This window comes from Muscardinus avellanarius (assembly GCF_963383645.1).
Source record: "Muscardinus avellanarius genome assembly, chromosome: 20".
Taxonomy (NCBI): Eukaryota; Metazoa; Chordata; class Mammalia; order Rodentia; family Gliridae; genus Muscardinus; species Muscardinus avellanarius.
The window spans coordinates 1,017,181-1,079,038 of record NC_137806.1 but is presented as its reverse complement, the minus strand read 5'-3'; the positions used below and the strand labels follow the sequence as shown (position 1 = coordinate 1,079,038).

Genomic DNA, 61,858 nt, shown 5'->3' with positions numbered 1-61,858 from the left:
CACTCAACATTTTCACTGCTTTAATCTAAAAACTGACCACACAATTTAGGAAGGAATGTTTATTTGCTCATAGTTTTGGATATTGAGAGGTTCAGTCCATATCAGGCCAAGTCTGCAGAGCTCAGGCATAGCAGCAAGAAGAACAGACAGGGAGAGAGGAAGGGCTCTGCTCTCACATGGCAGAGGAGGCTGGAAGCAAGAGAGAAAAGCAAGGAGAGGAGGACCATATATAATCCCCAAGGCCACCCCCCAGGCACCCTCCCTTAGCAAACAGCTCCTACCATCACTCCCCAAAGGGGGATAGTCTGAAAAAGAAGGTTGTTATAAATGGTAAGTGTAAGACAAACTATAAAACCCTTAAAAGGAGTAACTTCCCCCACCATGTTAGTCAGCTTTTTGGTAAAATAACAAATGCATGAGATAAATAACTTATTAAAAGATGTATTCTGGCTCGTAGTTTAGAGGTATAAGTCCATGATCGGTTGGCGCTGTTGCTTTGGATGAGACCGTACATTTTGGAAGGTATGTGTGGTACAGCAGAAGCACTCAGCTAATGGCCAGGGAGCAAAAGAGAGGAAGGAAAGGCCTGGAGTCTCACTACCACCTTCAGGGGCACATCCCAATGACCGTAATATGCCTTTCAGTAGGCCTTGCCTTTCAAAGTTTTTACCATCACTCAGTGGTGCTAAGCTGGGGACCAAGTCCTTAGAGCCATGGGCCTTTGAAAGCACACTTAACATCCACACTGTAGCATCCTCCAAAAGAAGCAAAACATTCAAAACGTGTAAAATTCTACTGTGACCAGACTCCAGTGAAATAAATAAGTCACCAGCCACAGAAAGGGTCAAGAAAGTGTAGCTGAAAATATATACAGTGAGAGCCAGGTGTGGTGGTGCACACCTGTGATCCCATCATTCAGAAGGCTGAGACAGGAGGATCGCAGTTTGCGGACAGCCTCAGCTACTTAGGCTCTTTTCAACTCAGTGAGATCCTGTTTCAAAATAAAGAATAAAAAATAGGGCTGGAGGTGTCGCTTGGAGGTAGAATGTCCCTGGGTTCCATCCCCAGTACAAAAAAAAAAAATATATATATATATATATATATATATATATATATATATAGTGCAAGATGTTCAAACCAATAAAACTTCTCCAAACAAAAGGAATAGTATATCACTTGGAATTTGAATCTATACAGAGGGATAAAAATAGAGCAATCACCCCATACACAGACCCCAGAACTTAAGAGATGATTCAACTAACCCAAAGATATTTTAAGAACTATTATAACTGTGATCATTATGCTCAAAGATTTACAAAAAATGAATAGGGGAGAAATATAAGATATCAAAAAGAAGCAGAGATTCTATAAATGAAAAATGCAGTGCTGAGATTAAATTTAAACTAGATGGAATTAACAGAAGGTTAAGCATTGTAGAAAAAAGGCAAACTAGAAGATATAGCCACAGAAAACATACCAGTTGAAGCACACAGAAGGAAGATCGAATTCAATTTAACAACCTCAGTAAGCCATATGTGTAGAAATCCACAGAAGTAAAAAACAGGAGGGGGATATTTTAAGAAATCTTTCCAACTTTTTCCAAATTTGATTTTTAAAAATGACAGGAAGATCACAGGTTCACGGCCAGCCTCAGCTACTTAGTGAGGCCCTCTGCAACTGAGTGAGACACTGTTTCAAAATAAAGAATAAAAAATAGTGCTGGGGTTTAGCTTGGAGATAGAATTCCTCTGAGTTCAATCCCCAGTACTGAATTACATACCAAAAAAAATTTGAAATCATCATCAGCAAAGCATATCAATGAAATGTTCAAGAAAAGCAAAAAAAAAAAAAAAAAAACAAAAAGCTTTAAAACAAAAGGAATATGGTATCACTTGGAAGTTTGCACATGAAGGGAAGAAAAGCATCAGAATGGCCATATGAGAGCAAATATGACACTTGTTCTCATTATAAAGTATTCAGGCAATGATGGGAATATATGAACTTTTTTGAGTGGTACCAAAGATTAAACCCATGGGCATTCTACCATTGAACTAAACCCTCAGGCGTTTTTTGTTGTTGATTTTTTTGTGGATTTTTTTTTCTTTTTTGTGGTACTGGGGATTGAACCCAGAGGCATTCTACCTTGGAGCTACACCCCCAGCCCTATTTTGTTTTCTTTCCCTTCTTTCCTTCCCTTCCTTCCTTCCTTTCTATTTATTTCTTTTTGTGGTACTAGAGATGGAACCAAGGGGCTTTCTACCTCCGGGTTACACTCCCAGACCTATTTTATATTTGAAAACAGGGTCTCACTAATTGTGGAGGGTTTCACAAATTGCCGAGGGTGGCCTTGAACTTGAGATTCTCCTGTCTCAGCCTCCCAACTACTGGGATTACAAGTGTGTGCCACCACACCTGGCTCCCTCAGGCCTTCTTTACATGTTGAAACAGGGTCTTGCTCTAGCCTCAAACCTGTGATCTGTCTCAGACTCCCAAGTCCTGGAATTACAGGCATGCACCACTATGCCCTTCAGAAATATATGTCAGATAATTTAAAGAAAGACAGTAAAGAAGGATACAAAAGAATAGAAGAAACAAATGGTGAAATGATAGATATAAATCCAATCCTAGTAATAATTACATTAAGTATGCAATGTCTAAACACCCCAGTTAAAAGGTGGTGATTGTCAAACTGAATTCTAAAAAAGCAAGACCTAAGACAGGAGGATTGCAGTTCTTGGCCAGCCTCAGCTACTTAGTGAGGCCCTCTGCAACTCAGTGAGACTCTGTTTCTGAATAAAGAATAAAAAATAGGGATAGGTTCCATCCCCAGTACCACAAAATAACAATAATAATAATATTAATAATAATAATGACCCAGCTATATAATGTGTATAACAAAAGTATTTTAAAATAAATACTTGAACTGGTTAAAAGAAATGCAAAGGCTGGATGTAGTGGCACATGCCTGTAACCTCAGTACTTGGGAGGCTGAAACAGGAGGGCCACAGGTTCAAAGACAACCTCAGCAACCCAGTGAAACCCTGTTTCAAAATAAAAACTAAAAAGGGCTGGGAGTGTACCTCAGAGGTAGAATGTCCCTGGGTTCAGTCCCCAGTAACACACACGCACACGTGCACACACACAGTAAATGCAAAAGTGTGTCAGCACATGCCGCCTATGATCCCAGTACTTGGGAGGGCCGGGTTGTAGCTCAGAGGTAGAATGTCCCTGGGTTCAATCCTCAGCACTATGAATGAATGAGTAAATGAATGAATAAAAAATAAATAATAGTAAATGCATGGACAAATATACCATGAAAACACTAAAAAAAAAAAAAAAAAAAACGCTGCTGGCTATATAGATATCAGAAAATGTAAACTAAACAAGAAAAATCCTAGGGATAATGAACGACATTTCATTATGATAAAAGGTCAATGCACCAACAAGACAGTAGTTTTAAATGTGTATCAACTTAATGACACAGCTTGGACAAAAAGGAAGAAAAAGATTACAGAGAGAAAAGGAGAAACATAAATCCATGTGCTTTGTTGACTATAGAAGATAAAGAATACTATCAACCAACTTGGCCTGATTGATATTTTATGATAAACTCCCAAGCACTGAAGGAAACATTTTTGTCATGTTTACACAGAATGCTAACAAAGATAGATAATATGTTGTGCTTTAAAAACATTTTAATATATTTTAAAGGACAGAACCATACAGATAGTGTTCAGACAGATTTTATTCCCTTATTAAAATAGAATTAATTTAGGGAAGTTAACATAAAAATGTCTAGAAAATTCCAGTACATGTAGAGATAAGAAAACACTTGCAAATAACCTATGTGTCAGAGCCATATGGAAAATCAGAAAGTATTTTGAACTGAATGAAATTCAAAAGAAGAATGAAGTCAGGTGTGGTGGCACATACTTGTAATCCCAGTACTTAGGAGTCTCAGACAGGACAATGGCAGGGTCTTGGCCAGCCTCAGCTACTTAGTGAGGCCCTCTGCAACTTAGTAAGACCCTGTTTCAAAATAAAGAATAAAATAGGGCTGGCAGTGTAGCTCAGAGGTACAAGCCACTGGGTTCAATCCCCAGTACCACACAACACACACACACACACACACACACACACACACACACACACACACACACAGAATGAAATTTTAAAGACTAGAAACCAAGTAAATAAAACATTTCAAAGATTGATAAAAACCAAAATTGAATCCTTTAAAAAGATCAGTAAAATTAATAGAACACTACTTAGATCAAAAAATAAAGAGGAAGACCTACTTTACCATTATCAGAAATGAGGGCAACTGTCATTAGAGATCCTGCAGAAATAAAATATTAACTTATCAGTAAAGAATGCTGTGTTTTGTGTGTGTGTGTGTGGGGGGGGGGGTACTGGGGGTAGAATTCAGGGGCTTTATACCTCTGGGCTACATTCCCAGACCTATTTTATATTTTATTTGGAAACAGGGTCTCACTAGATTACTGATAGCCTCACTAAGTAGCCAAGGCTGGCTTCGAACCTGCGCGGTCTTCCTGTCTCAGCCTCCCAAGAACTGCGCCACCATGCCTGGTTTAAAAATGTTTTTAGTTCCAGGCATGGTGGTGCACGCCTGTAATCCCCGTGCTTGTGTCGAAGCCAGCCTCTCTGGCTTAAGAGACCCTGTTTCCAAATTTAAAAAAAAGTATAAAGTAGGTCTGGGAGTGTAATCCGGAAGTAGAAAGGGTTTCCAGGAACCCCAGTATCACCAAAAAAAAAGAAAAAAATGTTGTTTTTAAAACAATACATTTGGCAGTATAGGTGAAATGGAAAAAAATTCTCAAGATTTCAGTGATCATAACTGCTTCAAGAAGAAACAGAAAACCTGAAAAAAATATATAGCAATTAAAAATAAAATTATTAAATAAAAATATTCCTGAATAATATCCAGGCCCATCAATGGTAAGTTCTACCAAATGTATAAATAAGGAATTATATCAAACCTACACATAATCTTTTATATGTGTGTGGCCCTGGGAATTAAACTACAGAAGAAATAAATAGAAAAAAGATAAAAATGAAAATTTATGACTGCTTTATGCCCAGAAATTGGACAACATGAAGAAATGGCAAATTCCTTCAAAGGCACATACAACTAAATTTTATCCAACAAATAGTTAACCTGAATATCTCTGTTTCTGTTAAAGAAATTATATTTCTTTATATATTTGGTATATATATTTTGATATATATTTTGATATATATATTTTTATATATTTGGTATATATATTTCTTTTTATATTTGGTACTGGGGTTCCTGAAACCCTTCTACCTCCAAGCTACACTCTCAGACCTATTTTATATTTTATTTAGAAACAGTCTCTTAAGCCAGCGAGGCTGGCTTTGAATCTGCGTGATCCTCCTGTCTCCACCTCCCAAGCGCGGGGATTACAAGCGTGCGCCACCACGCCCGGCTACTTAGAACTTTCAACAAAGTTAACTACAGACATAGATTGCTTCACTGGATTATTATTATTATTTTTTCTTTTTGTAGTGGGAATTGAACCCAAGGGTACTGAAAACAGGGTCTTGCTAAGTTCCTGAGGATGGCCTTGAACCCTCAATCCTCCTGCTTCAGCCTCCCAAGTACTGGGATTACAAGTGTGTGCTAACACACCCAGCTGCTTCACTGGATAAAAAAAAGGGGCGGGGGGGGGCATGAGGAAGATTTGAAGGGGTAGGTAGTGGTGATACGCCATCTTCATTCTTGTGACTGAAGTGCTAATATGTCATTGTTTATCAAATTGTACATTTTAAATATGTATAATATATGTGAATGACACTGCAATAAAGCTGTTAAACATGATCAAAATTACATCTATTGGCCGGGCGTGGTGGCGCACGCTTGTCATCCCCGCGCTCGGGAGGCAGAGACAGGAGGCTCGCGCAGGTTCGAAGCCAGCCGCGCGCGCTGGCTTAGGAGAGCCTGTTTCCAAATAAAAATATAAAATAGGTCTGGGAGTGTAGCCTGGAGGTGGAAGGGCTTCCAGGAACCCCAGTACCACCAAAAAAAAAAAAAAAAAAAAAAAAAAAATTACATCTTTTGCAAATATTTGTAGTTATGATGGTAATGTTTAGATGATCATTTAAAAATATGAGAGTATGTGGTTCAATAAAGCAAAAATGTTTGAAAACCAACCTCACATTCCAACTACATTATATTGCCTCCCTTTTCCTAAGAAATGTTCTGGAATAGCGACTTCTGGCATAGCCGGCATGCTTGTCTCCCTCTTTCCCTTCCAGTTTTTTTTTTTTTCATTGAACCAATATTTTTAATGCCAAGTTTTGTAAAGAGGTTTTTCATAACAAATGACAGTTTTATAATAAATATAAACTTACCCAGTTTGGAATGGTTCAACTTCTGACCTCTACTTTTCCACATTTCCTGTTATAATGATCTTATCTAACATCTAATTCTTTTCTTTTTGAAGATTTAAAAGTTTATTAAAAAGATAAAATACAGAAGATAGTTACAGCCCCATGTCATTCTTTGGCATGAAGGGGTGATTGGAGTGAATGCCCCACCAAAGATACAACATGTGGACCAGACCTTTTATACCCATGACCTCCATCTTGTTTACATAATTCAGACATAGTAAACGTCCCTGTAAGTTTCCTCCCCGGCAAGGTGCCTCCTTTCATGAAGGTCGACCTCTCCTCCCATCCCAGCTAGATTATCCAATTATTATTTAAACCTGTCTTTAGAATGAGGTGTGTGCCACCATGCCCGGCCTATAGTATTTTCTTAATCAATATAAAATACTTTTATGCCGGACGTGGTGGCGCACACTTGTAATTCCCCGCGCTTGGGAGGCGGAGACAGGAGGATCACGCAGGTTCAAAGCCAGTCATGCTGGCTTCAGAGACCCTGTTTCCAAAAATAAAAAAGTATAAAATAGGTCTGGGAGTGTAGCCCAGAGGTAGAAGGGCTTCCAGGAAACCCAGTACCAAAAAAAAAAAAAAGAAAGAAAGAAAAAGAAAATACTTTTAGCTTCATGAAGATAAACCTTTATTTTTCATTCATTTTGGTATCACCTATTTAAAACTAGTCGATAGTAAACTATTCATTTCTTAATAGAATTGCCTTACAAATCTGTAGATGCTGTTTATTTCTAGGGCATTTAATAGACTTTTTTCAAAATGTAATTATATAGAACTCTGTAAAAAGCATAACCATTGTAAAAAAAAAATGAGATAGACGCATGTCAAATTCAATGTTTTAAAGGCATACGTGGAAAGGAAATTGTTTACCAAAAATTTTAAAAAAGCTTATTCTGCAGAATATTTGGATTTTATGTTAAAATAGAAATAATATGGTAAATTTGACACTTTAAAATACTTATTATTTGTGACATTTTAAAGTCAATTCTGAGCCAGGTATGGTGGCGAATGCTTGTAATCCCAGTACTTGGGAGGCTGAGACAGGAGGATAGAGGTTCGCAGACAGCCTCAGCTACTTAGTGAGACCCTCTGCAACTTAGTGAGACCTTGTTTCAAAATAAAGAATAAAAAACAGGACTGGGGATGTAGATCAGAGTTGAATGCCTCTGAATTCTAACTCAGGACAGCAAAAAAAAAAAAGTAAATAAAATCAATTCTAAGTAATATTTTGCACATGAAGAAATGCATCCATTTATGTGTTCAATATGATAAATTTTGAAAACTGCATATACCTGAACAATCACCATAATCAACACGTTGGAATTTGCACTACCTAGGTGGTTTCCAGTGCCTGCTCTCCTCGTGGACATTCCCAGCCCCAGGCAATCTCGTCATTATAGATTTGTCTTCCTTTCTACAGTTCCATATAAAAGTAAAATACACTGTGTAATATTTTGTGTCAGGCTTCTTTTTCAGCATAAATTGTGTTGCACATACAATAAATTATTCCTTTTTATTGAGTAATATTTCATTGTATGAATATACTACACGTTGTCTATTCAAGTGTTAACAGATACATAGGTTATTTTAAATTCGGGTTAATACGACTAAAGCTGCTATGAACATTAGTGTCCAAGTCTTTGTGTGGGCATATGTTTTTATTCCTTTTGGTTAAATACTAAGAATGAAATTGCCGAGTCCTATGTTAAGTGTATGTTGATCTTCTAAAGAAATTGCCAGGTTGCTTCCCAAAGCAGCATTCTCCTTCACCATGTATGAGAATGCCAGTTGCTCCACACCCTTGCCAACATTTTAAAGTATGAGCCACACTGGCAGTGGGATAATGATGTGCCATTGTGGGTTTTGTTTGCATTTCTCAAAAGACTAAAAACACATCTTTGCATGTACTATTGGCTATTTCTCGATTTTGTCACAGGTTTATTCAAATTTTTGCTCATTTTTAAAAATCAGATTGTTTTGTTGATTTGTGGGATTTAACATACATTCTAAACACAAGGTTCTTGTTGTGAATATTTTCACCTCTTCGTGGGTTTTTTTGCGGGGGGAGTCCTGGGGATGGAACCCAGGGGCATTCAACCTCAGAGCTACACCCCCTGCCCTATTTTTTATTCTTTATTTTGAAAGAGGGTCTCACTAAGTTGCAGAGGGCCTCACTTAAGTAGCTGAGACTGTCTATGAACCGTGATACTCTGGTCTCAGCCTTCCGAATGCTGGGATTACAAGCATTCGCCACTATGCCCAGCTTTTAGTGTTGTTTTGGAAGAGTAGACTTTTACAGTCTCATGAAGTTCAATCTGTCTTTTTTATTTTTAGATTACTGCTTTTTTGTTCAATCTAGGGATTGAAACCAGAGATGTACTACCTCTGAGATATAACCCAGCCCTTTTTACTTTCTATTTTGAAACAGGGTCTCCGTAAGTTGGGGCACACTAGAACCTGGAATCCTCCATCTCAGCCTGCCTTACTGAGATCACAAGAAGGCACCACTATACCGATTTAGTTTTAGCTTTTACTTTGTTAACATTTATGGTGTCAAGATTCATTTTTATAAGAATACCCAGTTGTTCAATTATTGAAAAGATTGTGCTCTCTACATTGAATTACTCTAGCTTTTTGGTTGAAGTCAGTTGACCAGATACAGCTTGGTCCGTATCTGGACTCTGCAGTTGCATTGGTCTGTATTCTCTCTTATGCTTCCTGTACTGCGTTAACAACTGTGGTTCATATTGAGGTTTACAGTCAGGTATGTATGTATTCCTTTTTTTCTTCTAAATTTACATACAAATTTGAGTTAGATTGTTAAGTTTAAAATATTTTCTGGGAAGCCAGGCGTGGCAGCGCACGCTTGTAATCCCCGGGCTTGGGAGGCTGAGACAGGAGGAGCGCACAGGTTCGAAGCCAGCCTCAGCTACTGAGTGAGGCTCTCAGCAACTCAGTGAGACCCTGTTTCCAAATAAAGTATAAAATAGGTCTGGGAGTATCACCCGGAGGTAGAAAGCCTCTGGGTTCCACCCCCAGTACCACCAAAACAATAAAAAATAAATAAAATAAAATAAAATATTTTCTGGGATTTACGGAGAACTGACATTTTCACAATATTGAGTCTTTCAATTTATGAACATGGACTAGTTCTTAGGTCTTTAATTTCTCTCAGCAGAGATTTATACTTTTCATCATTGATTTATTATTTCAATGTACAAATCTAGCACGTTTTGTTAAATTTATCCTTATATGGATCATGGTTTTGGATACTGGTACGTGTATGTTCTTATTTTCCAATTGTTTTTGCTAGTATGGAAAAAATAATTGGTTTTTGTCATATAGACCTTTTATCCTGCCACTAGTTCTCTTAGCTTTTTCCTTAAGATTCCTGTTATTTGCAAATGAATGTTTACTTTGTCCTATCTAATTTAAAAACCCTTCTTGTAGGAGTTTAGTTTTCATCAAATTTGAGCAGGTTTTTACCATTCCTCTTTTCTAAGACTTCTTGCACTCACCCTGCACTCTCCTTCCTCCCCTACTGCAGTGTCTTCCTCAGAGTGCACTAGATTCTCCACCGCCGGCTGGGGTGGTGCCCTCTGGGCTGGGCTCCCAGGGCTGGAGCCCAGGCCATCTGTCTTGGTTCTCCCTTGGTGTCCTCTCAGGATTGGCTCTGCGTGGGACGCCCATGGCCTCCGGGGAGCTCCAGCACTGGTTGTTAGTGGCTGTCCAGCTGTCCTTCCCTGCCCGGGCTCCGGTTCCAGGAGGACCGCCTAACGTCCACATCACTCCTGTTGAGCGGTGCTGAGTTTCTTCCATTGAACGGATGGGCATCAGGCTCCAGAATGGTGGCGAGCACGCTGGCTCGGGGACTGGCAAACTATGTAAGGCCTGCGCATGCTTTTCGTGGGTAAATTCACTTTAATCTTGCAACAGCTCGACGAGGCAGGTTTTTATTTTATGATTCCCACTAAGAAAACCAAGGCATCCGGTGGTTAAGTTGCCCAAAGTCACAGCGACAGGTGGGGTCAGGAATTCAGGGTTTGAATTTCAGTAACCTGACTCCAGAGCCTGCCTTCCAAATGGCAAGTTTCAAGAGTAGAGGGAAAGAGATACTAGGAGAGAGGGTGGAGGGAGAGAGAGGGAGGGAGGGAGGGAGGGAGGAAGGAAGGTAAAAAGAAGGAATCATAGAGTGTCGAATAATGGGATCTTGGGGGGGGGTTCTCGCTAGCCCCCTGGCTGGGGAGCCTTCTGGGGGCCTGTTCACTTTCCTCAGGGGTGCCCTCCGGCTTCCCTGCGCCATGCAGCCGTCTACACTGAGCAGGTGTCAGTGCCTTAGACACACCGACACAGCAGAATCCAGGAAAGTGGGGCTGTTTCACTGTGCTCGGCTTCTACGTGCACAGACAGCCAGGGGCACTGAAACAGGGAGGGGTGGGCGCTTCTTCCTCAAATTTATTTTTATTTATTTATTTATTTTTTTGCAATCCATTCATCTGTTGATGGAGACCTAGGTTGGTTCCTTATTTTGGGTATTGGGAATTGTGCTGCTAAGAACACGGGTATGCATGTGTTACTGTAGTTCTCTGATTTCAACCCCTTTGGAAAAATACCCAGGAGTGGTAGAGCTGGATCACACGGTGGATCCATTCCCAGTTTTCTAAGGAATCTCCACACTGATCTCCATAGCAGCTGAACTAGTTTGCACTCCCACCAACAGTGTAAAAGAGTTCCGCTTTCCCCACATCCTCACCAGCATTTGTTGTTATTTGACTTCTTTATGCTTGCCAATCTGATTGGGTTAGATGGAGTCTCAGCGTAGTTTTGATTTGCATCTCCCTGATGGCTAGTGATGTTGAATATCTTTTCATGTATCTATTGGCCATTTGTATCTCTTCTTTTGTGAAGTGTCTATTCATTTCAGTTGCCCATTTCTTAATTGGGTTGTTGGTTTTGCTAGTGTAGAGTCTTTTGAGCTCTTTGTATATTCTGGATAAGCCCCCTACCTGAGTGGTGGCTGGTAAAGATCTTCTCCCATTGTGTAGTGTATGGGTTTGTTTCTGTATTATGGGAAATATACACAATGCAATTCTACTTAGCAATAAATTAGAACAAAATCATGTCATTCTCAGGAAGATGGAAAAACCAGGAGACCATTATGTCAAGTGAGATTAGCCAAGCACAGAAAGAGAAGGGACATGTTTTCTCTAATATGCCCAAGCTAGGGAGCATTAGGGATACCAGAAAACGTAGTGGAAACCTCAGCAAAGCCAGAAAGGAGGGATAGAGGAGGAAAAAGGCTGAGATTAATTAATGGAAAAGCCACATTGGAATATGTGTATACATGTGAATATAACATAGTTCATTGGGACACTCAGCCTTGGGAGGGAGGGAAAAGGGGACGGGGAGAAGGCACCAAGTACTGTGTGAATATACGCCATTGTCAACATGATCCACATTGTGATGTGAGTCTGTAGTGCGCCAATGGAAATAAAAAATAAAAACAAAAATAAAAAGACATTTTTTCCCTGCAGTCCTGGGGATGGAACCCAGGGACATTATACCTCGCAGCTACACCCTCAGCCCTGTTTCTCATTCTGTATTTTGAAAGAGTCTCACTAGTTGTGAAAGGCCTCACTCAGAAGCGAGTCTGGCCAGGAACCAGGACCCCCCTGTCTCAGCCTCCCCAAGCCGGGATCACCAGCGGCCCCGCCAGGCCTCCCGAACCTCTTCAGACCTTGGCGGCGGCCCCTCTGCCTGCTCCGCTCCCAGCACCCCTGGACGGCAGGCTGGGCGCCGGGGAGGTCCCCCTAGGAAGCCGCCCCCAGCTGGCCAGCAGGCCGCCAGGGTTCCCGCGGGGCAGACCGCGCCAGGCCAGCCCGCCGCTCTGCGGGGCCGGAAGGCGGGCGGAGGGGCGGGGCGCGCGGGGCGGGGCGTTTGACTGGGGGCGGGGCTTGAGTCGCCCGGGGGCGGGGCCTGCGCCCCTCGTGGGCGGGGCTGCGGCGGGCCCGCCTCCCCGCGGCCGGCTCCCGGCTGGTCCCCGCACGCCCGGCCTCGCCTGCGCCGTCGCCCGAGCGCGGCCACCATGGCGTCCAGCGAGGAGGACGGCGGCGGCGGCGGCGCGGCGGAGGCCGGCGAGGAGCGCGAGGCCCCGGGCCCGCGGAGGCGCCCGGGCCTGCTGGCCACCGCCTGGCTCGCCCTGTACAACAGCGCCATGACGGCGGGGTACGTGCGCGGGGAGCCGGCCGGAGCCCCCCCTGGCCGAGCCCCCCCTGGCCGAGTCCCTCCTGGCCGGAGCCCCTCCTGGCCGGAGCCCCTCCTGGCCGAGCCCCCCCTGGCCGAGTCCCTCCTGGCCGGAGCCCCTCCTGGCCGGAGCCCCTCCTGGCCGAGCCCCTCCTGGCCGAGCCCCTCCTGGCCGGAGCCCCTCCTGGCCGAGCCCCTCCTGGCCGGAGCCCCCCCTGGCCGAGTCCCTCCTGGCCGAGCCCCTCCTGGCCGAGTCCCTCCTGGCCGGAGCCCCTGGCCGAGCCCCTCCTGGCCGGAGCCCCCCCTGGCCGAGTCCCTCCTGGCCGGAGCCCCTCCTGGCCGAGCCCCTCCTGGCCGAGTCCCTCCTGGCCGGAGCCCCTCCTGGCCGAGTCCCTCCTGGTTGGAGCCCCTCCTGGCCGAGCCCCCCCTGGCCGAGTCCCTCCTGGCCGGAGCCCCCCCTGGCCGAGTCCCTCCTGGCCGGAGCCCCCCCTGGCCGAGTCCCTCCTGGCCGGAGCCCCCCCTGGCCGAGTCCCTCCTGGCCGAGCCCCTCCTGGCCGAGTCCCTCCTGGCCGGAGCCCCTCCTGGCCGAGTCCCCCCTGGCCGGAGCCCCTCCTGGCCGGAGCCCCTCCTGGCCGAGCCCCTCCTGGTCGGAGCCCCTGGTCGGAGCCCCCCCTGGTCGGACCCCCCCCTGGCCGGACCCCCCCTGGCTGGAGCCCCTCCTGGCCGGAGCCCCTCCTGGCCGGAGCCCCTAGCCGGGGTCGGGCCAGCCCCGGGCGGCCCCCGAGTCCCGGCTCTTCTCTGACACAGGGTCTGCCCTCCCCAAAGAGCTGGCCAAGTGACCGGCGTCAACTCCTTCGCAAAGCCTGTCGGGGGAATGAGTTTCTGTTGCTAAATTACACTGCCTTCTGGAAAGTTATTTTCCCAATATCACGCGGAGCATTACTAACCTGTGTAAAAGAGGAAATATTTAATATTTTACACTCGCTGCAGGATCTACTAACAGATTTGAGTGTGCTGTCGAGTGTCTGTTACTTTGCTTACTACGCTGGATAGTGTATAAAGATACATTCATTGACATTTATTCTATGTCGGGTTTTGTATTGGTGTTTTCGGTGTATTTTCTCAGTGTCCTTTATTCCTTTGAGAGGTCATGATGCTACATTTTGTGGACTAGGAAACCGAGGCTCAGAGAGATGAGGTAACTCAACAAGATCACTACAGCAGACGTCAGACCTAGATTTCCACCCAGAGCCGTCCGTGTTCCTGTATCTTTCAGCTTTCCTCAGTTTTATAATTAAAAAAGAGAGAAAACAAATACGCTTCTAGCACCTGGAGAAGTTCACCGCCTCTACATGCAGTAGCAACGGAAAGAATGCAGTCGTCCAGTGGTGACCGTTTTGTAACACCTGCCGTGTGTGCGGTGGGCTGCGCCTTCCCTTTTTAGTCAGCTCCCCTTTTGGAATCCAGGTTACCATTTCAAAAATGGAAACCACGGCACACTTCCAGTTGCAAAGCCTTCGGTGAGCCCGTCCCTACTACTCTAACCTGAGGGATTGGCACTTACGCTTTGCTGCCTGCGTCCTGGGTCCCTTTCCGGCGTCTGTAATCCCCTCTGACTTCCTCAGAGCAGCCCTAGCCGTCCACTTGGTCTCCCCCTCCATGCGCTGCTCTCAAGCCTCCCAGGGATTCTCACCAAGGCAGCCTGTTTAGATGTTCTGTCTCACCGGGGGAGAATTAAATGCTTTTTCCTTTGTGTTCGTACACTTAATTTCCGTCCTTCCTACCCTCCCCCAGCAAACCAATGCTTGTCTAAAACCATCTGTCTCTGCCTGTCATGAGAAAGTTCCTTGTCATTTTCATAAGACAGGAAATCAGAGTGGAATAATCCATGTAACTAACTCTCGGCAAAGGCTGTCTTCGTATGCGCTGAGATTTGAAGGATAGAGTTTGCATTTGTAAACAGAGGGCCCGCATTTCAAGTGAGATGACAGTAGAAATAAACATGAGATTCAAGACTCTTATTCTCTTTATTGAATTGGAAGATCCTGTTGGGGACTGTGGTAAATAAGTGGAGGAAGTGCTATTGACATTGGGACCAAAAACATGTACTTAACAGGGTAGCGGAGGATTAACTGAGGGTGGTTCTTCAGTTCATTTAACTTGTAGAATCCCAAACTCACTGGCTTGTGCCTCCTTTTCAGTAAAAAATTACTCAGCACCCCCCATTTTTATCTAATGTCTCTATCGTAAGGCCCCTGATTTGTATTCCTACAACTGCCCCCCCAAGTAGACCCATATCACGCTGACTTTGAGAATCTGTGAAAACTTATTTCTTTTAGGAGAACTTTGGAGTATTTATTAGTTTTTATTGTAATAGTGTAGGAAACAATATTTTTAAATGTAATAAATGTTTACATTAATATAAAAAACTCATCTAATTCTATAAACCTAGCATAACCTTTCATTATTTCTTATTGTCTTTAATATGAATGTCTAATTTCTTTCTTTTGTGTGTGTGTGTGTGTGTGTGGTACTGGGGGTGGAACCCATGGACTTTTCTACTTCTGGGCTATACTCCCAGACCTGTTTTATACTTTATTTGGAAACAGGGTCTCACTAAATTGCTGAGAACGTCACTAAGTAGCTGAGGCTGGCTTCGAACCTGTGCGATCCTCCTGTCTCAGCCTCCCAAGCACGGGGATTACAAGTGAGTATTTACTTACATTTCTATTCTCAGGAAGGCTTTACCTTGGCATCTTCTAATAGCAACCCACAAGCTGGGTGCGGTGGTGCATACCTGTAGTACCAGTACTTGGGAGGCTGAGACAGAAGCATTGCAGTTCAAGGCTAGCCCAGCAACTAAGATCTGTTTCAAAATAAAGAAAGGAAATAGGGCTGGGGTTATAGCTCCGAGGTAGAGTGCCCCTGTGTTCATTCCTAGTGCCAAACAACCACCCACATACTGACACTTCTTATTGCCATTGCCACTTTATTTTCTCCTTTCCACTGATGGTCATGTAACTACCATGCATTTCACTCATTCTTCATTGCTTATTGTCTGTTACTCTCATCAGCCTGTAAGCTTCAGGAAATATTCAGTAAATATTTAAGTATTATCTGTTGAATGAATGAAAACACACCACACACACACACACACACACACACACACACACACACACACACCCCTATGGTCATTGTTATAACAATACTTGCTCTATTGTGTATTCTATTTTCATTTAATATTCCAACAAATATTCCTATATAGTTTTTCATAATTTTTTGTGGTTATACAAGAGTATAATGTATAACAGATTAAGTGACGCCCCAAATGACATTTCGCTTTTATTTATTTCTGTTGACTTTGTGGCTTTGGATAATTTTCCAGATGTGGAATTATAGCTTTGAGAGATATAAGGATTTTTACGGTTCTTGCTCCTAATGGTTTTTTTTTTTCTCCCCTTGTGGTCCTAGAAATGGAACCAAGGGGCATTCTACCTCTAAACTACACCTCCAGCCCTATTTTTTATTCTTTATTTTGAAACAGGGTCTCACTGAGTTCCGTGAACTGTGAACTTCCTGTCTCGGCCTCCCAAATGCTGGGATTACAAGCGTGTGCCACCACGCCTGGCTCCTAATAGGTTCTTGACTGGGCAGTTGAGTATTTTTCTCTCTTTTTTCAGCAAACACTTTTGAGCCCAGCCCATATGTATAAGTGAGTTTCCTAGGTCTGGTGAGGTAAATAAGATACATATACCATGCCTGTCCTTGAAGATTTATGGAGGCATTTGTGTATAAACATTTTTTGCAGCCAGGTGTGCTGGCTCACACCTGTAATCCTAGTACTTGGGAGGCTGAGATAGGAGGGTCACAGTTTTGAGGACAGCCTCTGCAACTTACCAAGACTCTCAACAACCTAGCAAAACCCTATTTCAAACAAAAACATCAATGAAAGGGCTGTAGGTGTTACTCGGAGTTAGAATGCCCCTGGGTTCAATCTCCAATACACACGGCACACACACACACACACTGCAATAAAAGCAGAATAAGTTAAATGAGGTATCCGGAGGCAGCAAGAGGAGTCAGAGAAAGCTTTGTGAAGCGTATCATAGCATTTAAACTAAGCTTTGAATGATAAGTAGGACTTAATAGACATGAATGGGGAACAACAAGAGTTAGAGATATGAAGTTGTTAAACATCCATTGAGCCGGGCGTGGTGGCGCACGCTTGTAATCCCCGCGCTTGGGAGGCAGAGACAGGGTCTCACTAAGTTGAGGAGGGCCTCATAGGTACCTGCGGTTGGCCATGAAACTGTGATTCTCTTGTCTCAGCCTTCCCAGTATTGGGATTATAACCATGTGCCACCAAGTCTGGCTCAAACTATTTTCTGATACAGTTGTACAATTTTAACCTTTCCATTGGCAACGAATTAAGTTTCTAGTTGCTTTCTCACCAACAATTGGTATGATCCATTATGGTAATTTTATGTGCATTGAACAAGTGTATTATCTTGTGCTTTTTATTTCCCTGGTGACTAATGATTCTGAGTACCTTATCATGTGTGTATGTTTTCTTGGTATGGTATCAATTCAAATTTTTACCCTTGTATTTCTTTAATGGGTTGTTTGATTTCCAGGTATTGCGCTTTTAGAGTTCTTCATGTAGTCTGACTGAATCCTTAGCCAGAGGGGCAACTTGCAAATATCTTCTCCCCACTGTGGCTTGGCTTCCCTGCTCCTAGCACTGCTTTGCAAAGAGCAGACAGTCTTCATCGAATCCAGTTTATTAGGCTTTTTTCTTGTCTGCCGATTTCTGCTTAACCCTTTGCTGGCATGAGCACCTATGTGCAGCCATTTAACACACTCATCTGTTGGCTGCAAAGGAAGGTAAAAATTTAGTCTAGGAAGGTGGTTTAGGATGGTTTATGAATATGTAAAAGTACAGATTATGAAGCTTGAAAATCATCTCTCACATCACCTTCCAAATGATTATTCTAAGAGGTCCAGGAGCCAGACGCAGTGATGACCACCTGTAATTCTAATACTTGGGAGGTTGAGACTGGGGGATTGTGGGTTAATGGCTAGCTTCAGCAATTTAGTGAGACTTTCCACAATTTAATGAGACTCTCTTTCAAAATGAAGAATAAAATAGGGCTGGGGGTGTAAGTAGAATACCTCTAGACTCAATCCCCAGTACCAAAAAAGAGGCACATAAATTATAAATTAGGATATCGGCTGTCATTGTTTTTCAAAAACTTGAAATAATGGATCTAGATAATGAACATCAATAACTGCCAGCATCACAAAAAGAGTAACAAGTAGAAATTACGTGCCCCTTGTAGAAGTGCCCAAAACAGCGTATGGATTTGCCTTGCCAGGAAGTCAAACATGGATCTGATCAAGTCTCTAGAACTACCAACTTACAAGAAGTACAGGACATATAAAATAAGAGAAATGTAGGCATTTGTTTAGCAAAATCCAGACAGAGTAACTCTGCAGGACCAGTCGGCCATTGTTCAACAGACAAATTACAAAAGAAAGAGGGAAGGAAGGATGGAGAGAGAGAGCACAAGAGGAAACTTGTGAAAAGACAACAGACTTCAACGACTAATGACAGGGCGTGAATCCTATTTCAATCAGGATGTGTGTGTGGGGGGGGGTACTAGGCATGGAACCCAGGGGCATCTACCTCTGAGTTACACCCCCAGCCCTATTTTTTATACTTTATTTTGAAACAAGGTCTGAGTTGCAAAGGGCCTCACTAAATAGCTGAGGCTGTCCATGAACCACGGTCATCTTGTCTCAGCCTCCCGAATGTCTCAGCTTTCCAAGTACTGGGGTTACGTGTGCACCACCACACTGGGCCTAACCCAGGAAACATTTTAGAGATTGCTTATGAGATGATTGTTGTTAAAACTGGGTAGTGGGCACATGGAAGAGCTTATTCTCCATTCTCAACACCATTGTATATGTTTGAAATTGCTTGTAATAAAAGGCAGCGTTGACTTTTTTTTGAAAGGAATGTACATGTAGAGAGCTAAGTTTTTCAAGGAACAGGTCATCAGTCTCCAAAAAAAGAAGCACTGGAAAACAGAAGAAAGAGATTCCCATCAATACGTTTTCTCCTCCTCCTCCTCCTCCTCCTCCTCCTCCTCCTCCTCCTCCTCCTCCTCCTTCTTCTTCTTCTTCTCCTTCTTCTTCTGGAAGTGTGGGGTACGGAGGACAGTAGGGTTTTTCAAGGTCCTTGTAGCCACAGTGATAAGAGAAGACCCATGTGTTTTGTGTGTTAAGCTATGGCATATCTTTTTATAGCAAAAAGTTCCTGCAGCAAAAACTATGTCCTGTGTATCCTTAGTTCTCTAGCATCTAGCCTGGGGTCTAGACTAGCAACAGATGTTGAACCTAAAATGCGACTAAACGGATGAGTGAAGGAAGCAAGAGAGAAGTCTCCTGTGTATGGAACACATTTGTTTCCCCAAAGAGAATCTGTTTTATCAAGGACTGATTGTATCTATTTGAGTTCATGTAATCAATAGCCCTGGCATATTTAAAAACAAAACTGAACATTCCAGGAAACAATTTCAAATGGCAAAAATTCCCTTTGCTTTGGATTTTTTGTTTACTTTATTACAATTACCAACCTGGTAGATGAAGAAAGTCCAGATACTTAAATGTTGGGCCCTTAGAGAAACTTTTATTGTCACGTATGATAGTGGGTTTAAGAAATGAGCTTTGACTGGTCTAGACTAGATGTGGGCCTTATTTACTGAAAAGCAGAGACATTAGAATAATGGTTCTGTTTCTTTTTGAAACTTAAAGTGTGTTGATTTATTTTGAAGTGTGATTGGCATACTCAGTGCTCTACTAAATGGCACAATACTGCCACCTATGGATCAATAATAAAAGTTGTTATAGTGCATGAATTTTTTGTACAATGGTATTCAAAAATGTAGAAAACTTGCCATTTATTTTTATTTTTATATTTTTTTTGGTGGTACTGGTGTTCCTGGAAACCCTTCCACCTCCAGGCTACACTCACAGACCTATTTTATATTTTATTTGGAAACAGGGTCTCTTAAGCCAGCGCAGCTGGCTTGGAACCTGCGCGATCCTCCTGTCTCCGCCTCCCAAGCGCGGGGATTACGAGTGTGCACCACCACGCCTGGCAAAACATGCCATTTAAATTAATCATTTGGTGAATTCTTTGGTAGGTTAATAATCGCCTCTCAATTTTTTTTATAGATGTCTGGTTTGAGTTCACCTAAAAAAAGACAAGTGTAGGGAAAATGTGAAGGAGAACTTACTAAGTTTATAAAGTTATTAAACCTTCTGTTCCTTTATTAGAAGCACGGGAACTTGGAATTGAGGATATTGAAATCATAACATTTAAGCCTGAAAGTACCTAAAACGTCCATGTTAGTACTCTGTGATTAGCCCAGCACTTAATTCAGTTTTGCTGTCTTGTGAGATGAAAGCATGCATTGACCCCAGTAAAGCTGGGGCTCAGAAATGGCATCGGGACCCTGGAGGCTCCACATCAGCCTCGCTCCTTAGCTTACAGTCAGGCTTGGGGTCAAACACTTAGTGTCTCTGGATGACAGTTGTCTCGTCAGAAAGAATGGCTTTCACAGCAGTGTGGGTGTACGTCATGTATTTGAACTGTACATTTTTTAAGGACTAAGATGGTAAAAATTCTGTGTATCATACCACAATTTAAAAAAATACACAGAAATTCCTGAAAAGAAATGATACAATTTATATAGTTATATGTATGCTTTATTAAAATGACAAATGGTATTGAAGAGACCAACAAGGGACAAGACACTGTCCAGCATATTTTTTTTTATTTCAGCAGCAGACAGACTAAAGAAATTAGCTTTATATATCAAAAAATGAGATTATCCAAAAGCATTTAATAATTTTGTAAAAGTATTATGAGGTAAAAAGCTGTCAGAGTTGTATGTGTGTATATCCAACTATGTATTTTATGCAAATACATACCATGTATATTTCACTTAGCATAATGTCTTCAAGTTCATCCACATTATAGCATGTTAGAATTTTCTTTTTCTAAAGGCTAAATAATATTCTATTGTACAGTTTTTTAATCTATTCAGTGATTGATGGATTCTTGGGCTACTTCTACCTCTAGCCATTGTGAATAATCCTGCCTTGAACATGCATGGTGGAATTATTATTGTTGTTGTTATTATTGGTATTGGGCATTGAACCCAGTGGCATTCCACCTCTAAGCCACACTCTCAGCTCTTTTTTATTTTTTATTTTGTAACAGAGTCTCACTAGGTTGTGGAGGACTTTGCTAAGTTGTTGAGACTCTCCTCAAACCTGCAATCCTCCTGTCTCAGCCTCCCAAGTACTAGGATTCTAGACATGTACCACCACACCCGGCTGCAGTGTGATTAATTTTGATAGAACTTTATAAAATACTTTTATTTTCTCCAGGTGGTTGGTTCTGGCTGTGGCCATGGTGCGCTTCTATATGGAAAAAGGGACACACAGAGGTTTATATAAAAGTGTTCAGAAGACTCTTAAGTTTTTCCAGACCTTCGCGCTACTTGAGGTAAGTTTTTGTTATTTTCCTATGTTGAAATATTTATTTGAAAATGTTTTTGTTGAGCAATGTCAATATTATTTTGTTCTTTATATACCAAATATGGATTGGTTTATCAATGTTGATTTTTTTAATGTTTTCTTCTACCGCTGACTTGTGATTTTTTTTAATTTGCTTACAGATAGTCCACTGTTTAATTGGTGAGTTTTTGCCTTAATTTTTTTTTTTATTATTAACTGCCTTCAGGGCGATCGCTGACTTGTTTTTCCTTCAAGGAATCGTGCCTACTTCTGTGCTTGTGGCCGGGGTCCAAGTGAGTTCCAGGATCTTCATGGTGTGGCTCGTCACGCACAGCGTAAAGCCGGTGAGTGAGGCAGGCCACTGTCCACGGAGCCTGCAGAAGGGCTTTTTGTTTATAGGATAGTCTAAAGCATTAACGTTGGTGTATTTCAAGAAACAGAACAATTAGTCAAGAAAGAGTTGGATTTGAATTTAAGTTTTATTCAACACTGACTTAGTGCCGAAGCAGAGTAACTTTGAAACACAAACAAAACGGAAGTATTGGCATCTTATATCTATAATGTATTCTTCCCTGATATTTTGTGGCTTTTTTTTTTTTTTTTGGCGGTACTGGGGTTCCTGGAAGCCCTTCTACCTCCGGGCTACACTCCCAGACCTATTTTATATTTTTGAAACAGGGTCTCTTACGCCAGCGCGGCTGGCTTCGAACCTGCGCGATCCTCCTGTCTCCGCCTCCCAAGCGCAGGGATGACAAGCGTGCGCCACCACGCCCGGCTCTATTTTGTGACTTTTAAAATTAACATTTGTTTTTTGCCAAATAACTGAAAATTTTCTGTTATTTGATATAATATTCTGTTATTTGATATAATATCAAAGTTATCTTTTTGAATATGTTATTGAGTTGTCGAGATAAACAATTTTTCTTTATTTATCACTGAATATTATAGCAACAGACAGAAAGTAAATATAGTTTTTGTAGGCCTGAAAAAAATGGAAAAAGTTAAAGGTGAACCTTTTGAACCAAAGGATAGAATACAAAATCTCTGTTAAGAAAGGAGAAATAAGTTTAAGAGATTTATTGAACAACATAGTAACTGTAGTTAATAAAAAGGCATTGTGTGCTTAAAATTGCTAACCGGAGTAGGTTTTAAGAGTTCTCACCACAAATAAATGATAAGCATGTTAAGTAATGCACTTGTTAATTACCTTACTTTAACCTTTCTGAAATGCATACAGATTTTATAACACCATGTTGCCCACTGTAAATATAATTTTGATCTGTCAATTAAGAAAGCATACCACGTGCTGTGTCCATATATGTCTATATCACTTTGGACCTCATTATGACGTATAAATACAGTGTACCAATGAAAGTATAAAAAGAAAACTAGTTATAAAAATTGTCAATAAAAATGAGTTAGAAATTTAAAAAGTAAGTTAGGGCTGAGAAACTTAGGGGAAAATCAACATATTATTTATGGAGGCATGACAGGAGACAAACACGACGCTGAGTCTGTTGGGCCTTCTAAACCCGTGACAGAGACATCTCCCCGCTCAGCCTCTGGCCTTCTTGACGGCCTTTGTAGTCTGCTGTCTACTTGAGGACAGATCTCTGGCCTCCTTGTCATTCCACAGATGCTGCCTTGTCTCCTGTGTGCTTTGGGACCGACACCTAGCTTCCTGCCGCTTCCTCTTAGCTGCACTGGCCTCCTCTCGGCGGGGCTGACCACTGACCTTATGCCCTTCGCCCCTCTCCACTTTATACCTCTTGACTAGTGTCTTTCACTCAGCCTGCTCCATCCACTCATTCCCTACCATGGACCGCCGTACTGATAGCAGTGTGCACGCGCCACGTGGAGAGCCTGCCTTTACATTAGTGAAGAGTGCTTACTAGTAGAAAAACAGTAGTAAAAACAGCAGAATAAAAGAGAGGTTGTACCACGCAGTGAATGAATGGAAGGGTTGAGCTAGGGCCACCGAGAGAATTTGAAGAATTAGGGAGAAGAAAGAAAAAGAGAAGCCAACATTAGCTAGAGAAACAGATGAAGAGAGATGCTAGAGAATGGCCGGATCCAGAGAGGAAAAGGACCCGCCTCTGTCCTCCAGATGACCTGTCCCGTAATATCACCATTTCCTTTGCTCCAACAATAGTTTCCCATTGGCACCTGTCAACTGCTCCTTAATGAAGTCAGGCGATGTTTATCGCATGCCTTCTCTATTCCAACAGTGTGTAAATTCTAGATTGACGAAAATGCGTACGGCAGTCCCAGCTGTGGTGGTCCTGATGTGGGAAGTGGGGTGGGGCCGTCACACAGGTACTGCTCCTGCGACAGGGACTAACTCCGCAGCTATTCTGTGCCCAACACTGCTGGAGACGTGGCTATTAACACAAATATGGTTCCCACCTCAGGCAGCCTATAAGTAAGAGAGAGGCTAGTCACACAAATGCTTATTTAATTATTTTAGTGTTAAGTGCTGTGGGACAAGAGCCCAGTTTGCACTGTGGTATACCCTGGCCCAAGTCTGTCCCACGGCCTGAAGGGAGGCTTCTCCACAGCAGTGCTGCATGGGCTGAGCGCTGACGTGTCTACACGGGTTGGCCAGGCAAGGATAGTACAGGTTGCTAGGCGTTCCTGCGACCACCAACAAAGGAAGGCAATTTCAATTTGATTTGAAGAGAGAACTTTAAACTGTAAGGAAAGGAAGAGAAACAGTTTGGGAGATGGTTACAGTCGTCTGGATAAGAAGTTATAACGGCACTGATTTAAAATAGTAGTAATCAGGACAAAGAGAGGTGGGCGCTTACGGAATTAGTATCTCAGTAGAGTGTGTTGGTTGGGTGACTAAGGGAAAGTTGCAGGGTCAGGTTGTTCCACTCCGCTTTCGAGGGCTGATGGGCAGGGAAGGGCAGGGACGTCAGTGAACACCCGGCCGTTCCTGCACGTGGGGCCTGCGCACCTTCCCTGCCGGGAACTAAAGCTGTTGTGGTGGCTGCTCTCGGTTTTCTCTGTTGCCGTTGCTCAACCTGACGAGTCCACTCTGATGAGACAATAAAGAAGTAATTAAGAGGATGACGAGGCCTCTCCTTGGCGGACGAGTCGGGCTGAACGACACTGGCTTTCTCTGTACTCCTGCAGATCCAGAACGAGGAGAGCGTGGTGCTTTTCCTGGTCTCGTGGACGGCGACTGAGCTCACTCGCTACTCCTTCTACACATTCAGCCTCCTCGACCACTCGCCGTACTTCATCAAATGGGCCAGGTGGCGGTGTCCTGCCGTGAAGTCTCGCTGGCCTGTGCATGCTCATTCGTGTGCCGCGCTAACGCAGAGAATGAAACTCATGCCGTGGCTCTATGACGCAAGGACGCTGTTGCCTTTGGTATTGGCAGCGCTGTAACTTGTGTTCTCGAAGTTTGACTTAGTGATGAGGCGATCATGCTAAAATATATTTTGTGCGAAGGGGATACAAGGCAAACATATTCTTACGTTACCTCAGAATTGGTTACTTTTCTTCAAGACAATCCTTCCTCCTTCTTTCATACTGTGGATCGAACCCAAGGGCATTCTACCTCCAAGACACACCCCCAGCCCTATTTTATGTTTTGGTCTTTGAAACAAGACCTCACTAGTTTGCCGAGAGTCTCACTGCACTGCTAAGGCCTGTCCTTGAGCCAAAAATATGATATTTTATCTGATTGATTCTAATTATTTTAATATTCAGTATAAGACCCACAATTTTTAGCTTCTTGTATAAAGTGCCCTTTTTTGCTTTAAGTAATGCAGATGGACACTTCAAAAAGTTATACTTACTTGAAATTGTATCATTTGGAACTTGGGCCAAATTCAAGGGCTCCAAATATATTTATCTGAAAAAATAGTTTTTAAAACAAAACATGTCCAAAAGTTTGAATTCTTTTGAGGAAAACTGATATATTTATTATAAAAACGAAGCTGCTCTTTGGAGAGTAAATCACAAGCCAGTATAGATTGGTTCATTGTATTTTTCTTATGTTTATGGTAGCACAGATGGTGTGTGCCTGCTCAAACTGAGATGCAGGTGTGCACAAAACGAAACATGCAGTTTGTCCTCTCAAGGAGACAAAACATTTAAAAAATCTAATATCTGGGCATGGTAGCACACACTTATAATTCCCAGCATTCAGGAGGCTGAGACAGGAGGATCACGGTTCACGGACAGCCTCTCAACTCAGAGACCCTGTTTCAAAAATTAAAAAAAAAGACTTAAAAAATAGGTCTGGGACTATAGCTCTAAGGTAGTATGCCCCTGGGTTCCATCCCCAGTACTGGAAAAAAAATAAAAAATAAAATATATAATAGTTGTAAGCTACACGTGGTGGTGCATGCTTGTAATCCTGATACTGGGGAGGCTGAGACAGGAGGATCCCAGGTTCGAGGACAGTCTCAGCAAGTAGTGAGACCCTCCACAACTTAGACCCTCTTTTCAAATAAGAAAATAAATAAAAAATAGGGCTGGAGGTATAGTTTAGAGGGTACAGTGCCCCTGGGTTCAATTCTGAGTATCCCCCAATCTCATAGTTGCGTGGTAAATGGGGTGTTAAGTACATCTCTCTCCTATATGCAGTAGAAAAGGGGTACAATATATTTTCATTCTTAAAATCTTTTGTCAAACTACAAAAGTAATGGTTTTCATCATAAAAAGTTCAAACAATGAAGAAGATTATAGAATAAACATGAAAGTACCTGTTTTTTCTCCCGCCCAGCCCACACCCCTCCCCTGGAGGGAAAAGCTCTGGAGTTTATTTATTATAAATACATTATATTATAGTAAGGTACATAAATTTGTTATAAATAAATAGACTTTATAACATAAATGTAAAAATGCAGGCGTCAGCTCTTCACATAAACAGGGTGTTATGTTAGTGCTTTTGGCTTGTCCCTTGAAGGCTTTTTAAGTCTTGTAAGTGCAGTATAATGCAGTTCCTCACCTCTTCCGGAATGCTGCAGCATTCCACGGTGCAATTGAATTTCTTTTTGTTAGAAGTTAGGCTGTTTCCAGTCTTCTGATAGTACAAATAATGCTTTGAGATTTTATAAACAGTGGGAAGCTGGGTATGGTGGCACACGCTTGTAATCCTAGGACTGGGAGGCTGAGACAGGAGGATCACAGGTCTGAGACAGCTTCAGTGGCTTAGTGAGGCTTTCGGCAACACCCTGCTTCAAAAGTGAAAAATAAAATAGGGCTGGAGATGTGGCTCCGAGGTAAAATGCCCTTGGGTCAATCCCCAGCATCACAGAAATAAAATGAACAATAGTATATCTGTATTTCTGTGTTCATGTATTAAAAGCAGAACCACTTTCTCTTAAGTGATTACTCCTTTCTTAAAACTCATATGTTATTCATGTTGAAATATAATAAATTAGAATATGTAAGTAAATAAAAAGAAGGGAAAAACCTTGAAATTACTAATACTCCCTCTACACAAGGATGATCACTGTTGTAATATATAGCCTCACAGATTTTAGAAATACTCTCTAGCTCTTTTATTGATATTTGTGACTTATCATTTTGTATATAATAAAGGGTTTTAGAATTACATTTGGAGCTTTAATACATTGTCATTAGAAGGTGGTCTACCATTACACTTTAGGCTGGTTTCATTCTTACTGTATGTGAAAATGCATTTAATGATTGGGGCTTTTGAAAGATTGGCAGTTTTGAATGTAGTTGGACTTTATCTTAGAGTCCAGCTGTACCCGTCTGCATGGTGATCTTTTGGACCTCTGTCACCTTTAAAAATATTAACTTACACATAGTGTCTTTCATTCCCTATATTGGTGTGAAGAAGTTAGCAGAATGTGGTCTGAACATTTCCTTAGGTCAGCCACATTAGCTTTGAATGCTTTGCCTCTGCCTTTTGCAATGGATTTGCATGTTTTGAATTTCTGGAAAAGGACAAAACTTAGCTATTGCATGCTTACGTTTGCTGTTTAGAAAACATTTTTCAGTTGCCATGTCCAGCAAGGTATTATATAAACTATTTCAACTTTGAAATGCATGTGTTCAGATAATAATTGTCAGTTAATCATAATCATGAATGTTTTACATTAAAAAATCTTAAAACTTGCCAGGCACGGTGGCACACGCTTGTAATCCCCGTGCTTGGGAGGCTGAGACAGGAGGATCGCGCAGGTTCGAAGCCAGCCTCTGCTGGCTTAAGAGACCCTGTTTCCAAATAAAAAATATAAAATAGGTCTGGGAGTGTAGCCCTGAGGTAAAAGGCCCCTGGGTTCCATCCCCAGTACCACCATAAAAAAAAGAAAAAAAATCTTAAAACTCCCAACTAAGTATTAGTTGCCAACCTCATTAAACAGTCTAAATCATAATTTAAACTCAAAAGTTTAATTTAGAAATGGCTTCTTATTTATAAAGTTTGGTCTACTTTCATGATTTTTGAATGTATTTTGGTTCTATTTATGTGTCAAAAGTGTGTCTGGAAAAGTCCACAGAACAGATAATTGTGTACTGGACTATGTTTTCATATTGACTTCCATTTTAATTTTAAACATGCATTTCTTTAATAAAAGTTTAGGTAGCTGAGTGTGGTGGTGCACACTTGAAATTCCAGTACTTGGGAGGCTAAGATAGGAGGACTGCAGGTTCCAGGCCAGCCTCAGCTACTTAGGCCCCCTGTAACTTCCTTGAGACCTTATATCAAAATAAAGAATTAAAAAAAAGTAGGCTGGGCGTATAGCTCAGAGGTAGAATGCCTCTGGGTTCTATCCCCAGTTCTGTAAGAAAACAAAACAAAAACAAACACACACACCCCACCAACCACCACCACACACACACACACACACACACACACACACACACAACTTTATGTTTTGGAATTTGGGAATCTTCAAGGAAGCATCATATATTTTTATGAATGTAATCTATAATAGTTAAGCCTCCCATCCTGCCCTCAGAACTTAGTGACTTTTTTTTTTTTTTTTTTTTTGGTGGTACTGGGGTTCCTGGAAGCCCTTCTACCTTCGGGCTACACTCCCAGACCTATTTTTACGTTTTTATTTGGAAACAGGGTCTCCTAAGCCAGCATGCGAGGCTGGCTTCGAACCTGCGCGATCCTCCTGTTTCTGCCTCCCAAGCGCGGGGATTACAAGCGTGCGCCACCACGCCCGGCGAACTTAGTGACTTTTTTGTGTGTATGTGGTACTGGAGATTGAACCCAGGGCTATTCCACCTCAAAGCTATACCCCCTGCCCTAGTTTTTATTCTTTATTTTGAAAACAGGTTCTCACTGAGTTGCAAAAGTCCTTACTAAGTAGCTGAGGCTATTCGTGAACCATGATCCTCCTGTCTCAGCCTCCCAAGTACTGGGATTTCAAGCTTGTGCCACCATGTTTGGCTTATTGTTTATTTTTTATTTTTTAAGTTTCATCAAAAAGGGTCTCACTAAGTTGCAGAGGGCTTCACTAAGTAGCTGAGGCTGGCCACAAACCTTCAGTCCTGTCTCCGTCTCCTTAGTACTGAGACTACAAGCATGCATGCATGCATCACCACACCAGGCTCTTTTTTTTTTTTTTACGGGTCTGGGGATGGAACCCAGAGGCATTTGACCTCCGAGCTACACCCCCTGCCCAATTTTTTTATTCTTTATTTTGAAACAGGGTCTCACTGAGTTGCGAAGGGCCTTACTAAGTAGCTGAAGCTGTCCAAGAACTGCGATCCTCTGGTCTCAGCCTCCCAAATGCTGGGATTACAAGCGTGCACCACCACGCCCGGCTCCAGGCTAATTATTTTAAAGTGCAAATAAAGTAAAATACATTGTATAATTTGTTCCCATTTCACTAGAATTTTTTCTGTTCTTAAGGCTTGAAACTAATTTATTCTACATGTGATAATTTTTTCTTACCATTAAAGAACAATACTACCCAAAATAATTTGAGAGCACATAAAGTAAAATAAGAAACAGGAAAACTTAATCTGTTTGGGCATTTTTTTGAGAAGAGACTATAAAATGTTCAGTTACATGATTTAAAAAACTGACATAAAAAGTTTTATTTAAATGATGCACAGAAAACTGAGACTAGTAAGAAAGCCAGGGTTATAACCAGGACATGAGAGAATAAATAGGCAAAGGGATTATTCCTCTCTCCCATTAATCTGTCTTGGCAAACAACTCTGGCTTTCTTCCCGTCTCCTATTCCCGCACGGCTGCGGCATGTGGGAATCGGTGGTCTTAGTTGTCTCCAAGCTTCTTCAGTGACGAATTTGACTTCATAGATGTTTCTTCATGCCAGCAAAGTGATTAGCAAAGTGCTTAATCTATAGTTAAATCTATAGATGATAGTTTAATCTGTAGTTAATCATACAGATTAGTCCGATTCCTTTAGGTTTTTATGGTAACTGTTACATAATGACTGGCTTGAGAAAATGGTTTATTTAGGGGAGAACTGTCACTTGTCTAGATCTTTGGGCCCTTGCTGCTGGAGACCACAGAACCCAGGGTGCCCAAGTGGAGACATGAGCAGGCCTGCCCTCCTCTGTGCTAGAGACCTTGCCACAGCCCATTTGGGCAAGTGGGGGTTTGGGATTTTAAACAGAACTTTCTCAGTTGTATTTTAAGCAAGCTGACTATGTATTCCTTTGAAGTAACTTGTCTTACTTGATTTGAAAAGCAGTTTGAGGTGATATACTCAGCTGTTTCTGGTGTCTTCTGTAGTATCATCTGTGTTCTGGAATGGTAATCATTTCTAATTAGTAGCCACAAAGAGTTTTTAAATACCTCTTAATACCTGCTTTAGTCATTTCAAGATTTAGGTATAAAATTAATATCATAACTGGCATTTTTAAGCATAGTACTTGATCAGTAAAACACTAGCTGCAGGGGAAATAGTCATTTGTGATCCCATGCTCCAAAGAAGTTATTTTTGCAATACTTGACAAATAAAACACTGCATTAGAAACTGCGTAGCTGGGCACACTGGCAAATGCCTAGTCTTAGCTACTTGGGAGTCTAAGGGAGGAGGATTACTTGGGCCCAGGAGTTCAAGACCAACTTGTGCCACAAAAACTTAAGTATAAGGAAGGATTTCAGTATTGTAAAGTAAGGCAGCATTTTGTTTAGACCTTCACAAAGTGTGGCCGCACATGCCTGCAATCCCAGTGCTGGGGCTGACGCAGGAGGATGCCAGGTTTGAAGCAACTTAGCAAAGCTCCTCGCCAAGTTAATGAGGGCTTGTTTCAAAGTAAAACATTTAAAAGGGCTAGGAGGGTGTGGCTCAGAGGTAGAATGGCTCTAGGTTCAATCCTCAGTACCATAAAACAAACAAACAAAAAGAAGGATGAACAGATGGTGAGAAAAATTAACCTTCATATATGAGGTTATTGTAGCAGTATTTCTAAGATTAAATACAGTATTATAGAAAGAATTATGTCGTGAAACCCACCAATTATTCTAGAAGAATAATTCTCTGATGTTTCTACTTCTCCAGATATAATTTTTTTATCATCTTATATCCTGTTGGAGTTGCTGGTGAACTTCTTACAATATATGCTGCCTTGCCATATGTGAAGAAAACAGGAATGTTTTCAATAAGACTTCCTAACAAATACAATGTCTCTTTTGACTACTATTATTTTCTTCTTATAACCATGGCCTCATATATACCATGTAAGTATACATCTACTTAATACTCTGATACAACATATGATAGGCAAGGCTTTGGAAAGATATAACAAGCTAGTATAATAAGAAAGGAGAAATAACTTAAAATAATTGCTCAAAATACAGTAAAACCTTTATTTGATTACCACATTAATTCATAGAATAGCTGAGGAGTGAGTCAGGAGAGTTACTGTGAGATAAAAGGCAAGTCATTTAATTCACAAGCGATTACTTTCCCAAAATCATTTCTAGTATGCTTAGTACAGTTAGTGTTTTAAAGTGAGAGAAAAAATTATTTGGAAAATATGCCATTTATAAGCATTTGGGATTATTTGAATGTAAACATTCTATTCAGGAAAAATCCGTGTCCTATGTATTTATTCATTAAGCATACTTGGAAACGCATCTCGGGGCACTTTTTAGTTGTCTTTGTGTTGCTGTGGATACTGGAAAACAGCAAAGGTGCTTCTCTTAAAATACTTGAATAATTTTGCCTCTCCACTAATGTCTTTCAGGAGTTGGACTCACTTAAGAATAGTGACCAGGCTCGGTGTGGCGGCATAATACTGTAACCCCCATTCTTGGGAGACTAAGGTGGCTCTCAGTTTTAAAGCCAGCCTCAACAATTAAAAGAGGCTCCTAGAGACTTAGTGAGACCCTGCTTCCAAATAAAAAATAAAATAGGGCTGGGGGTATAGCTCAGCGGTAGAATATCTCTGGGTTCAGTCCCCAGTACCTCACACACAAAAAATTGTGATTTATTTATTTTAGGCCAAATTTTGCTACTTCACTAGCAAGAGATATGAGAGAAGAGTGAGGTTGTTACATACTCTTCTCAGTGAAGTCAGAGACTCTGATGTCAGTGCCGGGAGAAAAGAGAGAAGCTTACAGAGTTTTAAAGCTACATTGGAAGTGTTTCATCTACACTGGTGCATAAAACCTGGCCAGCGCCTTGAGGTTTCCAGCTTGAGGCCCTTCTAGAATCACACTGGACTTGACTTAGTGGTCAGAAAGTGCCCTCTTTTATCACCTGCCATTTCGGCCTGACACTGTATCAGATTTTCCCAGGCAGGCCAGTTCAGGATTGCTAAGAGGGCTATTCCTGCTCTGTTTGTCATACCCCTTGGCTCTTTGAAATACCAAGGGGGTATGGAGACCAGTGAAGAAGGAGAGCAAGGTCCCCTCCCCAGGCCCCAGAGCAGGTGTTCCTTGAAGCTGTGCCCGGGGGCAGTCTGCTCTGTGCAACGTGGACCAAGTCAGCTGGGCAAATGATTGCCTGCCCAGTCAAATTTGGAGAATATTCTGAGTTAATATGAAGCAGTGCTTTAAATAACTGTATAAATGTTGGTGGATGAACAAATTAACATTAGCTATAAACAATTTTAAAAATCTCAAAAAATAATAAGCAGAATAAACAAACCCATGAACTTAATTCACAAAACAAGCTTTAACTATCTTACTGGGGCAACTCTGGGTAAAATCACAGTTTTAGAATTCGGCCCGGTACCATGGCTTGTTGTCCAGATGGTGCCTCTTTGCTGTCCGTTGTCGTGTGGGCTGACCATCCCACCAGCACATGCGCCCTGCAGTCACCAGGCAGCAGTTAATGGACGAAGCGTTGAAGTACGTATGCATGTACGTTCTGTGGGGATGGGAACTGAACCTCTGAACTACATCCCCTTCCCTTTATATTTTTTGTTTTGAAGCAAGGTCTCACTAGGTTGCCGAGAGTCTTGCTAAGTTGCTGAGGCCGACTTTGAACCTGCAATCCTCCAGTACTGGGTTACAGGCATGTCACTATGCCTGGCTGCATTAAAATATTTAGACATACAGTTTGTGGGCCTCCATTAGTACTCCTACCCCAGATTCCATAAACATTAGGGAGTTAACAATGCTATATAATGTTTTACTCTCAAACTTTGCCACATTTAACATATTTCAAGCATAAGTAATTTAAAGTGCTAGCTTATCTAAAGTGCTGGCTTATCTTTCTTTTTTTTTTTCCAATTAAGTGTTTCCACAACTCTATTTTCATATGTTACGTCAAAGAAGAAAGGTGCTTCATGGAGAGGTGATTGTAGAAAAGGATGATTAAAATGATCCCTGCAAACAAGGTGCTTTTCCTGAGATTACTCGAGTCCACGTTTTAATAACAAGAATAAACAACTTCATGAAATACTGTGGAATGTATTGTCTCTTAATATTACTTGAGATACATGGTGTTTACTAATATAGGTCTTCATATTGTGCCAAGTCTGTTTTTACAAGAACTGTGCAAATATTATCTACTACTAGGTAGGTGTTGATAACTGGGTATCTTACCTGGAAAAAAAAAAACTTTTTTTAGTTTTACTAAATTTTTATTTTGCAACATATGCTCAAGGCTTTAAAAATCTATATTTAGAAATTATTTTTAATAATTTAATATTATGTTACCTGCCAGTAGCATTTATATATTTGTAAGTGAAAGTAAATACAAAATTATAATAACTTATTAAGAATGTATTGGAACCCACAGTCTGTTTTTAAGTAAAGCAGCATCTATGATTAATAACAGTATTTGAAAGTATAAACATTGGTAGCTATGGTAATAATTTTGATGCAAAGTAACAGCATGAAAATATTTAAGTAGATATCACAATTGGAAAAGTATATACTTTTTTTTGGTAATGTTAGAGATGGAATCAAGGGCCACACACATGGTGGGCAAGTCCTCTACCACTGAGCTACATCCCTAGCAACCCTAGGGAGATACTCTTGGAAAACATTGCGAGACCATTGAAATTATGTATTAACCAAATTTGTGTTTATTTGAATGAACCACTTACTGACAACTTTTTCAACTTTATGGATTTTAAGAGGTTAGAAAAAATAAAAGTATATACTTGCCTCCAGTGGTAAAAAAAAAAAAAAATGACCATGATGTCTTATCATAGTGTTACACTAAGGTCTTTGTTTGAGAAAGGCTTCTCTATATGAGATTATCTTATAAAAATCATGTTATATAATCCCCTGTGGTTCTTTCATAACTTAAAGTTTCCAGCTATGACCTGAAACAAGCTCACTTTATTCTGAATTCCATTGAATAACAAAAGTCTTGTAATGAAGCTCCTGTCCTTGTGTTTAATAAAAGGATACACCTAACATGCTTCACTACTAATTTCCCAGTAGGTCCTTTAAATAATTTTCCTCCTTATATTCAAGTATGGTGGTTCTCTGACCCAAGTTCAGAGTGAGTGTGCGACATTGAGACAAAGGAACATCTCGCCTGCTGTAGCTGTCTAGGTGTAGTCTGACTTCCATAAGGAACGTCTCGCCTGCTGTAGCTGTCTAGGTGATTCTGTCTGTTTACATTTGCAATCACATGCAGCATTACACTTTCAAAATCTGCTTGACTGTATGTTACTGTCTGCTTTACAGGGTTTTTCATGTGGAATTTGGAGTTCAGAATAGTTTTGCAAACTATAACTTGATTTTAAAGGTGCTATTTCTTTTTTTACATTACATTTTAATGATTTCTCTGCAGCTGAATGTAATGAGCAATCTGTAGTAGGTAACTAATTCTCCAAATGATACTGTTTGTTCTAGTCTGCTTGATCAGTTTTCAGTTTTTATGTGGAAGAATTTTCATGGAATTTTCCCCTTTGTTAACATTAGCCTATTTATTTTGCTGAATGCCTGTCTTGTGAAAAATATTTTAAATCATATTTCAAAAATTTGCATTAATTCAATTTACTCCCTCCAAGCAGCTATAATACTCTTTTTCATCAAGTTGTGAAATATCTTGAAGTAGGAATTGTATCTTTAATACAGGTGAAAGCATTAAGTTACTTGGTGACCTATGTTAATATATACTCAAAATATGTCCAAACTTTGTCTTCTTCTGTAGTCAATCAATTCTAAACTCATTTGTGTAGAAAATAAAGTGCTAAATAGTAGTTTGATTTAAAAAAGAGTATTTGAAGTTCCTTTATATCCTGTGGCAGCATCTCCTTTGAAATGTTTCCCAGTCATAACTTTCAATAGGCAAGTCAGGGCTTGAATCAAATAGAACTTAAATTCAATCCTGTAGTTTGAAAAACATGTACCAAGAAATTTTGATACTAGCAACTTTCTTTTTTTTTTTCTTTTTTTTTTTTTTTTGATGGTACAGGGGTTCCTGGAAACTGTTCTACCTCTGGGCTACTATTTTATACTTTTTTTTAAATTTGGAAACAGGGTCTCTTAAGCCAGTGCGGCTGGCTTTGAACCTGCAGGATCCTCCTATCTCTGCCTCCCAAGCGCGGGGATTATAAGGGTGCACCACCACACCCGGCCGATACTAGCAACTTTCAATTTTTATGATGACATTTGCTAAAATTCTAGTTCTTTTTAGCTTCCTATAGCTTTATTGCTTAATATGTTCCATAATATACAAGTTTATCCATAAAACATAAGGAACTCGAAAAACTTAATACCGCCAAAATTACCCAGTCAATAAATGGGTAAACTAAACAGACATTTCTTAAAAGAAGAAATACAAATGGCCAACAGAATCATGAAAAAGTAATCTACATCTTTAGCAATTAGAAAAATGCAAATTAAAACGACACTGAAATTTTATCTCACTCCAGTTAGAATGGCATTCACCAAGAATACAAGTAGTAAATGCTGGAGAGAATGTGGGGATTAGAGGTGGAACTAGTGTTTGACCTGGCCGTACCACACCTCAGCACCACAAGCATTAAAGTCAGCACACTCATGATGCTGGCACATCTGAGTTTACTGCGGCCCAGGTCACAGTAGCCGGGCAAGGAACAGCCAAGGTGTCTGTCAACAGCGGATGGGTGAAGAAAGTGTGTCAGATATACACGGTAGAGCTTAACTCAGCCATCAGAATGAAATCCTAGCCAGGTGTGGTGGCACGTGCTTTTAATCCCAGCATTTGAGGGGCTTAGAAAGGAGGATTGGGGTTCACGGACAGCCTCAACTACTACATAGTGAGGCCCTTTGCAGTTCAGTGAGATCATGATTCAAAATAAAGAATAAAAAATAGGGCTGAGAGTATAGCTTAGAGGTAGAATGCCCCCCTCGGTTCCATCCCCATTAAAAAAAAAAAAAAATCCTGTCATTTGCAGGAAGATGAAGGAACTGGAGAATGTCTTGTTAAGTGAACTAAGCCATGTGACTTACCTGTTCATTCACCTAAGCATGAAACAGGCAAACAGTAAAATCCAGCCAGGTTTTATTTTATTGTACTTCATGCAATGACATTATGACAGCCTAAGGATGTTTGTATAGAGGTATTGATTGAATAAAACTTTTAATGTTGCCTTAAAAAAAAAAAAAGCCCTAGCCAGGCGTGGTGGCACACGCTTGTAATCCCAGCATTCAGGAGGCTGAGACTGGAAGATCACTGTTCATGCACAGCCTCAGCTACTTAGTGAGGCTCTTTGCAACTCAGACCCTGTTTCAAAATGAAAAATAGGGCTGGGGGTGTAGCTCGGAGGCAGAGTGTCCCTGGGTTCCATCCTCAGTACCACAAAACAACAACAACAACAACAACAACAACAACAACTCCCTGCCCCACACACATTTTAGAGAGGAATATATTCAAAATCATGAGAAATGTATATACTTCTGTTTTGGGAAACTATGCATGACAGAAAGTAGTTATAATCTGCATGGATGGCTTTAATCATAAGTTGACTAAAATAGGGTTGTGGCCAAATTAATGTGTTCAAAAGATGGTTTCGTATTGAATTTAACTGAACTTTATTAAAAATTTTACAGTAGAACTTAATCTTAAGAACTGAAGAAGTGAGATTAATTTACATTGTTATTCAAGAAGAATAAAAAAGTTTTTAACCTGAAGGATGTGAATGTTTGAGCATCAATTTTTTAAAGTTACAACTTTATTACTTGTGTGTATTACATTTTCTACAAAATCTGACATTATTTTTTGTTCCATTTCTGATTTCAACATATATCAGTAGGATTAAAATATATTACATCTTTTTTTTTTTTGGTGGTGGTGGTACTGGGGTTCCTGAAAACCCTTCTACCTCTGGGATACACTCCCAAACCTATTTTTATACTTTTTTATTTGGAAACAGGGTCTCTTAAGCCAGCGAGGCTGGCTTCGAACCTGCGCAATCCTCCTGTCTCTGCCTCCCAAGCACAGGGATTACAAGCGTGAGCCACCATGCCTGGCAATTACATCTTTTTTATAGGAATTAAAAATTTCAGAACTGGAGACAGGAGAATTGCAGGTTTGAAAGCCAACCTTCACAACTTAGCAAAGCTGAGCCCCTGCTTCAAAAAAAAAAAAAAAAAAAAAAAGTAGGGCCAAGAGTATCTCAGATGTAGAATACCTCTGGGTTCAATCCCCAGCACCCCCTCCCCACATACACATACATGAAAAAAAGAATTAAAAAATCCAGAAGGTTCAGAATTCCAGGATAGAATTTTTTGTAATAGAGATGAAAACATCTGTAGTGAGTAATAAGAAATAAAAATAAGGTGAATAACAAAGGTGTGAACACAGATCACAAAATGGCTTTTCAAAAATAAGTATTGTGAAAGTTCTGGCTATTTTATAGGTTGCCTGTTCATAATTCCTTCATGAATCATGTTTGGCATCACATAATTTCTGATTTTTTATTGTGTTTGGGTGAACACTCAGAAGAAAAGAAATAACTACATCGATTTTAAGGTTTTGTGGAATTAAGGCTGTGGTTAAGTATCGATTCTTTTTTTAAAAAATTTATTTATTTATTTTTGGTGGTTCTGGGGTTCCTGGAAGCCCTTTTACCTCCGGGCTACACTCCCAGACCTATTTTTTACTTTTTTTATATTTGGAAACAGGGTCTCTTAAGCCAGCATGGCTGGCTTCGAACCTGAGCGATCCTCCTGTCTCCACCTCCCAAGCGCGGGGATTACAAGCGTGCGCCACCGCCGGGCGTTAAGTACCAATTCTCATCTCTTTGTGAAGTGAATTAAATTAAAGCTATAAGTATTTATGGATAAGAAGCATATGGCTTGGACTGGAAGTGCATCCCAGTAGTGGAGGGCATGCTTAGCATTCACAGAGCCCCGGGCTCCACCACCACTTCATATACGCACACATGTGGATCTACTGCACTTGCTCCTTGGGAAATATTAACAGACAGCACCTTAGGGTGTTACTGTTATAGACTGATGGCAGGTTTGACAAGTATCCTCTCTCAGCCACATTCAGGTGAAAATTTGTGTGTCAGGTTTGGGAAATCTAAGCATTCAAAGTCCCATCTTGAAGTAAGAGTCATCTGAGGGGCAAACTGAAAATGACCCGTCAGAATGTAATACATGCTCGCAGGGTAAGTACTCAAGTGTTACTGCTTATTAAGAACATCGTTGCCTTTTGATTTTTAGAACATCGTTGCCTTTTGATTTTATAACAACGGCTATACAATATGAAATACCTAAAATCATGCCAAACTCGTTTTTGTGCAGAATGTAGCATGAATTACAGAGAATAGCTCTAGCAAAATTCCCATTTCTTCTTTTTCTACTTTTATCAGTTTGGAAGTTTGTCTATATTTAACTATTTTATCTTGAGTTCTTGAGTTAGAAATAGAAGGCTCTAATTTCATTCAGAACAGTATAAAGGAGCATCCTGTCAATTGGTCTCTTTTAGGCTATATATGGTGACCTGCTGGTTATCATTTTCATTGAGAGTCCTTCAAGTAAGGCAGAAGTGTGGTGAGAGGTTTTCCAGCCAGCCTGCCCCTTTGGGCCCACAGGGCTTATAGCAGAAGGGAGAGGGGCTCTGATCCACTCACAGGAGTCCCAGGGTACATGACTGCCTACAGGGACCCGCTAGAGGACTCCATTGTCAGCTGCTGATCACTTGCGAGTGTGTGGCATTAATACTTCAATATGAGTTTATCAGATGAGCTCCTTAATCAAAGTATGATGCAATAATTCTGTTCAGAACTGCTTCATTAATCTACCGCCACGAGCAGTGAGATGATTTTCCAAAAAACTCAAGCTCATTGTCCAAAGGTCCCGCCTAAAAAGTAGGTGTAAATCTCTCTCATTCTTAATAGTATGCAAAATATACATTATGAAGCATCTTCTGTGAGCCAGGTGTGGTGGTCCATACCTGTAATCCTAGCACTTGGTAGGCTGAGACAGGAAGATCTCAGGTTTGAGACCAGCCTTAGCAATGCAGTGAGACTCAGCAACCTAGCCAGAACCTATTTTAAACCCAAAGAATAAAAAGAGCTGGGCTTGTAACATGGAGGTAGAATGCCCCTGGGTGAAATTCCCACTACTATAGGAAGGGATGTTCTGTCATTTATAATCTGAAAAATCAAGCTGAGAATGGTGGCGCACACCTCTAACCCCAGTACTTGAGGAGGTTGAGACAGGAGGATTGCAGATTGGAAGCCAGCCTCAACAACTCAGACATAGCAACCTAGTAAGACCTTTTTTCAAAATGAAATTTGTTTTTTTTAAAGTTCTGGGAGTGTATCTTGGAGATAGAATGCCCCTGAGTTCCAATACTACTACTACTTCTACTACTACTACTACTACTACAAAAAATAATTGGCAATTAAATTGGTTAGAACTATTCTTAAATCACATGGTCCAGTTCTTTGTGCTTATGTGCATAAAGTTCACTGATTTTAGTGGGAACAAGCTTAATAATAATTGTGTGTATTTCTCCATTGACTGATGTTTTTGTTTATTATTTATAAGTATACAAAGGTAACTGATAAAATGGTGATAATAGTAATATTGATACAGAATTGATATTAAAGTCTATTTTGTCATGTATTAGTTACCGCAATGAAATGAAATATATTACTACAAATAAACATTTTGTCAATGAAAAATCAGTCTTAGGTTAAGCAACAGGCACAAGTATATCATACTTTTGTATAGTTATATATATATATATATATATATGTAAGACAGATTGGTAAATGTAAAATTGTTAGGTTAAAGGGAACGTATATTTTAAATTCTGGCAGATGCTCCAAAAGAGCTAATTGGCCAGATGTGGCGGAAAGTAGAAAGATTTGTCCCTGTTGACGCCACTTTAAACTTTCTAGTTTTTGAGCCATGTGAAAATATCCACACAGTATTTTTAAGAGGGTGTAGTCAGTAATCAAATGCAGCAAGAAGTCCAGTAAGACAAGCACAAGAAGATGCCTCTTATGTCTGCCAGTGCTCGATCCAGTTAGACTTGTCTCGGTCAACACTGTCACTGCCGGATCTCAACAAGCCAGACAAACACAACTCAGAGGAAGGGAGATCTATTTGCTCACAGTTCTGGAGGTTACAGAGTTTCGGTCCATGCCAGGCCAGGTCTGCAGAGCTCAGGGCATGGCAGTGGGAAGCAGAGAAGAGAGAGCAGGCTCTACCTCTTCTATCACAGGGCTGGATCAAGGGGAGAAGGGACCTTATATAGTCTCCCAAGGCCACATCCCCAGGAGCCCTCCTCAGCAATAAAACCCTGCCTCTATCATGGCAGCCTTCTCCCCATGAGGTTTCTAGAGACCTTCAAAATCCAAGACATTACAAGACTGTACCAGAACAGATTCTCTGGAGTGATAATAAGCACAGTTATATGCAATTAATTGAAATGTGGATAAAAAGTCTTTTTCTATATATTACTGAACTCGAAACCACCTCAAATGTAGCCTCAAACAATCGTAATTGTATTCCCTTTCAACATTCTCCCTCATCAAGTTGAACTGACCATCTGGGCAGGTGTCTTTGCTCCACATGCTGTCATCTGGAGCCTCAGCTGGACTAGAGAGATCATGCCTAAGGACTTCCACACATGGCTGTCATTGGGTGCTAGTTGTTGTCTGGGGGCTCAACTAGGGCTTTCAACTGGATTACCCATACGTGGCCTTTCTGTGTACCTCAGACTTGTCCAGGGTAGGTGGGTTCTGAAAGGCTGTGTCCAGACGAAAGGGGAAACCATCCTTACAGGGAAACTGGCCTTCTGCTCCTCATGCTGCACTCTACTGATTAGCTAGATTAGGCCAGCCTACATTCAGAATGAGGAATTGTGCCATTATTTTTCTTTTTAGGTGATGGTGGTGCTACTGGGGACTAAGCCAAGGGGCATTCTACATCTCAGCTATACCCCAGCCCAATTTTATTTTTTATTTGAGACAGGATCTCACTAAGCCTATTTTTGGTGGGAAAAGTCATAAAAATCTTGTACCATCTTCAGTCAATCTCAAGAAGTAATGAAGCCATTGCCAGAAATTAATGCAGCTGAAATGTCCATTGCACAACTCATTAGAAAATGACTCTGGCTGAGAGAATCACAAATGCGTCTGAAGGAAGTTTTGTGGGCTGCTGCTGTCCTCTCCACCTCTCGAGGATTGAAGAGCTGACAGGCTGCTTAGTTCAGATCTTGGGAGCTTGGAAAACTGTCTCTGGTGAGTTCTTTGGAACTTTCAGGAAGCGACCGCAAGCAGTCACTAGCAGTCTGCTACTGCACTTCTTTCAGTGTGTGTAGTATCTTTTGCATTATTGATGTAACAATTGCTAAATAATTTTTTTTCAAATCTAAGAGCTAGGAAATCTTTATGACTGTGAGAAGTTGATATGATTGTTTCTTGAAGCTAAATTAAGCCTACAACATACTGTATAGATAAAGTCATAAAGATTTTAAGTCAAATTAAGTAATACTATAGGTTATGACCCCCATAAATTTATATGTTAACTGCCTTAGGGTCATTTTCTACACTTACTCATTTTCAAGATTATTACCTATTTCTACTTTTTCAGTGTAAGGTATGGTTCTTACAAATCTAAATTCTTTTGTAAAATAAATAGTTCATAAATGCCAATAAAAGTATTGTCATCACTGATGAAGAAAAACACCTTGCATTTATACTTAGAGAATTAAATGCCAGAGATTATTCGACAGAGGAGACTGAATCTCTAAACTTCCTAAAGAAGTCTCGGAGTGGGACTGAAGGAAGGGGATCCTGGAAGCCTCAAAGATACCTCATCTCCCCAAGCTCTTGCATATAGCTTTCCTGTCCTGCAAATTCAGAATAAAAGGAAAGTTTCTTAAATTCACTGAACTAGTATCTCAAGGAAGCCTACAGTGGACAGTATAGTGAAGGGGGTATATACTGAATGTTTCCCTTCTGATAAGTGTTTCCACGATTAATGTTCAATTCAACCTGGCTGTGAAATGGATGGTAGAATATAAGAATGAGAAAGAGATTGTCATTATTCACAGATCATATTGCATATGTAGAAATAGATCGTTGAGAAGAATCTATAAATTTGGTGCCAACAAGTGAATTTAGCAAGTTCACTGAATGCAGGGTTAATGCACCAAGTTCATTGCATTTTCTATATACTAGCAACAAGCAGAGATAACATATAAAATTACTGTATAAAATAGCAAAGTCAGGCATGATGACCCACGTTTGTAATCCCAGTACTTGGGAGGCAGAGACAGGGGGTCATAGGTTCAAGGGCAACTTCAGCAATTTAGTGAAATTCATAGCAACCTAGTGCGGCCCTGTAAAAAGGGAAAAAAAGGGCTCTGTGTAGCTTGGAAGTAGGATACTCCTGGATTCAGTCTCAGTACTACACACATACACATAGAAAAAGAAAGAAGGGAAGGCAGGAAGGCAGGAAGGCAGGCAGGCAGGCAGGCAGGCAAATAGAAGTGAAACAATGAGATTCTATTCATCCAAAAAGAAAAAATTATATCATTTGCAGGAAAATTAATGCATCTAGAGAATGTGCTCAGCAAGATCAGGAAGGACAGTGAATGGAGCCGGTATCCCAGGAGAACTGGGACACAGAGGACTCTAGACAAAGGAGGAGAGCCCCAGTGGAGAGACGAAGGGTCCTCAAGGAGGGAGGCAGGTGGGTAAGACAGAACTGACAGAGGAGCACTTCAGTGGACTTGATGCACACACACGGCATTGTCAATGTGGATCTCAGCTCCGTGCACGGGAGGCGAGGGAGGGGGGGAGGGGCAGCTTGCCCAGTGTGTGTGCACGTGTGTGTATTGCTCTGAACTTCATCATGATGTACACCTGCAGTGCTAAGTACATAAATAAAATAGCAGTGAACATCACTCAGAGCCGGGCGTGGTGGCGCACACTTGTGCTTGTAATCCCCACGCGTGGGAGGCTGAGACGGGGGATAGCACAGGTTCAAAGCCAGCCTCAGCTACCGAGTGAGGCTCTCAGCAACTTAGGGAGACCTTGTTTCCAAATAAAGTATAAAATAGGTCTGGGAGAATAGCCCGGAGGTAGGAAAGCCCCTGGGTTCCACCCCCAGTACCACCAAAAGAAAAGAAAGAAAGAAAGAAAATCACTCAGAAGTAAAGCTAACCAAAGAAAATCACAACTCTACACCGGAACTACAGTAATTAAGCTAAAATAAATGGAGAAGTAAACTAGGCATGGTGGTGCACCCTTGTAATCTCAGTACTTGGGAGGCTGAGACAAGAGGGTCATGGGTTCACGGTCAGCCTCAGCAACTTAGTGTGGCCCTCCACAACCTAGTGAGATCCTGCTTCAAAATAAAGAAGAAATAAGGCTAGGGGTGTAGCTATGAATTAGAATGCTCCTGGGTTCAATCTTTAATACTGCCCCCCAAAAAAAGAATATCAATAAATAATAGAAATAAAATGGAGCATGTTAATACATGTTAATAGACTGAGCAATTCAGTATTTTTACGGTGATAATTCTCCCCAGATTGTAGTATTCAAATAGTTATGATTTTGTTTGAAATAAAATTATCTGGGATGTAATCTAATTATCTGAGATCTAACTTTTTAACTAATGAAAAAATTAGACTTACCAAGAGAGCATTGTATCTACTTTTAATATAATAAATACATGCAAGAGAGAAATGATATCACTAGCTAGAGTACCTTATGCACGCTTAGCTACTCATGCTGGCATGGTCAAACACACAGGAATGATTAAATTCCTGTCAGGGTCTCTGGGAACCCGTTGCTAAAACTCCTCCTGGTCAGAGTCCCTTGTCCTCCTCCTCGCTGTCCTTGTAGCACCACTAAAACACTGCTTTCTTCAGACTGTACTTCTCTGCTCTGTTCCCAGAAAAAGTCATCACTGCTGACATTTTTCCAAGGGAAGTGAAGAATTGATGATTTTACATTTTTTCTTCCAGATCTTTTTCATGTGATCAGCTATCCTTCCCTTGTTGCTGAATTCCGGTGGGTGAATTGGCCTGCTCAGCTTCGAGTGTGGTCACAGGTCTGTAAAGGGCTGTTCCTCATTCTCACTTGCTTTTGCTTACTCCACAATTAAGGCAGGACCACTATTTTTAAAAATGAATTAAAAAAGCATTATTTAGTAAAAATTCTGATAATGTAAAAACACATTCTTCTAAAATCCCAACTATTTCACATCTTAATTCATCAAATAATTAATAAAACGTGTTTTAAATGTCCAACCAACTATAAGAAAAGGAATATTCCACGCTTCAACATACAAGTGAATGCACAGTGGAAGACAATGTGAAAGGTGGATCTGAGCACAGGCATGAATTTTCAGAAGAGATGATGCTTACAAAAGCGCTCACTAAGCAGAAAACAAGGCAGAAAGCCCTTCTGCTTAGAATACAACACAAACACAACAATTAGGTACATGGCCTCTGTTACCAAGGATCTAAAGACAAGTTGAAAATATGTCCAATAAGAAATAAACACTAAACTGGAAGGTTTCCCTAAAGGCTCTAGCTCACTCCCTGCAAAGAAACTCTTAGACAGGAGAGCGAGCGTTAAACTGGGACTGTGTTTCTAGTGTGTTTAGAAATGCAACATTTAATTTAGATGAAGTTTTTAAAATTACAGGAGATATTATCTAAAGACATAAATTGGAAAATATCTTGCCTCAAAGCCTTTTAAAATACCCATATATGCCGGGCGTGGTGGCGCACGCTTGTAATCCCCGCACTTGGGAGGCAGAGACAGGAGGATCGCACAGGTTCGAAGCCAGCTGCGCGCGCTGGCTTAGCAGATCCTGTTTTCAAATAAAAATGTAAAAGTAGGTCTGGGAGTGTAGCCTGGAGGTAGAAGGGCTTCCAGGAACCCCAGTACCACCAAAAATAAATAAATAAATAAATAAATAATAAAATAATAAAATACCCATATCTCAGGCCGGGCGTGGTGGTGCAGGCTTGTAATCCCAGCACTTGGGAGGCTGAGACAGGAGGATCGCGCAGGTTCGAAGCCAGCCTCAGCTACTGAGTGAGGCTCTCAGCAACTTAGACCCTGTTTCCAAATAAAATATAAAATAGGTCTGGGAGTATAGCCCAGAGCTAGAAAATCCCGTGTGTTCCACCCTCAGTACTACAAAAATAAAGTAAAATAAAACACCCATATGTCATTTTATACAGTTCAAAATCAGATGGGTTCTGATTTTGTTTGAAAATAAAATGACCTGGGATCTTCTACTATTGTAAACACCTAAACTTACCAAGAGAACATGGTGAAGGAATTAAGACTCAGTAAACACAGACTCATAGAGGAGTGGCAGAAATGAGAAGTTCATTTCTGCTTGTTTAGCTGCATATTTTTGTGTTTTTGTAACTATTAGCTAGCCTGCTGATAACTCTTTAAAATCTTAACATTTGTGGACCACCAAAAATACTAAATTCATAAATTAAAAACTGACCTACACAGTCCCTTGAAATTTTCTTATCTATCTACTAGTTGATTATCATTTTGCCCATATTTATAAATAATGATCACACACATACACTGACATTTATACCTAATTCTAGATATTTTATTGTAGTCAGCTATCCAAGTATTAGTCATATGAAAATATTGAATTCTATACCAGCAGTAGAATTTCAAAACAAATCTTTTTTTGATTGATGCTTTCTTAATTACGTGATTGTTTGGCACAACAACAGGCATATTGACCAGTGGAACAGAAAGAAGATACAGAAACAAACCTACACACCTGTAGTCAATTGATCTTTGATAAAGGGGCCAAACTCATATGCTGGAGAAAAGACAACCTTTTCAACAAGTGCTGTTGGCAGAAATGGCTATCCATTTGTAGAAAGATAAAACTAAATCCTTACCTCTCACCGTGCACAGGAATCAATTTGATATGGATCAAAGACTTAGAAATTAGGCCAGAGACTGTGAAGTTATTAGAGGAAGGCACAGGCTCAACACTCCAACATACAGGCACAGACAGTAACTTTCTCAATAAGACCTCCAAAGCGCAGAAAATTAAAGCAAGAATTAACAAGTGGGATGGCATCAAATTAAAAAGCTTCTGCTCATCAAAGGAAACCATCAAGAACCTAAAGAGAAAGCCTTTACAATGGGAGAAGATCTTTACCAGCCACCACTCAGATAGAGGGCTAATATCCAGAATATACAAAGAGCTCAAAAGACTCTACCTAGCAAAACCACCCAATCAAGAAATGGGCAACTGAACTGAGTAGACACTTCACAAAAGAAGAGATACAGATGGTCAATAGATACATGAAAAGATGTTCAACATCATTAACCATTAGGGAGATGCAAGTCAAAACTACGCTGAGATTCCATCTAACCCCAATCAGAGTGACAAGCATAAAGAATTCAAATAACAAATGCTGGCCAGGATGTAAGGAAAGAGGAACTCTTTTGCACTGTTGGTGGGAGTGCAAACTAGTTCAGCTGTTATGGGGCTCCCTGTGGAGATTCCTTAGAAAACTGGGAATAGATCCACCATACGATCTGGGTCTACCACTCCTGGGTATCTTTCCAAAAGGGTTGAAATCAGCAAACTACAGTAACGTATGCATACCCATGTTCATAGCAGCACAATCGTAATAGCCAAAATATGGAACCAACCTAGGTCTCTATCGATAAACAGATGAATGGATTGCAAAATTATGGGAAATACACACAATGGAATTTTACTCAGCTATAAAGAACAAAATCATGTCATTCGCAAGATGATGGAAAGACCTGGAGAACATTATGTTAAGTGAGATCAGCAAACACAGAAAGAGAAGGGACATATGTTTTCTCTAATATGCCCAAACTAGGGAGTGTTAGGAATACCAGAGGGACTCCAGATAATGGAGGGGAAACCTCAGCAAAGCTGAATTGGAAGGCTAGGAGACAAAGAAGACTGAGGTTGATTAATGGAGGAGCTATATCTGAATATGTGTAAAAGTATGAATGTAGCATGGTTAACCTGGACACTCATTGTTGGGAGAGGGGAGAGAAAGTAGGAATTGAAAGAGGGCATCCAGCAGAGTCTGAATGTATGCCATTTTCAATATGATCCACATAAAAATAAAAAATTAAAAAATAAACAAAAAATAATTACATAATTGTAATTATACAATTTCCACTATTCAGTTTTTGTTAAAATTGAGTTACAATACACAAGATTTTCAAATGCAACAATATGTATCAAACTACATATATATGCAAGGTTTACAGGCCATTAAGAAGCTATCTTAGCCGGGCGTGGTGGTGCAGCCTTGTAATCCCCGCGCTTGGGAGGCTGAGACAGGAGGATCGCACGGGTTCGAAGCCAGCCTCAGCTGCTTAGTGAGGCTCTCAGCAACTCAGTGAGACCCTGTTTCCAAATAAAATATAAAAAAGGTCTGGGAGTATAGCCCGGAGGTAGAAAGCCTCTGGGTTCCACCCCCAGTACCACCAAAAAAATTTAAAAAGAAAAAAGAAGCTATCTTAAAAATACCTTCAAGTAGCCAGGTGTGTTGGCGCAGGCTTGCAATCCCAGCACTCGGGAGGCTGAGAAAGGAGGATCGCCATCCGTGGACAGCCTCAGCTACTTAGTGAGGCCCTCTGCAACTTAGTGAGACTCTGTTTCAAAATAAATAATAAATAATAGGGTGGGGGGGTATAGCTCGGAGGTAGAATGCCCCTGGGTTCCATCCCCAGACCCACCAAAAAAAGGAAAAAAAATACCTTCAAGAAAAAAACATTCAACTCAGGAAAAAAATGTTATTTTACAAACCAATTGATTATAATTTCCTATTGAGGCACTTTGAAAAAACATGGTGTGGTGCATACTGAGATCCGTTTAGAAAAGATGATGGCATGTGTACGGGTACCTTAGAAGATTCCCTGCAAAGCATCTTAAAATCAGCTAAATAGTGTCCGTGGGTCAAAGATAGCCCATTGCCTCTTATTGTCAATAACTTTTAGGGGTCTGAGCGAGGGTTTTTTCTGCAGTGCTGCCAAAAGAACTAAAGATGTGTTAGGTGCTAACTAAGCACTCTGATGCTGAGCAAGGTGCCCACTCCCTGAAAATAGAGGTTACACTGGAATGTAGCCATCCATTCACTTAAAATGGATTCCAGACTGCAGTAGACACCTTATGGTCCATGAGACCTAAAATATCCACTATTCTGGATCTTTGTAGAAAATGTTTCCAGTATATAAAACCATTTATGCATTTTAATAGCTTTTTAAAATAGTACTGGTGATTGAACCTAGGGGCATTCTACCTCCAACCTATTTTTTGTTCTTTGTTTTGAAACAGGGTCTCACTAAGTTACAGAGGGCCTCACTAAGTACCTGAGGCTGGCCATGAGCCTGTAATCCTCCTGTCTCATCTTCCCAAGTACTGGGATTACAAGCATGCACTACCATGCCCAGCTTAATAGTTTTTACCTGACTACTGAAATATTGATGGAACATTGGTCCCCAAGTACAATCCCTTAGCAATATTCAGATTGATTTCAGGGTTCAATATTTGAGTACTCATGATTGGAAAAAACCACCCAGTTACTTAGTAGACCTGATGGTAGCTTGGACAAAGTGCCACGGTGGAGGCGGCTTCCTCCTGTAGCTCAGCAAATCTCACAAGTGTTAGAACACATCTGCTTAATGTGTGCCTTCACACTAAATGCTTAAAATATACGTAATTGTGAAATACACAGGATGCTACTGGTTCAACTTTGCTTCTGAAATGGTTCCAAATGACATTATTTTATGGGTAAGACTGATAATTCACTTACATCCTTATTGATAAGTATTTGGACAATCTCCAACTTTATGATATGAAAATGTAGTGATAAATATTGTGGACATACATATGCACACATATATACACGTAACATATTCAAATATCTTTCCCATATGTACTACATATCCCTATGTACATATTATACACATTAAATGCAGTCACCTGTTGAATGTAACATGTATAATATGTGTCTTGAAAGTATGTGTGCATGTTTGATTTGAAAAATCATGATTCTGTGATCCAGAAGGATCCAGATGCAGATGTGAAGCTGAAAGGTTCAAAGCATGGTACATTTGAAATGTGAATACCTGCTGTAAAATAAACCGCCAAAGGGTGTTTTCCAGTTGCATGTGCCAACAGGACATCTGAATGCCATTTTTTTCACATTTGCCAATGTGGTTGTTATCACTATTTTTATAAAAACTTATCATTATATTTGGAGAAAAGGGTGTCTCATTGTTTGTTTGCAGTTTTCTGATAAACGTGCGATGTGGAAATCCCTACCGAAAGCTTAAACTTTGTTCACCATGAATAGTAGCCCAAATCAGAGTTGGTATGATAGGACAATGACAACTTGTTCCTGTCAACTCTTCCCATTTCCTTACCTGTCCGCTTCTTCATTCTCCGCAGGAGAATGGCTCTCTGGCCCTCTGCTCTTTTCTCGAGTTGATGTACCGGCTGCAGCGGCACCACCTTCATACTGGTTTTCTCTTCTCTCCTCATTACCTTGAAGCATTGGCAATTTTTCTTCAACCTTTCAAAAAAGTTTTATACTAAGATGGCTTCTACTTTTCATTAAAAGGATTGTTTTCTTTTCATTGAGCTTGTAAGTTGACTCAGTTGTTATGATTTCACTCCTGAAAGATACTTTTGTACCTTTATTGTCAGAGGCTATTGATATTTTAGCCAATTTTCCTTCATTTTTGTTTGAATAAAAACAATTTTCCAAAATTTCAAAGAAGACTATTCTCAAGTCTATCACACCACAGAAGTGAACAGAAAAAGCCACAACCGCGCCCCTTCTGTCTCGACTTCCTGGGTTTTCCTTAAACAGCCAGGTTGGGAGAATGGGGTCTTCTGGGGTTTCAGCACCAACAGGAAGCTTCCCGCTCTGCACTGACCTATTCTTCCCCAAGACCTTTCACAGCACTTTGTTCATCTGAATCCTGGGATATCCCAAAGAGAAGGTGCTCACTGGAGCAGAAGCCAAAGTCGGCCACGACCCCAGGAGCAGAGTGAAAGTGCTGAGCTGCTAGTGTGGAGCTCTGCACAGGGAGCTGCTGCCCAGATGTCATCTTCAGTAGCCACAAACTCGCCCAGCTGGGCATAGAGGGAATTGCCCTCGGTCTCTATGCTCTACTTAAAATCAGACTAAAAGCAACAAAAGTGAAATGGCTCCTTCCAAGCTCCTTCATGCTCTTAACCTAGCATTTTGTCGCACCAAGAGGACGAGACAATTCTCTAACACTGGACCCGAAAACTCACCAACTCAGTAAGTTAAAACTGTGATTTTAAAAGAGTAATTAAATGTCTCTGTGGAGAGACAGATGTGTCGTCTATACATAAAGTATATCTTTGCATTTTCCTGTTTTCTATCTCTAAAACTCAGTGTACTTCAGAACTCAGCTTCTTTCTTTGGAATCCAATTTCAAATCTTGCCTGAGGGCTTCTGCTACAATGTGACAAGTCACACATGACAAACTTACCAAACTTTATGGGACACAGAAGGGAAAGGGCTGATCCAGCAGAAGTCCACAAGAGGAGTGATTTAAAAAATGCATGCGGGCCAGGCATGGAGGCGCACGCTTGTCATCCCAGCACTCAGGAGGCTGAGACTGGAGGATCTCGGTTCACAAACAGCCTCAACTACTTAGCGAGGCCCTTCGCAACTCAGGGAGACCCTGTTTCAAAAATAAAAAGACTAAAAAATAGGGCTGGGGGTGTAGCTCGGAGGTACAGTGCCCCTGGGTTCCATCCCTGGTACCGCAAAAAAAAAAAAAAAAAAAAAAAAAATATATATATATATATATATATATATATATGTACATATGTGGAGGTATGCATGCTGTCAAAAATATGTAAAGTACTGTTGGATATAAAGTCCAATGATTTGAGTAAAACAGGTAGATCTGTACACATGAACCACAATAACCTGGTGAGTCTGCCGGGGAATTCTTGTTGGTATTCTCAAACCTAGATGCTTATTTCCAACTGTTCTCACTTATTGCTCCCTCCCCAGTATATTCTGACTTGTTTAAAGCAATTTTAGCAAAGCCCATAGGAAAAGGTACCTAGAACTGGTTACTCTTTTTAGAAATTATCCATATGCTCTTTCTGGTTAAGAGGGTCACATGGCATGAGGCTTATCAGTTTCTCTGCTTATATGCCACTTGGAAAATTGATAGAATCCCTTTAGAATAATTACGGAAATGGTTCCACTAACTCTTCTTATTTGTGATGGGTGGACATGATTTTCCCCTCTGTGTTGCCTGCCTTGCTTCATCAGTATCTGCTCAGGTGTTTGCATATAAGAAAGTCTTGAATGTACAGAGAGATCTTATCATACTCTTGATTTTTTTTCTGGTTCTTGAGATCTTTTTTGCAGGTAGGGTACTGAAGGGTTCATAATCAAACCAAGGTACTGCTTAGTTTGATTTTTCAGATGCCTTTTCTGTGGGGTTGCACATTTTAAAATCACCTTATCCTTAGAAATCGAAGGGTATACACAAAGAATAACTGGAAAATAATTAAAACCTAAGGGTTAAACTTCTTCACACGTTTGGCTCCTCCCAAGCCCTTAGATTGTACCTCAGAAGTGAAACCACATTTACTTACATAAAAAAAGGAGAAAACACAAACCAGCAAACTATATCACTACTTACTTGGACTCAACTTGATATATTATGTGTTAAATTTACTGAAAATGAATGTTACTTTTCAATATCATGAAGATATCCTCACACAAAATAGATTTCTACCCCCCATTATCTTAGTGAGCCCTTCCCAGTACATCTAAGTCTTTTTTCTAAAGCTCATTAACTGCACAGCCAAAATCAATAAACAACATGGAGAAGGAAAAACAAATCTCTTTCTTTTTTTTTTATGGTACTGGGGTTCCTGGAAGCCCTTCTACCTCCAGCCTACACTCCCAGACCTAATTTTACATTTTTATGTGGAAACAGGGTCTCCTAAGCCAGCGCACGTGGCTGACTTCGAACCTGCGCGATCCTCCTGTCTCTGCCTCCCAAGCGTGGGGATTACAAGCGTGCGCCACCACGCCCGGCTGAAAAAAAAATTTTGAAATCCTAAATTATACTGTATACTGTGATAGTGTTTATGCAGGTATAGGACTATATAGATTAAGCCATTTCTCTCTCTTGTTTTTTATTAGGCCCATTTCTGGCGCGCGCGCACGTGTGTGTGTGTGTGTGTGTGTGTGTGTGTGTGTGTGTGTGTGTGTTAACTGGGATGGAACCCAATGGCACCCTACCACTGAGAAACACACCAGCTTTCCTCATATCCTGTTTTGGAGCTGTCTCACTAAGTGGTGGAGGGTGGCGTTGAACTTGCAAGGCTCCTGTCTCAGCCTCCCAAGAACTGAGGTTACAGGTATGGGCCACCACACCCAGCTTGTTCTTAACTACTTTTTCAAGTAAGGAGGTTGTATAAATTAAAACAAGCAATATTCAGGAAAATTTTGTCTCAACCAATGATGAGCTTTAGCTTAGACTTCTTACATCCTATAAACATTTGGACTTTAATAACAAGTTAATTTTTTTAAGCCTGGCATGGTGGCATACTCTTGTAATCCCAGTGTTTAGAATGCTGAAATAGGAGGATCTCAGCCAGCCTCAGCTACTTAGTGAGGCGCTCCACAACTTAGTGAGACCTTGTTTCAAAATAAAGAATGAAAAAATAAGACTGGGGGTGTAGGTTGGTAGAATGCCCCTGGGTTCAGTCTCCAGTACCATCCCCTAAAAATGGTTCTTAAACATTAAATTATGATCTGTTCATTCTAAAAGGCTGGTCTGAAAGGTATTTCCATTTGGCTCATGCTATATGATTAACACAAAAGAATTCGAATCAGAAATTTGCATTTAAAATTTTACATACCCTCAGATGGTTATTTCCACTGCAATCAGGCCTTTCTAATGCATCCACTGGTGTTAGCACTGGGATCAGTGCTGCAGACAAATCCACATATTTAGTTACAAAAACTACTAAGAGCAGTTAGACAAAACTGATCATCTTTATAAAATTAAGTAGAAAAACATTAACGATGATCATTTTATTATTTTCACCTCTAAGAATTTTAATTAAGCTTAATCTTTACATGTGTATTTACTTCCTCAGGAAATAGTTATATAAAAACTCAACAACTTCCTTGGAAGAACACTACATGTCACAGGTTCAAGGTACAACTACTCAGATATCTCAAAGATTTATCCACAAACTCATCAACTTCACATTAATGAAGAAACCTCAGAAACACGTATAGAAGTCCCCTAGAGACACACATTCAGGCTGCATATGACGTTCTACCTCAGTGACTGTAAACCATCCCCTAGTCTGATGCTCATGATTAATTGTTTCCAAACCTTCAGTGGTGAATGCACTTGCAGGTCCTTTCTATTTGAAAAGTCTCCCTCCACTCTTCTGCCAAGTCTATCTTTTTCCTTTAAGACTTAGTCTTCTCTGTGAAGTCTTCCTTGATTACCACTATACCTTTACCTAAACAAGGATGTCTTTGCTTGGTACCCTTGGTGCTTCATAGATTGTTCTGATATATCTTTACCACTTTATGTTATTTCTGTACATCTGTCCACTTTGCTTCTGGACTGGGACATTCTGTTACGTTATCATTGTACAAATGGTATTTATTTCCTTGAACCAATATTTATTAAATTCTTGTCAAATGCTGGCTTCTGGGGTTTAGAGAATATACGTAAAAGGTATCAGAGTGGCTTTGCTAAAGGCAGTGAAGGAGAAAGGCCTTCAAAAGTGAGGTCAGAGCCTGGCATGGTGGCACACACTTGTAATCCAAAAACTTGGGAGACTGAGATAGGAGGTTTTCAGGTTCACGGCCAGCCTCAGCTACTTAGTGAGACCCTCTGCAACTTAGTGAAACCCCATTTCAAAATAAAGAATAAAAAATAGGGCTGGGGTGTATCTCAGAGTTAGAAAGCCCCTGGGTTGAACTTCAGAAAATTAAAAAAAAAGAAAGACAAGAGTGAGGTCAGCCAGACAGAGGGCAGGAAAGGCAGTAGCAAGAGAGGAAGACAGGAATAATGTGGCTATGGATTTGTCTAATTGTAGAGGGCCTGGTGAGGGGGTCGCCATTAGCAGTTCAGTAATGCCAGTCAAAGGAGACGAACTGGTAGTAGGCAAAGTGCAAAATAAAGATGATGCAGGACAGAGGAAATGTTTCCACAAATATTTACAGTAGAAAATTATCCGTGCCCAGTATAGAATGAATCCTGAGTAAATGGACTAGTGGACAAACCAGGGTCTCTGAAGAACTAGCCTCCACTCAGTCCTTGTAGATGAAAGCTATTACGAGATGGTTCACGTTGCCTGCATTTACTTTGTAGCTTACTCTGTTCTACGTCATTGTAGTTCTTCTGTTTGAATATTGAGCAAACTCAGGCATTTTGTTTTAAACGTCCTTTTTCTCAGGTCTACCAAACTGCTTAAGAAATAAGATAGGGCTAGGGTGTAGCTCAGAGGTACAGCATGTATCTAGTGTGAGCAAGTCCCTGGGTTCCATCCCCAGCACAAATGAAAGTTATTAATTTTTCAAACAATATTCACTGACTCAATTACCATATAATATAGCAAGACGTCGTCACCTTTATATTGGAGGTAAAGATCAAAGCAACACAATATGGGTATCATCTCCTACACTGAACAATTTGAAAATACACAAAGCAAATAATTTTAGTTTCATATATAGCCAAGAAATGATTGAGACAAATGGTTGAATATTTCATCTTATTTTAGTGACATGAATCACTTTCTTAATAACATAAATGATTATGAAATTATTATTCATTTCCTAAATGTAATCTGATGGGGAATGTGCCAGTATTGGAAAATTGCTTTGGTATTACTTTCAAAATGTAAAAAGTAGTCAGGCCTAGGTGCTGTGCAGGCCTAAGGCAGCTTGTTACAATGCAGAGTTTCCTCACCAAAAGTGATTACCAAGTACACACAAGAGTGTAGCCTAGGGCGATCATATTTTAAAGACAAGTTTACATAATAAATAACTTCTAGCAGATAGGCTAAAACTCCCCAAGGATGCGGGAGGATATAGGCTTTCCCCAAAGAGAACATATACCACGTGATCCCTGACTTTGTTAACCAACTAACAAATCTTGGTCTTAGCAAAGGTTTACACTGGAGATAATGGGCAGGCACACATCTGCATCAGGGCAGGAAAAGGCTTTTGGTCAAGCAGGATGGGATAGTGAATCCTTCTAATCATATCAAAAGGCTTGCACTGGAGGTAATGGGTGGGCCCACACCTAGTTGGGTCAGGAGCAGATAGAAAGACTATTGGTTAAGCAAGATGGGAGATAATGAATCCTTATAAACTGTTTTATGTTTAAAAAAAAAAACTTTAGTGTCTCACTAAGTTCTTGAAAGCCTCACCAAGTAGCTGAGGTTCGCTTTGAACCTGTGCAATCATCCTGTCTCAGCCTCCCAAGTACTGGGATTACAAGTGTGTGCCACTACACACAGCCGGCTGGCTATTGTTTTTAAACTATCTAAGAAGAATCCATGGCTCCATCTCACACTGTTTCATAATCTACTCCAGTCTTATGAACAAAGTAAAAATCTGTTATTTTTATTTTTTTAAAAATCTGTTTTTTTATAATGAAACCAATAGGCTATAATGTGACTATAGAAGAACATATCCCTTATTTGTATAAATAAAAATATTTTCTTATTTATACAAAGATATGTAGGATTTCAGGGTCAAAATTAAATGAACACTTCAGGTAAAACTGTTTCAAATTATGAATTTCCTATAAAATAATTCTGAATTCAAGTCTATTAAAAAATAAACTAGGCCGGGTGTGGTGGTGCATGCTTGTAATCCCAGAGCATGGGAGGCTGAGACAGGAGGATCGCGCAGGTTCGAAGCCAGCCTCAGCTACTTAGTGAGGCTCTCAGCAACTTAGTGAGACTCTGTTTCCAAATAAAACATAAAAAAGGTCTGGGAGTATAGCCCGGAGGTAGAAAGCCTCTGGGTTCCACCCCCAGTACCACCAAAAATAAATAAATGTCTTAATAAACTAGTAAAAACATAAGTACAGTTCAGATATTTTTTAACTGTTCTTTGTAATCAGAATGTTTACTCTTACTCTTTTTTCTTACCTATGGTGGCATAACAAGATTAATTAACAGAGGTCTTACCTTCACAGGGGAATCTTTGATAACACTTGTTTTTTATTTCATGATTGCAGGCAACTAATTCCTTAAACCTGTGTATAAAAATGATAAAATTACATTAATACTGATATAGAAAAATTTACCATGTATATTAAATTCTTAAGAGGATACTAGGGTAATATCAGAGCTTCTAGCAGAAACAATATCCGATACACTTCAAATTTGGAAGATCTACAAAGTTCTCTCTCTCTCTCTCTCTCTCTCTCTCTCTCTCTCTCTCTCTCTCCATACTGGGGATAAAACCCAGGGGAACTGGGTATGTTGAAGTCTCCCAGTATTATTGTATTGGGATTTATGTGTGACTTCATGTCACAAAGAGTTTGATTTATGAACGTAGCTGCACCTATGTTTGGGGCATAGATGTTAAATATTGTCATTTCCTCTTGAATTATTCCTTTTACCAATAAAATATGACCTTCTTTGTCTCTTCTAATAAGTTTGGGTTTGAAGTCTAACTTGTCTGATATCATAGTTGCTACTCCTGCTTGTCTTTGAGTTCCATTCGCATGGATTACCTTGCTCCAGCCCTTTACCTTGAGTTTGTTCCTATCTTTACTTGTAAGGTGTGTTTCTTGTAAACAGCAGATGGATGGATTCTTGTTTTTAATCCATTTTTCCACTTTATGTCTTTTTTGGGGGGAGTTGAGGCCATTTACATTCAGTGTGATTATAGAGAGATAATTTTTAATTCCTAACATGTTAAGATTTTATTTCTGTTTGAGATATCGTTTATTCTTCTTTGCTTAGTTGTCTGCTGGATGGGAAATCTTGTTTCTTTGGTTCTGGTGTGTATTACCTGTTTCTTCTTTGTAGTTAATCTCCTTGAGTATTTTCTCTAGTGCTGTTTTTTTTTTTTGTTGTTGTTGTTGTTGTTTGTTTGTTTTTTTTTGTTTTTGTTTTTTTGGTGGTACTGAGGTTCCTGGAAGCCCTTCTACCTCCGGGCTACACTCCCACGGGCTACACTCCCAGACCTATTTTTTAACTTTATGTGGAAACAGGGTCTCTTAAGCCAGCGAGGCTGGCTCCGAACCAGCGCAATTCTGTCTCTGCCTCCCAAGCGCGGGGATTACAAGTGTGCGCCACCATGCCCAGCTTTAGCGCTGGTTTTGAAGACATAAATTCCTTCAGTTTCTGTTTGTCATGGAAGCTTCTTATTTCTCCATCAAATTTGATAGTTGTGCTGGGTAGGAAATTTTTGGCTGGAAGTTGTTTTCTTTCAGAGTTTGGAATATGTTACTCCACGCCCTTCTGGCTTTCATGACTTGGTTTGGGAAGTCTGGAGTGATTCTAATTGGTTTGCCTCTGAATGTCACCTGGCCTTTTGTTTTTGTTGCCTTTAAGATTCTCTCCTTGGCTTCCACATTAGTCATTTTGACAATTATGTGACGTGGGGATCCTCTTCTCTGATCCTGTCTAAAGGGAGTTCTATAAGTTTCCTGGACCTGTGTATCGACCTCTTGCTCTATGTTTGGAAAATTTTCTATTATTTCTTTGAAGAGATTATTGATCCCTTTGGTTTCACCTTCTTTTCCCTCCTCTATTCCAACTATTCTTAGGTTAGCTCTCCTAAAATGGGCCCATATTTCTTCAATGTCAAATTCCTGCTGCCGGATTTTTTTTTTCTAAATTAGAGACTATTGCATTCATTTTTGGAGTGATCATCTTCTAGGAGCAAGATTCTATTCTCCATGTGGTCTATCTGTTGTTTATACTTTGCATTGAGGCCTTTACTTCAATGATTGCATCTTTATCTCTTTTAGATTCTCTCTGAATTCTTTTTGAAAGTCCTCTATTATTTCTACAGTTATTCTTCTGATTTGATCTTCTAGAGATCTCTGAATTTCTGTGTTATCAGGTTCTGATGTTGTGCAGTTGTGGGCATTCATTGCTCCATTGTTGTTCCTCTTTCCCATGATTTTGGAAGTTTGTGCCTTCTTTGGGTTCTTCCCTGGGTCACCACAACTTCACTTAAGGTGCTCTGGATCTCGAGTCCTGTGGTATCTCAGTCACCACTACTCCTTTACTGGGTGTTGTATCGCAAAGTCTCAGACCCAGAGAGTCAATCGAGGCTGCTTTAGACCATGGGGGTGCCAGGCTGGGCGTTCTCCCACAGGAAGCTGCAACTATGGTGTGATATCTCTGCCGCTGCCACTCCCCCACTGGATTGGACTGAAAAAAATCTCTGACCCAGGGAGACTGTCTGCGCAAGTCCCTGGGAGTGCAGTACTGGGATTTCTCCTCTAGAGGCCACGATTTGACTCACAGTTGAGTGTGCTGATGGAGCTGTAGTGGACTTGGTGAACTTGCTGCTGCCGCCACTGGTAATATGGCAGCACTGCCACGCCCTCGGCCGTGAGGCTGGCATATTTCTTCTCTGGTTTTGAGCTCCACTCTGAGTCCCTGCAGGGTGTGCTGAGCCTGGCCTCTGGGAGCTTTAGACGCTCCTTGTGCCGAAAAAACTGCTGAATTCTGCCCGGCTGTTCCACAGCTGCTCACCTCAGCTCGCTGTCCACCCCTCCTCTCTGGAGCCTGGTGGCTTGTTGAGTGTGCTGATCTGGAGTCGCCCATTGAATTCGCCGCTGCTTCCGGCAGTATGGTGCTGCTACTGTGTCCTCGGCCGTGAGGCGGCATACCTCCTCTCTGGTTTTGAGCTCATTTCTGAGTCCTCCTCCTGTCTGGAGTGCTGGTGCTGCAAGGGAAGATGGCGCCGGCACGGCTCCGCGCCGCGGCTCCGGCCACAGCACTGCAGGCTGGTTTTTTTTTTTTTTCTCGTGTCTGGTTGTTCTTCCAGCCCTCTTTTTCTCTGTCCCTTTTATTTAGTTTTTATTTCTCTGCTGATAGTGTTTTCTGGCTATGAAAGGCGCTGATTTTGTGGTAATAGAGATCAATTGTTAGCAGGACTCATAAACGCCTCTTTTCTCCTTTGCCGTCTTCCCGGAAATTGTTAACTCTCTTAAATACAACAAATTATTTTTCTTATTGGTGCATGTAATCATACATCTTGATAAAGTTCAGGGTGGCAGCAGTATACATGCACACAGTACTCTCTGAGCTCTACCCCAGTTGTTACCCCACTAGGGCTCCCTCTCCACCTTCCCATGATCAGTGCAGTGATGGGCTTTGATCAGTGTGTATCATGATCATTATGTATTTCCCTCTTCAAGTCCCCCCACCTCAGTTAGAGCCCATTCTTCACTAAAGTTTTTCCTCCTCTGTCTGGATCTACTTTAAATTCAGAGAACTCTGCTTCAAGACTTACTTGGAAGGCCAGTTTGAAAATATTCTGAAAACTTTAGGCAGACATGCAAATAGCTTGGGAAATTTCCTTTTCTATGGAAAATAAATCACTTGAAGAGCCCATTGTAAGTTGGCATCTGTCCTGTGACAGGTAATATGGGACCTCCCACAACTTAAGAGCTACAAAGGGTTCTCAGGGTTCAGATCTGGTGGCAAAGAAGAAACTATCATCTCTTTCTGCAACATCATTTCAATCTATCCAAAAGTTGAGGATGATCCCAACTATATTTCCTGGCAGAAAAGACAAAGATCTCAAAGGATAACTCACCATGAGGTCTAGGCTATGTGTGGGCTCCACCTAAGGCTTATAGGATGAGGAAGGGTCAGGTTGCTCACTCTCATGTGGCTACATCTAGGCGTACAGTGCTGCTGCTTTGGGAAGAGTGACTAAGCATAAAAGCATAAGTACATGAGAAATAAAAGAGATGTAGCTTTTCAATCTAAGTGTGTGTGTTACTATAAAGACTCAGGGATTTGGTTCAGTGAAGAGAATGGGTAGTAAAGGTTAATCAATCATAAATGGACCATAGTACCAGTTTTAAAAGCAACTCTGCAGCAACAGAATCAAAAGACTGATTCAAATGGCCTTCTCTTCCCCTCCACCTTCCATCTCCAAACTACAGGAACAAACTGTGAGCTCTGACCAGATATATAAGATGCAAAAGTTGTAATTATTGTGAACCTGCATGTAACATTAGCTAGCACTTCATGTAAACACTTACATATCACGGCCACTGTCTATAGCATAAGTTAATGCGGTCCATCCACAGCAATCTTGAGAAAAGACATTCACGCCTTGCTGAACAAGAAACCTGACTCGGTGTCTGGATTTAGATTTTATGGCAAGCATTAGGGCAGTTCTGAAACAACAGAGAGATAACTTCCCATTATGTAATTTAATAGTTACTTGAACAGCCAATTTGATTTATACTAGCAATTTCATATCTGCTTATCCTTGCAGAACTGACCATACACACAAAGTAGCAGACATAGTATTTTGTGAGCTCAGAGGCTCATCTTTGAGAACTGTCTTCAAGACTAAAGGGAAAACAAACAGGAATCCTCTTGTTCTGCTGGGGATTAACACATAGAATTGACTGGTTCTCAGATGGACAGTAACTATGATGACATTATCTGTAATAAGATGTTCACAAACAACTCTCCGTGTCTTCCCTAGTGTGATATAATATTTATAATCCATAGTCAGCTAAGTATCAAATAAAGAAAACTATTTTCAAAATTAAAACAATAATATTAGGAATAATGGTAATGATACTAGTCATAGGAGTTTCACATGATGATGCTGATAAGCTCCTACTAGACAACAAATTAAATGCTGTACATATCAAATCTTACCACCACCCTTCAAGGACATATTCCTCTTCATATCAGGAAACATAGTTGGTGATAAGTAATGTTCCTAAGGTCACACAACCAGCAAGTGGCTTAGATAACAATTAAAGCTAGTCTTAGCGGGGCATGGTGGTGCATGCTTGTAATCCTAGTACTTGGGAGGCTGAGACAAGAAAATAGTAGGTTCAAGGACAGTCTAAGAAATTTAGTGGGGCTCTCAGAAACCTAGTTTAAGACTCCATTTCAAAATAAGAAATAAAACATCTTAGGGTGTAGCCCTGAGGTAGAACGCCTCTGCGTTCAATTCCCTGTACCATACATACACACACACACACACACACACACACACACACACACACATTCTTATGTGAATATAATGCTGATCCTTCTCACTATCATCTCACTTTTTCTACCTAGGAAAGCAAAGGTTTATAATCTTAAGGCTAATTTTCATCCTTCTGCCCATGCCAATTAAAAATGAGAACATCAAGATGCACTGGAAATTAAAAGGAAAAAAACACTGAATAGCATCTGTTAATAGCAATTCATATTCACTTACTGATCTGACATCAGTATTATTCAAAGAAAGCTATTTAAAGCAAATATTCATCCGAAAGACAAAATTATTTTCATTTTCTATTTATGCTTAATGTACATTTTTAAGAAAAATATAAAAGAAGCAGAGATTCTAAAACACCATAAAAGTTGGGAAGTTTAATATTGAATCAGCAAGTAAACTAAAAGTCTATACTTAAGAAAAATAACAATAAAATCACATTAGCCAATAGAAGAATATTCGTCGCCAAAACCAGATTGTAAATC

The 61,858-nt window shown here is 40.6% G+C and overlaps 1 protein-coding gene across 1 annotated transcript; it reads left to right on the top strand.

Annotated features, from left to right (window-relative positions):
* Positions 1-12,517: 12,517 nt before the first annotated feature.
* Positions 12,518-33,017, top strand: LOC308277777 (very-long-chain (3R)-3-hydroxyacyl-CoA dehydratase 1; the record flags this gene model as incomplete). The annotated part of the gene is made up of 7 exons (XM_080717159.1): positions 12,518-12,663; positions 21,142-21,259; positions 21,432-21,450; positions 21,526-21,614; positions 24,409-24,530; positions 30,750-30,928; positions 32,935-33,017. The coding sequence occupies exons 1-7, from the start codon at positions 12,524-12,526 to the stop codon at positions 33,015-33,017; spliced, it is 750 nt and encodes a 249-aa protein (XP_080573285.1). The 5' UTR covers positions 12,518-12,523.
* Between the last annotated feature and the right edge of the window lie 28,841 nt (positions 33,018-61,858).